Below are 63,720 nucleotides of genomic sequence, written 5' to 3'. Positions count from 1 at the left end.
TCAACAGCACTCTTCCGAGTGGACTGTTCGTCCGGACAATGATGGTGTGAGCCAAGAAATACGGTCGAAGGCGCCGAGCGGCTAAAACCAAAGCTAAAGCCAACTTCTCGAGCCCAGTGTAACGAAATTCAGCATCTTTTAAAATGTGGCTTAGAAAATACACCGGCTGCTCTTCGCCGCTCGCCCTCACAAGTGCTGAGCCTACAGCATGCTCAGTTGACGACAGATACATATACAGTGACTCACCCCCGATCGGCTTGGCCAGCACAGGCAGAGAATTTAGATATGTCTTCAATTCTTCAAATGCTCGGTCACACTCTTCATCCCACTGGAACTTAGTAGCCTTGCGCAGGATTTTGAAGAATGGCAGGCTCCGATCGGCGGTTCTGGAGATGAATCTGGATAAAGCAATTATCCGACCGGTCAACCTTTGCACTTCTCTTGTATTTCTTGGGGGCGGCATGTCTTGCAGTGCTTTTACCTTGCTGGGATTTGCTTCGATTCCCCGCTCGGTCACTATGTACCCCAAGAAACGCCCTCCTTTAGCTCCGAACAAGCACTTCTGGGGATTTAGCTTGACTCCATATTTGCGTAGTGTGCGGAAGGTCTCTTCCATATCCTTGAAAAGATCGGCCGCTCGGATGGATTTGATAAGAATGTCGTCCACATAAACTTCCAGATTCCGCCCGATCTGCTCCTTGAACACTTTGTTCATCAAGCGTTGATAGGTGGCCCCGGCATTCTTCAATCCAATATAGCAATATGTGCCGTCGGCCGTTACGGCTTACTTTTTCTTGATCTTCCCGTGAGCGGGACTTGATGATATCCTTGGTAGGCGTCAAGCATGCAATTAATCCCGGCCGTAGAGTCCACCACTGATCTATCCGGGGCAGAGTAAAAATCCTTGGGGCATGCTTTGTTTAAGTCTCAAAGTCGATGCAGACCTCCACTTGCCGCCCCTTGAGACCAAGACTACGCTGGCCACCACTTGGGAACAGACTCACAGATGTGCGGCCTTCAAGTTTTTCATCACCTTGATAATAGTATTCGCCGTACAACAAACCTTTTTCTCCGCTTCACCTACCGAGGTCCGGCCGGACATGCACCATGTCACGCCAGGCGAAATTCCTGTAACTCATGTGTCGACTGCACGAAGACATCATAATTTCGCTGGAGGCACCGGATCGCCTTCTCCTTCTTCCCGCATCGAGGCGATAAAAGTCGTGGCCTCCGATCGGGTTGGATGGATCTGGACTTCCTCCTTTCATCATAAATTAAAGCAGAGGTTTCTGCTATGGCGTACCGATTCGGTGCCTTCCGGCGAACAGCCCCGCCGATCATCTCTATATAGCAGTCGAGTCGCTAGCTGATCTCCCGCACTTCTCCTACTTTGTCTTCCACCGAACTTTATCTTTTGGTGGAAGGTTGAGACAACCGCCGGAATTCGCCGAGCGCCGTCCCAAAATGACGTTGTAGGATGATGGAGAGTCGACCACCACGGTTGATTGTCGGGTCCTCTCCCAGCGCTTTTTGTCAGGCAATTCTGGCCGATCGGTAATACTTCCTTGCCTGTGAATCTATACAGCAGAGTTGTCATGGACTCCAATTTGCTCCAATCGATTTACAGCCGGTCGAACGCCTTCTTGAAGTTGATATTTACTGAGTTGCCTGTATCCATAAAAGTTTGATAAATAGTGTAATAAGCTATTACCACTCGGATGATCAAGGCATCATCGTAAGGGATCTTCACTCCCTCCAGGTCACGAGAAAGCTGATCTCCGGTCCCTCGGCCTTCTCCTTGCTGCATCCCACAACATGCATCTTCAGCCGCCGAGCGTGCTACTTCCTAGCTCTATTGGAATAACCATCGGTCGACCCTCTGGCGGTCATTCCGATTTTGTCCTGAGCTGCATTACTTCAGTTTTCCTCCTCCCGAGCCGAAGGTTGATTTCCTCCTCCCGAGCCGAAGGTTGAGCTCGCTCAGCCGAAGCTCGGACGAGACTTGCATTTCCTCTTTAGGAGGGTTGACGTGGCTCGGTCGCCAGTCTCTCTTCTTCCCTTCGCCCAGCGGATTGGCATCGATGATGCTTATCGGTTGAGTGTGAATGGCTGCGAAATCCTGGAGGGACCGGTCGACTTAACACGGGCCTTAAGTCGTAGCAGTCCAGGGTATTGTGCGTCGTCGAGTGCTGGTAGGAGTAGAACAATGGTGTCCACAGTCTGCCTTTCGCAGCCTTCAGCCATTTTGCCTCCACATGCTGCACTGCATGGGCTCGGGGATCCTGGTGCGGCTGTGTTGCTCCGCTGGGATCGATGTAGCATGTGATCATAATCTCGGGCGGCTTTCGGATGGCGACGGAAGAAGTCTCCATCCGCTAGGCCTTGCGTGAAGGCGTTCATCATCGTCTCCGAGGTGGCCGTTGGGATGTCCATCGCCACTTGGTTGAACCCGAATGTAAGCTCAAGCGATTCTCTCGGCTCTTGCTTGATGGCGAACAATGCGACACTTGTCTTTGATAACGCCGACCATCCGCGGCGGGTGGAGGAAGGCCGGAATTCCTTGAAGCTCGTGATGGATCCGTCGCAACCTCCGAACCACCGTTGAGCGGATCCCGAGAGAGTGGTAAGAAAGACTCGGCACTTCACTCCATCGGTGTATTGATGGAGCGTGGTGTGTTATCAAACTTATCCGGATGATCATCCGGTCCGTTGTTCCATTGTACTCGCTGATTGCCGAGGGCACGTAGTGCTTGGGCAGAGGGTCGTAGTATAGCCTCAGAGAATTGGCGATTGATGCGCTCGGGGGAGGACTCGGGAGCTTTCCCTTCTCATCCCGCCTTGGCATTTCATCCGAGGAAGATCCTATATCTCTTCGGCGTGGCTCCGTGGGTGCGAAATAAGGCCGATGGAATGCGACGGTCGGAGGTGCTTCCGCCGCCACACGCCGATGTTGCTTCGCTCCGCCGACGGATGCTTTTGTTTTGCTCCACGAGTTTGGCCCTTATCTCGACCGAGCCGAGTTCCTCCTTGAAAGCGTCACGCAGGCCGTCCGCCTCGTCCATTGTCTCTGCCGGATGCGGGAGCGTTCCCACGACGGCGCCAATTGATCTGTCGCAACCAAGAGTCGCCGGGCACGTGGCGCTCTCTGCGATCTTGAGTGCTCCGGTGAACCTGCAACAAACCGGGCCGGGAGGGTTCCGGCGACGGTCCTCCGACCTTCAAGTCAGGTAGGCTATGTATCATGCGTACCTTTGGCGAAGTAATAGCCTCTTTATATAGGACGGAGAAAGAATTGATGCACGCCCATCGAGATGCGTACGTGTCAGCAACCCATACCACGGTATGCACTTGTCAGAGAGCTTACCTGATCCCATACTGCTACAGTGAGAGAATGTTCTTTGATGGGACGGCAGGACCCCCGTTGTCAGGCTAGTCGTATGGCATAGCCATATGACTTGACGGCTGTCAGAAAATGTTCCCATCTTTTACCCACCACCTGTCTGGGGAGCCCGGCCCACCGGGCGGGCGGTGAAAGTCCGGACGCGGTGAAAGTCGTCCGGACGGCCCTGATTCTTTGCGCCGTCCGGGGGGTGCTTCCTTCCGCTCGGTCATTGTGCACTGCTTCATTTGAGCGTCGGAACCCTGGTCTCTACCAGGGTGTCTTTTTACTATCAGATTTCCCTTTTTTCCGAGTCCGGTCGGCTCGCCCCTTTCGGGTGAGCCACTGGACCCTTTGACCTCCCCTCAGCGTTGACTCCTTGTGGGGTTCCGGCTTTTTACCGCCGGATCAATAATAATAATAATAGGAATAAAATATAACTAAATTTTGTTTGGTTCAACCTAGGTAATGCAACAAAAGCTTATTTGTATAAAGGTTTTAATAAATAATCTAGTTTAATATTTTACTGTATTACCCTCAGTTACAAAACTAATCATTAGTAATAATAATAATAATAATAATAATAATAATAATATTATTATTATTATTTAAAATCTATGTTTTTTACTTTTCTTTTTCATGTTTTTCCTTATTTTTCTTTATTTTTATTTTTTTAATTTTTTTTAATTTTTACATTTTTTTATTTTTAAAGTTTTTTTTGTTTTTTTTAAATTTTTTAAAATTTTTTCTATTTTTATGTTTTTTTAATTTATTTAGGTTTTAAAATTATTTTTTATGTTCTTAATTTTTTTTACATTTTTTCTATTTTTATTTTTACATTTAAAATAATTTTTTTATTTTTTTACGTTTTTTTATTTTTTACATTTTAAATTATTTTTTTTATTTTTTTCATTCATTTTTTCTTTACATTTTTCTTTTTTATCACATTTTTCTCTTATTCGAAAATATTTTGAATAAAGAAGATTTTCGTTGATAATCTTGGATGGATAACTAAAATTATCAGGATAACTCCTAACTAAACGCACTCCTAAAGTAAAGTATGACTCTTATCAACAAGGCATGACCTATGAAGATTAACTATCGGTTGTCCGATAATCATACAGTACTTCTGAATATCTTAGAAATTAAAACAAAATGATTAATCGGGTTGGGTAATGTCGAGTTTGGGATGATTGGTTAGATCCACGGAAATTTTCCAGATCATCGGGATAAATCAGTACTCATGTTAGAATGATTCAGCGTCTAGCATCTGTTAATTGCATACCCCATTTAAAGGAAAATGAAACAAGGGGTAAAACATCCATAGAGTGGCGGTTACTTAGGATTAATGAGTTCAAACAACTAGATTGAAGAATACTAATCTAGGCAAAGAAAAACATTTATAAAAAAAAGCTTTTGAAAATTCTAGTACTCTTTAATAAGATAGGAAATTATTTTGAAAATGGAGTATGCCATTTAGTAAATTTCAACTTAGGAGTTTATTTTCTAATAAAATAGGAAAGTTTGTTGTGCTCATTTATAAAATTGTCATGACACATCTAGGGAGATAAATAAGGTGAGTCGAGCTGAGTCGAGTTGAGTTATAGGGTGTTTAAACTTGTTTGATAAGGTAACTGAGTCAAGCCAAGTCGATCTTAAAATGAACTAAGCTTTTGAAATGATTGTTAAAACTTGACTTGATTTATTTTTTAATGAGATTGAGCTTAGTTTATTTAGATATTATCGAGTTCTTAATTTAAGCTTATCTTAAGATTGATCCGAGCTTGATTCGTTTAGATGTTATCAAACTCTAAATTTAAGATTATTTGATTAGTTATTAAACTTGATAACTCAAACTTATTTATTATTTTATTTTTATTATTTATTTAACATATTGATCAGTATTTTTTAATTAATAAATATAATTTATAAATATTATTCATAAATATTATTTATGAATATTATTCCTAAATAATTGAATATTATTCATAAATATTATTTATAAACGTTAACAAATTTTATATATATATATATATATATATATTCAAATTTAACAAATTTTTAAAATTTATTTATTTAATTAATTATATATATATATATATTAAATAAATATAAACAAATTTTGAGCATGTTAAACATCAAACTTATACGCGAATACTCTATAACTTAGACACATCTCTCTTCTAACTTTCCGATCACAGCCCCTAAATATCGACACATCTCTCTTCTAACTTTCCGATAACAGCCTCCAAATATCCACAAGGACCACAGCAGTAAACGAATTAAAAAGGCACGACGCGATCAATGAATCCAGAATCTTCACCTTATGCGTCTCCTTCAAGCCACGGTTCAGGATTTCCATGATGCACTAGTGGACATGGTCGACCAGGTTATACTTTTTACTTTGTTGGGTGGATATGGATGGATGCTCAGTAGACTTATCCGTTACTTGGCCAAAACAGCCCATCACAAGCTTCCTATCCACCGGCTTTGCTTTCGGTTACTTCACCACCAACTGCACGTCGAAAAAAGAACCCCATGAATTGACCTCTCTCCTCACTGCTCTCCCCACTCATCGAAAGCGACCTCTCATCTGTTATTGCTTACCTTCTACTTCTCGCTTCGCATCCATTCCCCGATCTCATTCCCTTAGCTTCCTTCTCCGGTTGCAGTCGGGAGCCATGGACGCGTCTGGATCGAGCTCGGAAGCTCCTCTGGGGAGGCTGCAGAAGCCCGGCCCTTGGCCGCACAGGATCGAGCCTTTCGTCCCCAGGACGGACCACAACCCCCGGGAGCTCAAGTCCTGGGCCAGGCGCACCGGCTTCGATCCAAATCTTTCTGGGGAGACCTCCAGCGTCATCAGCGACCGGGACACCGCCGACGAGCCGCAGGTTCCCGCGAGGTTGGATTTGGAGAATGGCATTCGACGACGCGGGGATGCGTTTCCCAGAAAGGCCGAGATCGAACCAGCGATGGGCCGGGGGAGGATCGGAGCGGAGGACAGGGGGGTCGAGATCGGCCCCGCGCCGGCGAAGGTTGAGAAGGAAAAGAGGAAAGTTACGGTCGAGCCGTTGGGAGTCGGGATTAAGAATGAGAGAAGGGAGGTTGGGAATGAGCTTCTTTTGAGAGTTAAGAGTGATGAGCCGGTGCGTAATGGACACGATAACGGCGCTGCGCCAGTGTTTTCTGTAAAAGCCGACGAAGATCCAAAGGCGGAAGCACGAAAAGATGAAAGGGGAGTAGAGATCGACTTTTCTTCGGACGATCAGGAGCCTGAGGATCCATCAGGATACAAGCAGCCGTCAGATTTTCGATCTACTGTTACCGACAACCCTGGCATTAGTAAGTCAATTTTCTCAACTGACACTACAATAGCTCTAGTCTTAGTTGAATTCCCAGAAATCTGAAGATACAGAACTGGGAACTTCCTATTTTCCATATTGCAACTAGGGAAAACAATCATAATTTAGTTACCTGCCTGGATGATCTCAATTACATAGGTGCCATATGCAAAATCAAAGAATTACACACCAATGGTCTACAAGATCGTCATGTTGATCTAATTACCATATCAAGAATTAATAATCCTGAATTTGACTTCGTGCATTGTGCCTATTTAAGTTAGTGCTAACATGGTATCCAGGCACATTTGACTGCCCTGAGTGTTAACAGTGTGTGTGGTTGTCTTCGCCTTTATAAGATTGCTATGATTGGAAGAGTGGTGGATGTTGAGATTACTTAGTCCCACATTGTCAGTTTCTGTGTGTATGTTTACAAGGGGAAATTGAGTTACTAAAACTGACGAGATGATTTACATTGGAAACCCACTTGGTAATGCAAAAAAAAAAACAAAAGAAAATGATGTGCAATCAAAAGACAGGGTAGATCTTCGGGTCGTATTAGTCTTAATATGATTAACTGCATAAAAAATAATGGATGCGTATAAATTTTCCGGTAATTTGTTGCTCTCGATGCTTAGAAAAGAACTTGGGTTATTGGGAACTCAAAAGTCGACAGAACACTTCACCTTTTTTGCTGAAAAAACCTCAGCCAAACCCCCCCTCCCAATATGAGGCCTATCATAGTCCAAAATGAAATCCCTTCAAAAACTTATATTCATTAGATTCTGGGTTTGCCTCTTGAACGGCATGATTATATTCCCCAGTGGAAGCCCCTTGTTACTTCCACCTAATTCTTGTAAATGAGAACTCCACCAAAGAAGTTGCTTTTCTTGACCTCTTCATGGAACTTCAGATGGTTATCAATATCTCAGCAGCTACTGTAAAGAAATCTAGATGCATAGCATTTGAGTTTTTGACATGTCAAACATGAAATAATTGCATTCATATATGAGGAATGAATAAATTGTTTTTTTAGAATTTGCTTGAATCACATGTATAAAGATGATTGCTAGAGCAAAGAAACCTGTTTCTACTTAGCTAACCAGATGTTTTTCTCGTGAACATTTCTCATTTACTAGTGATGAAGATCCTATATCTTTAGTTTCTATGTTTTGTTTTGTAAAGAATAGATGGAATGCACAAACTCTTCTTAAAATTTACAAGCTGTTGAACTTACCATTTGATTGCTGATTGTCTGGGTTAGTCAAGAATGACTTATTATCTTGTTTGTCATTTTCTTGGTAACATTTATTGGGCATGTGACTGGATCCTCTGTTGTAATATACATATTTCAGCTTGCGCACAACTAACCATTATATGGATCTGTTTACAGCGCTCCTGATGCTTTATGGAATACAACATTACTTATCCTTGGCTGGTTCTCTTGTATTCACCCCTTTGATCATGGTACCAGCCATGGGCGGTACTGATGTAAGACAATTTTTTCAGTGTTTTCCACATTTTACAACAAACCTAACAGATGTAATGTTAGAATTGATAATTTACACTGGCAGGAGGAGACAGCTGCTGTCATTTCTACAATGCTATTAGTTTCTGGCGTTACAACAATAATGCATTCTTATTTTGGTAGTAGGCTTCCACTTGTCCAGGGCAGCTCCTTTGTGTATCTGGCTCCTGCTTTAGTAATCATTAATTCAGAGGAGTACAGAAATCTTAATGAAAATGTGAGTTCCTGCTTCCTTACATCTTCCACTGTTCTAGTTAGATTTCCTATCTAGATTAGCACTATGAATCCTGAATTTTATCATACAAATGTTAGTGTGTGCACTTATGTGCCAAGACACTCCTTATGTATTTTGTGGATAATTATTTAATAAAGGTAAGAATTTATCATTAATTATTTATTTTTCTGTACGTATATGATTAATGATAAAGTCCCACAGATTAATCTGAAAACAATCCTTGATCGGATAGATATCTAGAGGGACATGGATATCTAGATCAACGGAGTATGACTAATATAGATCGAAGGATAGATATCCAAGTTGTACTTGGGGTGCCTTGACCGCTCAAGAGGAGATCACATATTAAGCATCATTGGTTATTCCTCTTATGAGCGAGTGTAACTAATCTTTTGACTTGAGACCTTCATTTATTCTATGCGTGGAGTTATGTTTAATCGAATTGTGATTAATACGGTAGTTGGGTGTATGACAAATAGTGTTGAGTCAATAGAGGATTCATCGCTTTAGGAGTTAACATCTGGATAGAGATATTAGTGACTCAAAATCCATGGTCATGGGAGGAATGATTTATCATTCAAGAGGAGTCTATTATATCTTGGAAATCAAGTAAAACAATTAATTTGGTAATGATGCATAATGTATCGAATTAATTGGGATGTAAGCTTAGATGAAGAGATTGAATTACACAATAATCGGTTCATAGTAAAGAAGAGAGAATTCGAATAGCTATAATCATGATGATTAATGGAGAATTCGAAGAGTCATCATAATGATAATTAATGAAGAATTTGAAGAGTTATCATAATGAAGGTCATAAATGAAGAATTTATAGAGCCTATAACTCTTCATCTTCCTTATTAATGAAGATCATAAATGATGAATTAATTGAAGGCTTAACTCTTCGTATTCCTTGGAAGCTATAAATAGCGGAAAGATTCAACATTTCTCCTTCGTCAACTTCGTCTTCCACCGGAAGAGATCGGTAGTGCTTCCAAGACTTTGTCGATCCAAGTGGCTAGCACCTAACGGATCGTATCAAGTTCGTGATCTAGTGCGCGTGGATACCGCTAGAGGAGTCACACGTGGGGCTCTTATTTGTCTATCTGTCTGTGATATCATTCACACTTATCGAGGACTCGAGGTATGCTTTATATTATTTTTGTGTAAAACTATATGTACCACGAAAGATCCATGTTCAATATATGTCTTCCGCTGCGCTCCGAACCCAACAACAAATAGATTGTGGTCTTGATTTAATTGGTTTTCATTTAATCTGATTCAAATCACGTTGTTTAATTTGGTATTTGGCTGATTACTTGGTTCAATCAATGCAGAAGTTAAATGTTGCCCTCAATAAGAAAAAGTATGTCAAATTTTTGGCTGAATGCTGGAAGTTAGTTTACATGTCTAATATTGCATTTTCTCTGTTCTATCGTTTGATTATCATTGAAATCTCTTTGATTAAATGCAGAAGTTTAAGCATATAATGAGAGAATTGCAAGGGGCTGTAGTTGTTGGTTCAGTTTTCCAAGCTGTTTTGGGATATAGTGGCCTCATGTCACTTCTTCTAAGGTATTTTAAAGACTGCTCCACTGCTAAATTTCTATTTCGTGTGTTTCTTTTAGTATTAGGGTTGTGTCGCCCATTACTGGTTGATCTGGTAAATACTTTTAAATCAGAATTACATTTAATTTATTAATTTAAAATCTAAATTTAATTTTATTAATTAATAGAAGGAGTTAACCAATTAAATCAAATTCTTAATTTCAATTTATTAACTATAAATCTACATTTTAATTTAATTTTAGTATAATTAATTAAAATCAATTTAATTTTAGTAAAATTAATTAAAATCAATTTAAAAAATTAATAAAATTATTTAATTTAGTTTAACTACATTAGTTAAATTTAAACTAGCTTTAGTTATTCAAATTAATTAATTAATGTTAATTATTTAAATTTAATATTATTTTAAGTATTAATTAATTAATAATCAAGTATTAATAATCAAATTTAAATCTTTGAATCATTAGTAATAATTAAATTTATGTATTAAATTAATCATTGGTGCAATGGTACAGCTGCCCCATTATTAATGTGTAATGTTGTTGTCGTGTGATCTAGATGCAGGGTTTTCAATAGCGACGAATAGTGCGCTATCGTGCGCTATGATCAGCGAACGCTGCAGAGCGTTCACTGATTAGCGATTGCCCCGAATAACCGACGCTATTCGGGACAAAAGCGTCGATAGCACACATAGCGTGCGCTATCGTGACTTAGTGACCCATAGCGGATGCTATAATTGCTTACAAAATAGCTAGGGCAAAGGCGAGGAGGCAAAGACGAGTGGAATCGTGACCGTCGAGAAGATAGGGCAGAGGCGATAGGTGACTAACGACGGGCGATTGGCGAGCGGCGAGTGGCGAGCGGTAAACTGTGAGCGGCAGCGAGGGACAGCGATTGGAGATTTGGAGGTCAACTTTCTCCTTCCTTTCGTTTTCTTTGTTTAGTTTTTTCTTTTCGTTTTTTATTTCTCGAAGTAGCAAAAGCGATTTCGCGATTTCCAGAAGTCGAGCATCTGGATCGATCGAGTGATCGATTGAGATTCTTCCTGTTCGAACAAAAAGGATCTAGATCGATCATTCGATCGATCCAGGGCATCTGGATCGATCACTGGATCGATCCAGATCTTGGATCGATCACTGGATCGAATCGATCGATCCAGATCCTTTCTGTTCGAACAAAAAGGATTTGGATCGATCACTGGATCGATTCAGACCCTGGATCGATCACTAGATCGTTCTAGATCCTTTCTGTTCGAACAGAAAGGATCTCGATTGATCACAGGATCAATCAAGATTCCTTAGATCGATCCAATGATCAATCCAGATGCCCTGGATTGATTCTCATTTTTTTGCTGATTTGTTTCTAATTAATTAATTATTTGTTCTGATTTTTTTTCTTTTGTTTTTTTAGGATTTTGATTATCTAGTTAGAATTTGCAATGTCTATAAATTTGTCAAAAAAAGATAAAAAAGATATTGATTAGAAGTATTGTTATCAAGATGAGGGGGAAAAATCTATTCGGTGCAAATTTTGTCATCATATATCGAATGGAGGGATTACTCACTTGAAGGAACATTTAGCTCAAACTCTTAAAGGGGTTTCACCTTATGTTAGTGTTCCGGATGATATTAAGAAAGAAATTAGAGAATCACTTGACAAAATTAGAGCATCTAAAAGCAAACAAACCGAATTGTTACGAGAGATTGGTGAGGGTCCCTAGAGTATGAGTATGCAATCATCAAAAGTTGGAAGTGTAGGGAGAAATTCAATCGGATGTTCTGGTAGTGGTGAATCAAAAGGTAAAGGTACTCTTCATGGGTTTGTTAGTTCCGAACCTAGACAAACAATCCTAAATTCGGCATACAAAAAAGATTTGCTTGTTGATATGAAGCTAGAGTTGGTCTTTTTATTTACTCTGTTGCACTTCCGTTTAATGTTGTGAATGATCCTTATTGGTTGCCTATGGTTGAGGGTATTGCGGAATATGGAAGAGGGTTCAAGCCTCCTTTAATGCATGAGTTAAGAACTTGGATACTTAAAGATGAGGTTGATGGCATCAACCTAATATATGAGGAGCATAAAAAGGCATGGAAAAAATATGGTTGCATTATTATATCCGATGGTTGGACGGATGGAAAGAATAGAAGTTTGATCAATTTTTTGGTAAACAGTCTCGCCGACACTTTCTTTTTGAAATCTATTGATACATCAACTTCTATTAAAAATGGGGAATTGATCTTTAAATATCTTGATGATGTTGTTTATGAGGTGGGAGAGGAAAATGTGATTCAAATTGTCACGGATAATGCTTCGAATTGCATTAAGGCGGGGGAAAAAATTGAGACTAGACACAAAATTTGGTGGACACCTTGTGCGGCACATTGCATTGATCTAATGTTGGAGGATATTATAAAGTTGAAGATTTTTTCTGACACAATTGAGCATGCTAAAATGGTTGTGAAGTTCCTTTATGGTCATGGGACTATACTTTCTTTGATGAGAAAGTATACAAACAGTAAAGAAATTCTCCGTCCCGCTGTTACTCGTTTTGCTACTTCATTTCTCACTCTTCAGAGTATGTATAAGGTTAAAAGGTCACTTGAACAAATGTTTGCTTCCGAAGATTGGGTTAGTTCACCACTATCTCAAATAACTCAGGGGAAGGTCGTGAAGAGAATTGTTGTTAATGATCCCAACTTTTGGCCACATGTTGCATTTTGTGTTAAGAGTGTTGTTCCTCTTGTAAGTGTGTTAAGGGAAGTTGATTCGAAGGAGAGATCGGCTATATTTATGAACTTATGGATAAGGCAAAAGAGACAATAAAATTTAATTGTGGGGGAGTTAACAGAAAATACAGGTCCATTTGGAAAAAAATTGATTCACGATGGACTCCACAACTTCATCATCCTCTACACGCGACCGGGTATTATTTGAACCCGCAATTGCGTTATAAAGAAAGATTTTCTGATTGCGATGAAGTTAGAGATGGATTGTATACTTACATGGATAGGATGTTGTCTTCTGATGATCGTCTTAAAGCGGACATCCAATTGGACTTGTATAACAAAGCTGAAGGAGAATTTGAAACTCCAATAGCAAAACGAACAAGAATGTTGCGAACTTCAGGTAAAATTTTCTTCTTGTAACTGTTCTTGTAAAATTATACTAGCATTCGTATTTTAAAATTATATACATTCTTGTAATCTTTTTTATGTTATTACTTATTAGTCTCGTGGTGGAAACGTTTTGGAAGTAAGACACCTGAGCTTACTACATTTGCAATTCGAGTGCTTGGTCTCACTTGTAGTGCTTCGGGATGTGAAAGAAATTGGAGCACTTTTGAATCGGTGAGTATTCTAAGTTTCTAACTCTACTTAAATTTTAATTGTTTTATAATTTTCATGTCATTGTTTAATTTTTTATATATGTTTTCTTCTTTGTAATATTAGATTCATACAAATAAGAGAAATAGGCTTGAACATGCAAAGTTGAATACGTTGGTGTTTGTGAAATATAACTTTAAGCTTAGGGAGAGAAGCATTAGGAGGAGAGACAAGATTGATCCCATTGTAGTTGATGAAATTAATTCGGATGATGAATAGATAATTGAGAAAGAAGGTCCAGTCCTCCTCGTAACTACTAAATAGTTTGAAGATGATGAATTATTTGAAAGTGATCCTATTGTGAGTGTGTCGTCGACTACCTTTGAAAGTCTTTTCGACTCAGATAAGCGAGTCGAAGATGTTGAGGATATAGTTGAAGTTCCTCCTATGAATTCAAAAAAAAGAGTTGTTGAAAATTCAAGTAAGCACTAAGCATATGCAAATTATTTACTTATATCTACTTCACCTATGATTGATTTTTAAATGTCGTATCTCTTATATAATAGGTGGAAGCAAAGACAAACAAGCAAGGTTGAGTCTTGTTGATGTGGAAGATAATCATCTTGATGCTGAAAATTATGGTGGAGTAATTCCAACAACTTTTGATAGTGGAAATTTTCCAACAATATACACTACTGATGATGATAGTGATATCGAGTTGGATGATACTGATTATTTTTAGGTTATGTTCATTTTAATTATAAGACTTTTTAAATTGTTGTTATGTGATATTTTGACATATAATGAATTATTATGATTAATTTTAGGTTATGTTATTTTTATTTTACTTATATAAGTATATATTTTTTTTAAATTTAAACATTGACGTGCACGAAAAGCTTGTGCTATGCGCTTCGCTATTTACACTACACGATGACAAGACAAAAACGTTATGAATCAACGCTACACGATTTAAAACACTGTCTAGAGGTCATGAGTTTGAGTCTCAGAAACAACCTCTTGCAAAGTAAAGTAAGGTTGTGTACAATAGACCTTTCCTCGACACCCTGTATTGGCGGGGACTTCATACTAGGTTGCCCTTTAGTAAATTAATCATTGGTTAATTATATATTACTTTCATGAATCTAATTAACTACTAAATAAATAAATACATGATTATTTTTCTCCAAATGAGACACGCAACCAAAAGATGCTCGGCTTCTAGGTTGGCCATCGCACGCGCTTCCTGATTTACCCTGTGGCTGGTGAAAAATTTCCGTGGGGCCGAACCAATCACCCAGAGATGGTCAATGAGACTGATTGGGTTTATCAATATCATGAGTTTTCTCTAGAATCAGAATTAGTTCTTCCTCCACATTTACCAACTTCACCTTCTCCACTTTCTTCTAATATTTTATCTAGCCAAGGATTGTCTTGATTATCTAATAGTCCATCTTTTATTTCTCTAATCCAAGGCACTTGAGGATCTTTATGATGAAAATTGCATCTTAATCAATTAGTTGATCTTCTTTGGCTCCTTTTCTTCTAGTATATCTCTCTTCTTTTAGCATGCCTCCCTCTTAGCCTTGTTGTAATACTGGAATACCAACTTCTCTAATTTTTCAAATGTCAATTTGTTTCTTGTATGAATGCGATCAAATGTCCTCCAATTTCTTTCACACTGAGAGACTGAGACATATTCTGCTCTTCTCCTTAGTGAATATTGACAATGTCTTGTATAATTCCTTGTCAAGCATCCTCTCCTGCTTGACTTATCTGAGCTGCTGTTTCCCTATCATTCTGCAGGTTAATAAATCCAGTAGTAGTTGCTCCAACAGTGGCTGCAGTAGGATTGGCATATTTCAGCTATGCATTTCCTCAAGCTGGAAATTGTGTGGAGATTAGCATTCCTTTGATTTTATTGATTCTTATTTTTACACTGGTAAGAATTATGAAGCACTTTTTGGTAATTGGATCATTAGCTTGCCCCTTGTAAGGATTAAGCATCCTTTTGACATTCTTTTATGATTCTAATAGATATTTATGTAGAACGATCATGAATTGTTGTCTTCCTCATGTATGCAGTACCTCAGACGATTATCTTTATTTGGGAACCATTTATTCTTAATTTATGCGGTATCACCTTTTTTGCTACTCTTTTATTTTCATTTCCTTGAATACGCCTTGACACCACCTGATACAAAAGCTTGGATTCTTTGTCTAGGTTCCATTTTGTGTTGCCATTGTATGGGCATATGCATTCTTTCTGACAGCAGGAGGAGTTTACAACTACAAGGGTTGCAATTCAAATGTGCCAAGTTCTAACATTTTAACAGATGGATGTAGAAAACATGTGACTATAATGAAGCATTGTCGAACTGATGTTTCTAATGCCTGGAAAACAGCTGCTTGGGTCAGGGTTCCTTATCCATTCCAGTGGGGCTCTCCCACCTTTCATTTCAAGACATCATTTATCATGGTCATTATATCACTTGTTGCATCAGTTGACTCGGTAAGTGGTTTTCCTATTAATTACGTTAGAAAAACTTGTCTAGAAGGTTCAAATTTGTTGACTATCCAAACATGAACAATTTGTTCTTTACAAAAGGGTGTATGCAAGAGAGACTGAAGCTGCAAAGATTTCCTGTTGCTTTCTGACAGATTCCTATAACCAATGTGCTACTTAAATTTTTGATTATTCTATATTTCATCCAGATTGGCTCATACCATGCCACATCATTATTAGTGAACTTAAAGCCTCCAACTCCTGGAATTGTCAGCAGGGGAATAGGCATGGAAGGGTTGGCAAGTATACTAGCCGGACTATGGGGAACTGGAACTGGATCAGTGACACTGACTGAGAATATACACACTCTTGATGCAACTAAAATGGCTTCCCAAAAGGCACTGGAACTTGGAGCAGTACCATTAATTCTGTTCTCATTTGTAGGTAAGGAAGCTTTCTGTTGAAAAAAAAAATAAATCAAACGATGGTCAAATGCAAGTATTTTAGTTTCCGTTCCATGCTAATAACTAAAAGTTTAATAAGTGTATTTGTCCTAATCATTTGTTGTGGCTATATGATTCTTGTCCCTTCAATAAACTCTATGTAAGGCTATATCACTGATAATTATTCCTGGACATTGACATTAAATGGACAAGCGGACTAGAATCATGCTTGTATTTCTTGCCAATATTCTGATTTTATTTCTCCCTCTCTTTGACAGGAAAAGTTGGTGCTCTCCTAGCTTCTATTCCGCTTGCTTTGGTTGCTTCTGTTCTATGCTTTACATGGGCTTTAATAGTTGCACTTGGCCTTTCTACTTTGCAATATACTCAAACAAGAAGTTCAAGGAATATAATCATTGTTGGATTCACCTTATTTATCTCTCTATCAGTCCCTGCATATTTTCAACACTATGAACCAAATTCAATTCTCATTTTGCCAAGCTATCTTTTGCCTTACGGAGCAGCATCAAGTGGACCAGTCCATACAAGCAGCGAGGGGGTAAGTTTGCAATCCCTTTGATTGTCTATACACAGAGCACTATTATTGAACTAGTGGTTCTGAGCACCATTTCACACCTCATTGTGATACAAGTTGTTTCAATTTGTTAGATTACTTGATCTGAACGGAGAAATTTTAGTGACAACAGTTAGTTTAAAATACAGAAAAGTTATTGAATTTGGATAAGGATTCAATGGTCTTAACCAATTTTTTGTTTTGAATCATATCAATCTTAATAACTATGTTGCTTTTTTCCAAAAGACGCCATTTTTTTTCCCAAATTCTATCAGAAGTGATTGGATTTTTAAATCCTACCCATTTCCTTTGCTACATACCTGTGTACCTATATTTAATTGACTAAAATGTATGGCATTTGATAACATTCTACGTAGAAATGTAAGTATATTTCCTCTTCCTTCAAGCACAAAACTTGGGTATCTAATTCTTCAATATCTTTCTAATTACCTTATAGTTGCCATTATTTTCTTTTCAGAGTTGGTATCAAACAAGCTTCCAGTTCATCCATTTACTTGTATTCAAGTAGATTGGTTGGCATGGGATCGTCATTTTCTTAAACTGCTTGAGTGGGAGTTTTCCAAGTGGCAATTAGATAAAATTGGAGCATGGGAAATTCCATTTTATGCTTCAGTTTCATCTCTAACTTGGTTCATAATTTTTGCAGTTCAATTTTGCTCTGAATGCTCTTTTATCTCTTAACATGGTGGTCGCACTCATCGTGGCATTCATACTCGACAACACAGTTCCTGGTAGCAAGCAGGAAAGAGGGGTATACATATGGTCAGACAGAGGTACACTAGACTTCGATTCGGCTTCTCTTGAACCATATGCTTTGCCAGCAAATGTTAGACCCTTGTTCAGATGGGCTAAATGGGTTGGTTAATGACTTGATATCTGAGAAGTTTTATCAGCCTTTCTCCGGGTATCTCATTACTCCAGATTCTTACAACATGAGCATATTTATGCCGTTCTTCCAGACAAGCTGGGAATGGATATGGATTCTTGTTTCCTAATACAAGACTAGCTGTTTGAACAACAAGTTTCACATGACAGTTGTAAATGAAAAAGGTTAAGACAAAAGAGAGATTGAAAGCACGATTGTATTGATTTTTATCTATGGTTTATTTTTCAAATTTTCTTTTTGTTCAAAGAAATTATTAATCGGTCTTTGATAGTAATGTTGTAATAGAGTGGATAATTAGAGTAATAAATGATATCGTTCATCCCAAGCTGTTTAGTATCATTGATCCTATAACAAGATATAGACAGATAAATTATAAAGGTATTTTATTCTAACACAGCGGTCCTTCACATAAAAAAAATTAGACATCTAACTAAATATGTTATATCCGTTGAAAATGGATCCTCAAATCTATTGGAGTAATAGATGGAGTGGATAATGATGTTTGTTATGCATAATGATCTTTATTATTTAGGCGATATTAAACAACTCAGGAATACACTCTCCCAATTATAAATCAACTCCTCCCAATTTAAATCAAAATCTACGGTACAAACTGTAGGCAAGTAAGCACTACACTCTCTTGTTCCTCTATGGATGGACTTGAACATTTTTACGGAAGGAATGTAAAACTGGATCTCCTTCCTCCAAAATAAGCACGAGACATCTAAGACGTTTTTTAATGATAAAAAAAAAAATCGACGAGTTACCGAACCACATACCTGATTTTACATATTACTCAAAAAAACTGTATCCATTTTAGAATGGATCAAGTCACACATCCTTTCTCATTTTTTTTTTCTCATACTATCCATCTTCTTTTTTAAAACTTAATCTCCTAGCTCTTCTCTTTCATCTCTACTTCCTCCCTTGTCAGAGCACCATCTATGGTTCTTCGTCATCGTTCCTTCACCTCACCCAACAACACAAAAAGACACCGTAAATTTGCGACGGTTTGAGATTAAGATCGAGCTTTGAACCGATTCATGGTGACCAACTCCGTTGATTTTAAAAGGGGCACCGGCGTGATCTTTCCTCACCATTTCATATCAACTCCATTCACTCTCTTTTCATGATCCCATGTTGTTGCGTTGTGTTGTGTTGCATTTATTTATTTATTTATTTATTTTTCAACATTTGGCCTCTTTAAGTTAGCAATAGGAGCGGAGCTAGAATATTGATTCAGTGTAGATAACAATATAATATAATTAATATAATAAAAAATAAAATATTATAATTATAAAATACCATAAAATAATTATCTTACAATTTCTTTTTGAATATTAATATTTTGAAACTTTTGTATGATAACTTCATTATTAACGGATATAAATATATTTTTCTTTTTATATACAAAAAATTATAATTCATCTTAGTACTCAACGTGTGAAGATATCATCCATTTTGAGAACAAATGAATCCCAACCATTAACTCTCATACTTTGGAGTTGGTATTTGCATATTTATACCAATCTATTGTATTCACAATATCCTGATCTTTCTTTTCTAATGTCAATTCATTTGAAATCCTCAAGATATGTTACATCAAGTGTAGATTAAATATAAAATTAAATAAAAATATTGACTCTAATAAATTAAATATTTCAGTTTTTAATCAAGAGAACTATGAATATCATTTGTGAAGCATGTTTGGAGCTTGTGTCATTTGTTTGTCCTTGCATTGCATGTAGAAGATTACAGCATCGTTGATCCCTACCAAGAATAGTACAATCAAAACCAAGAGCTTCAAAATAATAGTAGGAATAAGAATATATAGAATTGGTCTTTTGAGCTGATAATTAGGATGAAATATATGTATGAGATCTTTCCGTACTATTTCACGACCACCCCTAACTTTTGAATACAAAATTAATTTTTTTAATATGGGCCCACCTGATCATGTGGGTAAAGAGTTACTTACAAACTAGTTAATATATATATATATATATATTTTTATCTGAATCCCAGTATGGGCAGCTACTCGCACTGGGTGTAAATTAGCTTTGCCCCAAGTTCAACACGTTGTTACTGATTTCTTAATATCAGCAATAGATTATTGCAGCAACATAAAGAGTTATTAGTCTTCTGAATATCGACACTTAAATTTTGAAAAATCATAATTTTTGACTGAGATTGAATTACGAGATGTAAAATATATCAAATCAAAGCTTGTCCAGAGATTTTCGATTTGATATATCATGTGTCTTCTGATTCAATTCAAGTCAAAAGTTATGATCTCTCAAAGTTTAAATCAGTAATACGTTATTGCTAGTTTCTTATAATCAACAATATGTTGTTTTGGTTTCTTAATATTAGCAACATGAAGACCAACAATAATGTTGTTGTTGACTTAAATTTGAGAGATTATAACTTTTAACTGAGATTGAATCACAGGATACATAATATATTAAATCAAAACTTATTTAGATATCTTTGATTTCATATATTGTGTATTCCATAGTTCAATCTAAGCTAAAAGTTATGATTTTTCAAAATTTAAGTCAACAACACATTATTGCTGTATAGAAATGAAGTTGGAAGCTCACTATAAATGGTACAATGATGATACTCACTATCTGACATCATAAATAAATATGATTCCCCTATGTAAGACAAAATTATTATTATTTTTTAGAATGTCTTAAGTTCATTAGTCACTTTTTGGACAAAAATAGAGATTGACCTATAGATGTCTAAATGACTCAAAATAAACTCAATAAAAAATAATTGTATTACTATAAAAAAACATCAATTTACAATTGTCATATAATAACATTACAACAATAATAATAACAACAGTTCTATTAAGTTTTATAACAACAACACACATTATAACAACACACAAAAAGAACACAATAATTTATATAAAACAACAATTAATAATATACATCAATAATAATTATGTAGACAACAACAATAAAATATTATGAATATTCCTCTTTTTAAAAATTCATAGTAAATCAACATGCTTGCAATTATACTGGTTAGGAAGAATAAAGTTCTCCGTATCATCCAATGAAAAATTAAGTTCTCTAATTTTTTTTCAAATATTCTAGATGATATTATAAGATATTTTAAGTGATTCTCCTTGGTATGTCTTTGTAGATTCAGTAGCCAAAGATTAGACTTAGAAATATAAAAAGACAATGAAAGTATAAGGGTGTATTTGTTTTGTGCATTTTCCATTTTCATTTTTTGAAAATGCGCATTTTCTAGAAAAAAGAAAATGACTTTTAGACATTCTCTATTTTTTCATAAAATTTTATCTATTTTTTAGAAAATAGACATGGCAAATATAAATCAAATATCATTTTTCAGAAATGCACATTTTCCAAAAAATAAAAATAGAAAATGTATAAATCAAACTCACCCTAAGGAATTTAGAAATAGCATACTAGAAAAATTTAGAGTCAATATAAGGAAAACTCAAATGGAAAATAGAATGTTAATTTGCATATAGAAAATTAATTATTTTCGTTGAATATCATAATAGATAAATTTTTTAAAATTTTTATAAATTATAAGTAAGACAAGTAGAATTTATCACTTTACATGTTAAATGATTGATATTCATTACTTATAAATAACTAATGATATAGACTTATAGTGTAAATTTAATAGGCATACTATTGAGTAAGATTGATAAAATGTATACATAGTTTTATTTTTTTTCTTAAAAAAAAATATAATCTCACATTCATTCTCCTTCATCTCTATCTCGGTGAATTTCCTCCATGGTGTCTTGATATTTTATCAAATAGCTACTCGTTAGAAAAATAGAATCATCCTAAAACACATAAAATTTTAATTTTTAATCCGAAATCAAAAATTTACTTTGCCACTAAGGATGCTCCGATACTCCTATGACCAGAGTCACACTTTGGTGAAAAATCGATGAAGTTAATCTCATCCTCTAGAAGTGCTCATTTTCCTCCTCGCATGATCGACTTTTCTGACTTGTTGGGTTTGACCTCTGACAATAACAAAAAAATTAAAAAAAAGAGATTAAATGTTGAAAAATAATATATATATAACCTCCAATGTTCGTTTTAAAATTGACGGAGTTGATCACTATGAATCGGTCTAAAGTTCAACCTTGATTTAAAATTATCGTCAACTTATCGTGTATCTTTGTACAGTTGGATAAAGGTGAAGAGATGATGATGGTCAGCCATCAATGATTTGACAATAGAGGAAATAAATATCAAAGAGAAGTAGTGAGAGATTAAGTTTTTTTTAATAAAATAAAATAAACTAAAATAGAAGAGAGGTATTATGGAAAAGAAAATTAGAAGGGATAGGTATAATTTGATCCGTTTCAAAATGGGTATATATATATATATATTTTTGAGTAGTATGTAAAATCAGATATGTTGTTTGATAAATTATTCGTAAAAAATTTGACCCAACCTTAAAAAGGAACACCTTTTAGTTTTTTTTTTTAAGGAAAAGGATGTATTTTTATAGTAAAAATATAATGTAAGAAAATTCTTAAAAATCGTTAAATTTAAAGACGTTAAAAAAATCGTTAAATCTGAAGCATTTTGAAACCCTTAACAAGTTTAATTTATGTGAGAAAGTCCCAAGTCCGAACTCCTTCATTCCCCATCCTTTACGCCTCTCTCGGCCGCCTAGGAGGAATCATGGAGAAAGAAGCGACAAAGCTTTCCTTCTCCTTCTCCTCTTCCAAGCCCTCATCTCGCCCCCCAGCCTCCAAGCTCACCCGGCCGCCTACCAATGATTTCGGCTCGAAACCCCAATTCGTCACCATCTTCGATCCCTCCGCAGTCCCTAATCCCGACGACTCCAAGCTCGTCATCGCCCCGATTCCCAACGCCTACAGCAGCCCTGCCTTGAAGCGGATGAAGAACCTCCTCCCCCTTCCCACCGCCGATGACGACCCCTCCGCTGACACAACCACCCGCTTTGTCCTAGACACCTCTACCGGCGACGCCCCTGCTGGGAGCATCCCGTATGGGCTCACCCTTCGTTCGACCGATGAATCCAGATCCCACCGAGAGGAAGGGGGCGGGTCTGGCCGTGGACGCAGCCGTGCCCAGGACGAAGATTTTCGGAGATATAGGGAAGATGTGAAGGATCGGCCGGAAGAACAAAGCATGGAGGCTTTCGAACAAGTCAAGGTGGAGGACTTTGCTGCCGCTGTCCTTGCTGGGTATGGGTGGAACCAAGGCCAGGTGATTGGACGGAACAAGAATCTAGCTGACACCAATGTCTTTGAATACAAGAGAAAGGGTGGATCTGAAGGTCTCGGATACAACCCATCTACGGGTGATCCCAAGAAGAGAAGAGGCTCTTGGGTTGTGGAAGGCTCAAAAGAGAAAGCAAGAGAGAAGGAGAAGGTACTCAGGGTTATATCAGGCAGATATATGGGTTCCAAAGGAATAGTCTTGAAGAGTTTTGAAAATTTTGAGCTTGTCTTGAAGCTGCAGAGGAGTGGAGAGGAGGTGAAGCTAAGTCATGATATGGTGGCTGAGTTGGGATCAGCGGAGGAAGAGAAGTTCCTGAAGAAGCTTAAGAAATCAGAAGATGAGTACAAGAGTGGGAAGAAGGATAACAGGAAGAGAGAGGAGAGGAGGAGCATGGAAACAAGAAGAGAGGACAAGAGTAACATCGTGCAGCAAAGCACCATGAGCACTGATCGTAATGGGGTACCCAAGGTCCGATGGCTTACAAGTTATATTCGAGTCAGAATAATCAGCAAGGATTTCATGGGTGGAAAGTTGTACCTGCAGAAGGGTAAGGTGATTGATGTGGTTGGACCAACAACCTGCGACATTTCTATGGATGGAAGCCAAGAATTGGTACAATGTGTTGGTCAGGACATCTTGGAGACAGCTCTGCCTAAGCTAGGAGGATCAGTGCTTGTGTTGTATGGGAAGCACAAGGGAATTTTTGGAAATCTAGTAGAGAGAAATGCTGAGAAAGAAACTGGAGTGATAAGGGAGGCTGGTAGTCATGAGTTTATCAAGGTTAAGCTGGATGAGATTGCAGAATATCTTGGGGATCCAAGCTACCTTGGATATTGATTGTTGATTTCATGACAACATGGAGATGGGCATAGCTTCTTTCTTGACATTGGTAAGACGAGGCATTTCAAATCATTAAACTTATGCTTTGCTCGCTAGTACCTAAAATAAATGTTTGGTAAGCATCTTATATTTGACCATGGACTCAAAAAGGATATCAAGTGGAGAAAATATTGCTAAAATATGCTTATTCCATTTTATTTATTTTGATGTGTGTATATACTTAGCGCAACTATAAAGTTGTTGCCATGTGACTTTGAAGTCACAAGTTTGAGTTGCAAAAACAACCTCTTGCAAAATGCAAGGTAAAGTTGTGTACAATAGATCCAATGTGATCCGACCCTTTCACGGGACCCCGCATTGGGAAAGCTTCGTGTACCGGGCTGCCCTTTATATATTGAAGCATTTGAAGATGGATCACCTCATGAATCAACTTAGCATCTAGTATTTTTGCATCACCTCCGTAACATCTACATTCTTTTTGTCAATAAGTCTCTTCTCTTAATTATTTTTCCTATTATAAATTATAAATTATTATTTTTTTGATTAAACTTAATTATACTATAATGATTGACTCATTGTCTAGTGCATCCTTAAAGATATTAAGTTGCATAAAACTACTGAACTAGCGAGCTGAATCTACGCAAGTTAATGAAGGTGAATGCTTTCTACATTCATATCTGGGTTTATGTGCTGCATGGAAGTACTTCATATGCAGATGCATGTGCTATTGGATCGATGGTGAGGTTAAGGGTGGGTAAATAGCTGATTGCTCAAGTACTTTTCTCATGCCTACAATTAAGTTAGTACGTAACAAAATATAAAACATTTAATGTAAGACATAAGTAATCCTAACACTTAGTTGTTATGTGGTTCAGAGCCCTTGGTTCCTACTTCACAGCTTATGTTTCATCAGTGAAACACTCACAAAAATTGTCTATACTTTCTCCTTTTTGGATGCCTTTTGAAGGTGGAGAAACCCTTACAACCTCTCTTTATAATGAATAAGAAGATAAACAAATAAGTAATACAGTGATTACAACAATAAGAAACAATACAAGATTAAAGATCTCTTTGGTTTTGCTTTCACTTGCTTTTGATTTCTTTTAGTTGTGTAAGATTACTTAAGATTGTTGCCAAAAACTCCTATTGTTTTCTTTCTTATACCCTACTATTTGATTTCCTCCCTTCAATTGATTACTAACATACTCCAGTCGATTGTGCTCATGACTGCTTTAGCCTTTTGTCTGCCAATGGATAGATAGTTGAGTCATCTATGTCTAATCGTGTGCTTGGCTCCTCAATGGATACTTGAATTGATTGATCTTCTATCAACCAATCAATTGATTTTGTCCTAGTTGATAGACCCACAAACATAAATGTTTTGTTCATTGGTAAATCAGCCTGAGTTGATTGCCTAATTCACAATCATTAATTAAGTGAATTAATTTTTTAGTCAGCTGGATCATCGACTCCAACCAATTCTAAGGTCAAGTTTTCGCTTAAGTCAAGTCTTCCTAAAACCTAAAGTATCAGTCACTCATAGACACTCGTTTCACTTAGACTTCCCTACCCGGAGGTCATACCTCTAGGACTTCCTTGTTTTGCCAAGAGACTTACTTTTGAGGGACTTCCTGTGCCAAGTGACTCTGTCTATGGGACTTTCTTGTATGTGTAGTATTGGCCAACCTTGACCTAGAAAGACTTTCACTTGCCAAGAGACGTTGCATTTGCGACTTTCTCTGTCAAGAGGCTTGCCTTTGGGACTTCATCAACCTTCATTTACTAAGGCTTTAACATGTCAATAGGCCTCTCTTTTGGAACTTCCTTTGCTAAGAGACCTTGCTTTGACACTTCATGATTTGTCTAGTATCAATCAACTTGACTTACTTGAACTTTCACTTGCATACCAAGACTTCTAGTTGCAACCCATGTTTGATCTTTTCTTCTGCAAATACTTTTACTTTGCCAATGCCTATTGGACTTTTCCTTTACCAACACATGTGGGACTTTTCACTCCACAAACACTGAACTTTTTTTTTTGCCAACACCTATTCTACTTTTTCTCTATCAACACCTATTGGTTTTTCCCTATTATCAAGTGTCTAGTTAACCTTGACCCATCCAGTTGGACTTTATCCATGGTCAAATATCCAATTTATCTTTACCCACTTCATACACCATGTACACTTAACACATTATCCTAACTTAAACACTTGAATCAAATAAATACCTTTGACAAAAGATTTACCAAACAAACCAAACAAGTCTAATACCACCAAGTTGGACCATAATTGTACTAACATGTGTAGCTATGCCAAATACCTTTTTTTAAAACAATACTTTGTAGAGCAAGATTATTCTAGTTTCTGGTTCATGTGGACATGTTAATTGGTAGTTTTTTTTTTTTTGAAAAAAAAGTAATTTAAGCTGATTTCCAAAATGCGAAGTGAAAACTAATTTAGTTTGAAAATTTCAAGTGGCTGAATCAATTTGAAAATTTATTATATAAAAAAGGTAGATCCGCTACCTTAGTGGCCCCCCTAGTGCCGGCCCCACGGATATGGAGGGAGGTTCATGCAGGTACACAGGCCATAGGCATGAAAATTTATTATATAAAGACTTTACATTGTGTTGAATACATACTAGCAATGGCTAATAAAGCATTAAACTTTCTCTTTGATCTATTTCCTTTTCTTTCTCAATTGAGGTGATTCAAAAATTAGTTGTGTAGCATCACTTGTGCATGAATCAAGATAAGTAATGTTACATACTTGTGAAATTTGTATAGATGCATGAGAGGCAAATTGAAGTTCAGGGATGAAGTTTGGCAAAGTTTAGGGCATCAATAGTTGTACTCTTAGGCATTAGAGGTGGATGCAGCTCACGTGACATTTGATGATTTAGTTTTTCGTTAATGAATGCCATGAATGGAGAACTAAATCTGAAATCCTTAAGTAATCAATTTTCAAATCTGAGTTTTTTCCCTGTCCTAATTTATATTTATCAATTTAGAAGTTACTTGGAAAACCTATGTTAATTCCTTTGGTTTGATGTCTGGTTCTTGATGAGACAATAATGAAGTTAGAAGAGCAAAACTTTGTGTTTTTTCATTCAGTTTGGTATAAACCTACGGATGTTGGAAAACATGCACCTATTCTGTATCTCTTTCCTATATGGTTGTTTCTTCGGTCTAAACAATATTTCTCGTGCTGGTATAACAGCTCAGTTCACAATTAGTAGCTATATTATTTTCATTTCCACGTTGCCAACTACTTGTACCATTATGCAGGTTCAAACTTGGAGGAAGTAAATTGAATTTCAGCTGCAATTGTGTGTTTCTTTGACAGTTTTTCGGAAACACTGCGAATTTGTTTCACCAGCATTCTATTTTTAAGGCTTGTTGATGTTTCCATGAACACTATATGCAAAATCTCGTATGGATAACATTAAGAAGTTGAAAGAGAAGACATTGTTCAGTATTTATTGTTGCTTGCTCAAGAGCACACATGATAAGGAAAGATGTCTTGTGATTCTTTGGGTGGGAGAAAATTGCATAACATGTTATGGCTATTACGTACCTTAATGCAACAAGCTCTACCTTCAAAAACCTATATTCATTAGCTTCTTCTGGGTTTGCCTCTTGGACGGCATGATTATATGCCCCAGTGGAAGCCACTAGTTACTCCCACCTAAGTCTTGTAGCTGAGAAGTTTTCTCTGCACACTTGTTTCTGTGTGCAAAAGTTGTATAACTCTACCAACAGTTGCTTTTCTTGACCTCTTCATGGAACTTCAAATGGTTATCAATATCTCAGCAGCCACCGTAAAGAAATCTGGATTCATAGCATTTGTGTTTTTGATATGTCAAACATGAAATAATTGCATTCATGTATGAGGAATGAATAAATTGTTTTTTTAGAATTTGCATGAATTACATGTATAAAGATGATTGTGAGAGCCAAGAAACTTGTTTCCATTTAATTAACCAGATGTTTTTCTTGTGAAACATTTCTCATTTACTAGTGATGAAGATCCCACATCTTTAGTTTCTTTGTTTTGTTTTGTAAAGATTAGATGGAATGCACAAACTTTTCTTAAAATTTACAAACTTTGAACTTGCCATTTGATTGTCTTAAATTGATTGTTGATTGTCTGGGTTAATCAAGTATTGAGTTATTATCTTGTTTGACATTTTTTTTGTTAACATTTATAGGATATGTGACTGGATCCTCTGTTGTAATATACATATTTCAGCCTGTGCACTACTAACCATTATATAGATATGTTTACAGCGCTCCTGATGTTTTATGGAATACAACATTACTTATCCTTGGCTGGTTCTCTTATTTTCACCCCTTTGATCATGGTACCGGCCATGGGCGGTACTGATGTAAGACAATTTTTTCAGTGTATTAACATTTTACCACAAACCTAACAGATGTAGTGTTAGAATTGATAATTTACACTGGAAGGAGGAGACAACTGCTGTCATTTCTACAATGCTACTAGTTTCTGGCGTTACAACAATAATGCATTCTTATTTTGGTAGTAGGCTTCCACTTGTCCAGGGAAGCTCCTTTGTATATCTGGCTCCTGCCTTAATTATTAATTCAGAGGAGTATAGAAATCTTAATGAAAAGTGAATTTCTGCCTCCTTATAGATAGACAATACTGATAGACATTTTTTTTTTTTCCAATTACGTCTTCCACTCTTCTAGTTAGACTTCCTCTCTAGATTGGCATTTTGAATCCTGAATTTTATCATACAAATAGATTGTGGTCTTGATTTAATTGGTTTTCATTTAATCTGACTCAAATCATGTAGTTTAATTTGATATTTGGTTGATTACTTGGTTCAATCAATGCAGGAGTTAAATGTTGGCCCTCAATAAGAAAAAGTATGCCCAATTTGTTGTTAAATGCTGGAAGTTAGTTTACTTGTCGAACACTGCATTTTCTCTGTTCTATTGTTTGATTATCATCCAAATCTCTTTTGATTAAATGCAGAAGTTTAAACATATAATAAGGGAATTGCAAGTGGCTGTTGTTGTTGGTTCGGTTTTCCAAGCTGTTTTGGGCTATAGCGGCCTCATGTCACTTCTTCTAAGGTATTTTATAAGACTGCTCCACTGCTAATTTTCTATTACGTGTATAGTCTTTCTTTTTGTATTAGGTTGGGTCTCCCATTATTGGTTGATCTGATAAATACTTTAAAATCAGAATTACATTTAATTTATTAATTTAAAATCAAATTTTAATTTTATTAATTAATAGAACGAGTTAACCAATTAAATCAAATTCTTTATTTCAATTTATTAACTAAAAATGTACAGTTCAATTTAAATTTAGTAAAATTAGTTAAAATTGATTAATAAATTATTTAAATTAGTCTAACTAGATTAGTTAAATTTAAACTAAGTTAAGTTAGTCCAATTAATCAATTGGTGTTAATTAAATTTAATATTAATTAAAAGTATTAATTAAATAATTCAATTAATTAATTATTAATCAAGTATCAATAATCAATTAAAATTTTGAATCATTAACAATAATTAAAGTTATGTATTAAATTAATCATTGTTTAATTATATATTAATTGCATTAACCTAATTAACTACGAACTAAATAAATACATAATTATTTTGTTAAATAATAATTTAAATTTACTTAGTAATATCTTCCTTTATCAATAGTTTAACTAACACTTGAGAAGTGGGGAGCCAGGAGTCTCCTATTTACACTTGTGTACCATTTTCTATATATAATTGGTATTTGTCCTAACTATTTGGTGTGGCTATATGATTCCTATCCCTTCATTAAACTTTATGCAAGCTATATCACTGATAATTATTCCTGGACACTGACATTAAATCGTCAAGCGGACTAGAACCATGCTTGTAGTTCTTGCCAATATTCTGATTTTATTTCTCCCTCTCTTTGACAGGAAAAGTTGGTGCTCTCCTAGCTTCTATTCCGGTTGCATTGGTTGCTTCTGTTCTATGCTTTACATGGGCTTTGATAGTTGCACTTGACCTTTCTACTTTCTAATATACTCAAACAAGAAGTTCAAGGAATATGATCATTGTCGGATTCACCTTATTTATTTCTCTATCCGTCCCTGCATATTTTCAACAGCATGAACCAAATTCAATTCTCATTTTGCCAAGCTATCTTTTGCCTTACGGAGCAGCATCAAGTGAACCAGTCCATACAAGCAATGAGGGGGTAAGTTTGACATCCCTTTTGTTGGCTATACACTACTAAGCCTTTCTTATGACAGCACTATTATTGAACTAGTGGTTCTGAGCACCATTTCACACCTCATTGTGATACAAGCTGTTTCAATTTGTTAGATTACTTAATTTGAAGGGAGACATTTTAGTGACAACAGTTAGTTTAAAATACAGAAAAGTTATTGAATTTGGATAACGATTCAATGGTCTTAGCCAATTGTTTGTTTGGAATCATATCAATCTTAATAACTATGCTGCTTTTTCCCAAAATATGCCATTTTTTTTTCCAAATTCTATCAGAAGTGATCGTATTTTTAAATCCCACCCACTTCCTTTACTACATTACTTGTATGGCTACATTTAATTGACTTAAAATGTATGGTATTTAATAACATTATGAGAAATGCAAGTATATTTCCTCTTCCTTCAAGCACAAAACTTGGGTCTCTAATTCTTGAAAATTCTTTCTAATTACACTATAGGTGCCATTATTTTCTTTTCAGAGTTGGTATCAAACAAGTTTTCAGTTCGCACATTTACTTGTATTCAAGTAGCTTGGTTGGCATGGGATCATATCATTATTTCTCTTAGACTGTTTGAATGGGAATTTTCCAAGCAGCAATCAGATAAAATAGGATCACGAGAAATTCCATTTTATGCTTCAGTTTCATCTTTAACTTGGTTTCTAATTTTTGCAGTTCAATTTTGCTCTGAATGCTCTTTTATCTCTTAACATGGTGGTTGCACTCATCATGGTATTCATACTCGACAACACAGCGGCTGGTAGCAAGCAGATACATATGGTCAGACAGAGGTACACTAGACTTCGATTCGGCTTCTCTTGAACCATATGCTTTGCCAACAAATGTTAGACCCTTGTTCAGGTGGGCTAAATGGGTTGGTTAGTGACCTGATCGATATATGAAAAGTTTTATCAGCCTTTCTCCGGGTATTACATTACTCGAGATTCTTACAACATGAGCATATTTATGTCGTTCTTCCAGACAAGCTGAGAGTGGATATGGGTTTCTTGTTTCCTAATACAAGACTAGCTGTTTGAAGAACAAGTTTCACATGACAGTTGTAAATGAGAAAGGTAAAGACAAAAGAGAGAGATTGATATTGATTTTTATCTATGGTTTCTTTTTCAATTTTTCTTTTCTTTAAAAGAAATTACTTATTGTTCTTTGATACTAATGTTGTAGATGGAGTGGATAATGATCTTTAGAATGCACAATGATCTTTATTATTTTAGACGATATAAAACAACCCATGAATACACTCTCCTAAAGATAAATCAACTCCTCCCAAATCAAATTAAAATATATGGTAGAAATTGTAGGCAAATAAGCAATACACTCTCCCGTTCCTCTACGGATGGACTTCAACATTTTTACGGTCCCAAGGAGTGTAAAATTGGATCTCCCGACCATTAATCGGCTGAACTGGCCTTGCGTTTTCCTCTGCTTCCTGCAAAACAGAGGAAAGAAGACTGATGTAAACGAATGCTCTGTTAAAAACATTCTCATGGTAATTGAAGCTTCTTACATCATGCACGGCCTGTCTCAGCAAAGCCGTTTGCTCCTTCGATACAGTTCTTATCTGACAGTCATCAAAATACACGATCAGCAACCAGAAACATGAAATATTTTTATTCATGGCGAGTGAATACCTTCCCACTGATGGTCCAAACAACACCTTGATCACAAGGTGGGGTGGTCAGAGAGCCCATGTATCTGTAATACTTCCTACTTCCTAATTCGATGTGCCTTGGATCCATAAGACCCACTGCTCTCTCCCCTTCTCTTATATCTGCTATTTCTTCTATATCTTCCATTAGCTGTAAGAAAAAAGAAAAAATGGGTGAGGAGTCTGTTTATAAATATGTTCCTGATATTTGAGAAGCTCCAAAGCCCAAACCTCCGAGAGGAAAGTGTCTGGTCGTCCAATTGTGTACATGATGCCAACTACAGCTACACGTTGGTCTGCTGATACATGCACCATATGCAGTTCCATTGCAAATCTGCATGAAGTTGAATAGACTCGAGCTCAAACATCAGAAAAGCAATGACATGTTCCCATGAAGAAAAGGTACAGTTAGAGTGAAAGGAGGACCTCTTCCCGTTAATACTATGCTCGGATGGTGAGTGCCAATGGCACTGTCGAAGCTCATAATCGGTGCCGTTGATGTGAATCGTTCCTGCTCCTTCCTCCCATTCCAACTGCATGCATCGATCGAGCATAATAGATGCTCCTGCTTTGTTTACAAAATAAACGAGAAAGAAAACGATTTGAGAGATGCATACCATGATGTCATGGCCGCGATTCCTCAGCGTTGCATTGGACGCCCTATAACTCCTCTGGATTCTGCCTAGTCCAGGGACGACATGGACCCTCTCGTGTAAGAGGTCGATGGGGGACTGCATGTCTCCGTTGTTGCACAGAGCCCATTCCTGGTGTATCTCTCCCCAGTGGTCAGGACCATTTGGGCTCCCTACCACGTAGCTGAACTCTCTCTCATCCTCTACACCCAAAAAAAAAAAAAAAATTATATCCCAAAGCTTAGAACGGAGACTTTAATAGTAGATGAAAACATGACATACCAACTTCTTGAGCAGTAGCGAAATGGCTCCAAGGGACGAGGAGGACAAGAAAGAGGGCAGAGAACAAGAATCCTTCAACTTGTCTCATCTCTAGCATGGCATTGATCGTGTTTGCAAGAGTAGATTGTGGAGGTTTTAAAGCGACGAGCTTGGGACATACAAGTCAACAACGATGTCGTCGAAAGGAAGATGCAGAAGAATGGAATGGGGGATGCGTTTCAAAATGAATTTAGAAAGGTGGCCTTCATGTTGAAGACACATGTATCTTTCTATCAAACAAAAAAATTGATTTGGGTTCTCAGATTTTTCAAACAACGGTCTATGCCGGCAGAGATCATTTTTCAACGGAAGCTATCAAATCGAACTATTACAAGTTTTATCATTATTTTTTCCATTAGAATAGTGTATTCCATTACGTGTAAGAGAAGAATTGATTGTGTTACCCCATAGAAAGTATTGTAGATTCATCCTTCACATAATTTTGGTGTAAATGAGACTGCATTTTTAGTTTTTTTTTCCCCTTTACAAGGTAGGTGAGTGTAAACAGAGGAACAATATAAAGACTCAAGTTGTTTTCCTCATGTTTCTTCTAGCTGACGATGTGAACATGCCAATCTTTGTCTTTGGCTTACAAGACAGCATTGATATTTTATGAAGAAACATATTAATCTTTTTTACTAAACATGTGCATTCAGCTCTGGCTGCTAGGCCAATAATTTCCTTGAAAATTTCGTCATGACGCTTAATCAATTCACCCCCACCAAATCTACTCTCTCTTTTCTCCATTTCAGCTTAGAAAAGAAAATATAGTTGACTGTTCTTGGTTGCTTGAGAAGGCAGTCTTTATTTCGAATTCGTTCTATTTAGAACAAGTCGATGCGATTTAGTTTGAGTTTCCTCAGCCTTTTGGGGTCAAAGAGTCTCTTGCAAAAGTCAATTATGCTTTCTTTTCTCCTAAATTCAAACACCGACGAATGAAATTAGAATGAACAGCTGATTTGTACTGGAGTATCGTTCAAACTGCTGCTGTATAATATCAGATCGATGAAATGATAGTTAGGCATTGAAAACCATGTTTTCCAATACGATCACTGAGATATAATCAAAAATATATAGGAAGGAATCCTCACTGATATATGATAGAACACAACAGAAATGACGAGGCATATTTTGTAGGTGGAGAAGTAAAAAGAAATACGATCGTTCTTCTGAAACTTGTGTGATCCTAAATCCAAGCCATGGCGACTGTCGAATCAGTTCACTGCAACCGTTTAAGACCATTTGAGAAGTGAGCCTCAAACACATCCATCTCAGTCTTGGGCATCACCAGACCGATCTCCACTCCGCCGCTCTCATCTCTGCTCTCCGACACCGAAATGACTCCTGCCTTCGATATCGACGGCACGTCCACCTTCACCGGCCTTCCCCACCCGAAATCCACGTCGTAAACCTTGAACACCGGAGACCCCGCAACTCTCAGCGGCTTCCCCGGGATCGCCTGGTACTTCTCCGGGAACTTGTCTGCGTCCTTCAGTGGGTCTTCCTTAAACTGTTCGATGGCTTCCCTGATGATTCGAGCCGCCGTCACCACCCCATCTTCTCCCGCGAGGTCGATGGCCTTCGCATGGGCGAAGTTACCAGTCGTGCAGTTGCCGAAGTACTCCGCTGGTAGCGGGGGCTTAATCCGCTCCCTGCAGTTTCCGGGGAACACCATGTGCGCAGTGCTGTCCGCGTTGTGCCCTTTCGCTTTGACGAGGGAAACCCACGCGTAAGCGTAGGTCGCCACGATGTTGGAGCAGCGGAAAGCGGAGTCGTTCACTTTGGAGGAAACCATCTCCTTTAGCTTCCGGAGGTAGTCGGCGGTGAGCGTCACCGTGCCGATGACCAGGTCCGGCGGCGTTAATTGGACCCTCGTAGGCTTGATCTTCTGCGCGGCGGCGGTAAGGGTGCTGAAAAATTTGGAGTACGCATCATTAGGGTTCGGAACTGAGCTCCGGTCGAAGGAGGGCGGCGCCGGCGCGGCCTTCTCGCGTCCGGAAGCTGTACAAGCCCACGACGACACGAACCGAGTGGAGCTTGAGCCGTCGCAGGCCGAGTGGTCGACGGTGACGGCCAAAGCCAAGCCTCTGTTTGGGAACAGAGTCACCTGCACGGCCATCACCGGCCGCTGGCCATCGTCTGTGGTCTTCGGCAGCTGCGGACTTAATGGTTTTATCCTGGTGTATTCGCGTGGGTCGTTTCTCGAGAGGTTGTCGAAGTCTCCGTCGTGCTCGGCGATTGCGATCGGAACAGAGTCGCCCTCGGCGTAGTGGAGCTCGAACTGGCTGTGGCTGCCAGGAGTAGGGCGGATCTTTCCGGCAAGGGGGTAGAAGTCTTGGAGGGTGAGGGAGAGGGCGGACTTAAGGGTGGGGAGGTGGGAATCGATGAAGTGAGAGGTTGAGTGGGGGAAAGAGTAGAAGAAAACACGTTGCACGGGCCCGGCGTAGAGCCAGCTTATGTCGAAGAAGGTGAGGGCGAGGGAGGATTCTGGCACCGATCCCGGCGGAGGAGCGACGCGAGAGGTCTCGAGGACTCGGAATTCCATTGGCGGTGATGGCAATTTAGAGATTGAATCGGAGATGAAGCTTGACTGGTGAGCTGATGGCCACTTTTCCATGGCCGACGACATTATAACTACTGCGAATGAATGACAGACGGCGGCAGACTTGCAATGGGAAGGAGGTCAATTTGTAAGAAAAAAATAGAACGGGAGCCAGAAATAAATAATACGAGAATAATAAAATTTATTATTCATTAATATTTATCTTTAATATAATATATAACGTTCAAAAATACTTGATTAGTTAGCTAATTATTAAATAATAGAATTATTCTAAAAATATTTCTGAGAATAATTATAACTGTTAGAATAATCTAAATACTAATATGATTTGATTTGATAATTTGATCCGGTCAATTTTAATAATTTTATTTTATCTCTTTTACCCTTCGACAAACTCAACGGGAGATCTCTGACATTGAGTTTGCTTGCTAACTTGTTGAAATGTTGTCTGGATAGTGGCTTAGTAAAGATGTCAGTGATTTGATCTTCAGCAGAAATATAAGAGACAGATAATCATTGAGTTGTCACACGTTCATGAACAAAATAAAAATCAACTTCCACATGTTTTGTACGAGCATGAAAGATTAGATTTGCTGTAAGATATGTTATTCTAATATTGTCGCACCAAATTTTTGGTACAATATTTGATGCAAGATGAAGTTCAGAGAGAAGTGATTGAAGCCAAATAATTTCTGACGTTGTATTTACTATAGCTTTATATTCTGCCTCAGTGCCTGAACAAGATACCGTAAGTTGCTTTTTCGAATTCCATGAGATAAGATTTCGTCCAAGAAATATTGCATATCCACTAGTAGAGCGTCTATCTTCAGGAGAACTTGTCCAATCCGCATCACTATATGCATATAAATCTCGAGACGATTGGCGATATAAAAGAAGACCATGTATAATAGTACCTTTGAAATAGTGAAGTATTCTTTTTACATTATCTCAATTTTATTCGATTAGAGCATACATGAATTGACAAGCATGACTTACCACAAAAATAATATCAAGGCGTCTGATAGTGACATATTGTAAGACCCCAACAATACTTCGATAAATCTGTGGATCAAATAGAGCAAGAGAGGATGAAGTTGGAGAGTTATTTATAGCAATTGGTGTAGAGATCGGACGTGCTCCATCCATTTTGGCTCTTTGAAGAAGTCCAGTAATGTATTTGCTCTAAGAGAGAAGATAGACATCCTCATGTGGAATAAACTCAATACCAAGAAAAAAATGAGCAATACCCAAATCTCGAGTAGGAAATTCTTGATTGAGAAGGCTTAATAAAGTTGTGATACCCTTGTGATCATTTCCGGTTATTAGACCGTCGTTCACATAAATAAGAAAAAATATCATATATCCATCATTATATTTGTGAAATAGAGACGAATCAGTCTTTGATCCAGAAAATCCTTGAGCTTGTAACCAATTAGATAGTCGATGAAACCATGCACGAGGAGCTTGTCAAAGACCATATAAGGATTTCTTGAGTTGGCAAACATGAGATGGAAATTGTGGATGAATGAACCCAAATGGTTGCTCCATAAATACAATTTCCTCAAGATGACCATGGAGAAATGCATTTGAAATGTCCAATTATCGTACAAGCCAATTAGAACTAACAGCTATTGATAATAATAGTCTGACAGATGTAATTTTGATGACTAGGCTAAAAGTGTCATTAAAGTCAATACTTGGTTGTTGACTAAATCCTTTAGCTACAAGTTGAGCTTTGTATCTTTCAAGAAAACCATCAGCTTGATGCTTAAGATGGAATACCCATTTAGAGCTCACAACATTCATTGAGGGAGTGCGCGGAACTAGAGTCCATGTTCCATTGCGAAGAAGTGCATCAAATTCTGTGCCCATTGCACTACGCCAGTTTGGATCCTTGTTTGCTTGTATAAAATAGGTTGGTTCAATAGATTTTGAAGAGACCATTATGATAGATCGTTTGAAGCGATAGAGGGGGGAGGTGAATATCGCGCTTTTTAAAACTAATCTTTTCTTTTATATCAAAGTCGTGCACATCGGAAAGTAAAAAGAGACAGATTGTTTATTTCGTTCGGAGCCTAGCTCGACTCCTACTCGAAGGCTCGCGGTCCTTGACCGCACCGGTGAGCAAATCACTATAACTCTTCTTTCCGAAATTCTTCGGAAAGAAGCAGATCGTACAATAGAGCAAGATAGTAACACCCTACTATCTTGCCTAAATGAATTACAAATGCAAGCTTAAAATAAAATTTTACCGACTAATAAAATGGAGATGTAGCTTAGGTCGGCACTTCCGGATGACGTAGCTTGCTGCATAGATGAAGACGAGACGATTGTAGAGCAGAAATTTTTATCAGAAAAATTGTTGTACTGACCTCTGTCTTCGAGTCTGAATTTATAGGTGTACTAGAGGTTCGGTCGACCGATCCCTCTGTTCGGTCGACTGAACCCGCTCCCTTCCTTCCTGATTGAAGTTCGAAGCTGGCTCAATCTTTTGCATTTACTAGTCTTTAATGGTTCGGTCGACCGAACCCCTTTTTCGGTCGACCGAACAAGCCTTTTCCTTGTTCGTCAGAATCTGTCGTGATCTTGATTTAATGCAGCTTTAATGTTGATTTGATCGGTCGACCGATCTCTGGGTTCGGTCGACCGATCAGCCCATCTTTCCTTTCCTGCTGATCGGTGATGATAAGCTGGCTTTGTTGAGTCACTAGGTTCGGTCGACCGATCTTACTGTCCGGTTGACCGATCCGGCTTTGATCTGATTCTGGCTCAGTTCTGATCTAAACTTTTCACTCAGCCTTGATCGGCTCCCCAGGACTTTTCCTTCGATCTTCGGTCCTCCAGACCTCTCGATCACTCTGCCAAGCCTCGACCCACTTGGACTTGCACCTCGGTTCCACGACCTGCTAAGATTTCTTCGCCTAGCCTCCAACTAGGACTTTCCCGGTTGAGAAAACATCCTGCACACTCAGTCAACTTGTTAGATCATAACAAGACTTAACTTGAACCTTTGACAACATCAAAACTCAAGTTTGATTCTGGTGCAGCTTGCACCAACAATCTCTCCCTTTTTGATGTTTGGCAACCAAGGTTCAAAGTTAAGTTAAAAATAAACAACAAGTAAATAAACAAACAGTTTAACTTTTAAGTTTTCCCTTTGAGTTAACTAACTCCCCCTGAATTCACTATCTCTCCCCCTTTGACACACATCAAAAATAGGGGCAGAACCAAAAATCAAGCAAATCTAGAATAGACTTATCAAAGAATATACTAATATTTTGAAAAACATTACTAAAAATATACTAAGTCAAGAAATATTTTGAAAAATTCTAAAATTATATGTTGAAAAGAATAAAATTTTAAGTAAATTAAAACATTTGAAATTTTATATTTTGAAAAGAATAAAATTTTAACAACATTATAAAAGGTTATATTTTGAATTTTGAAATATATACTAAGGCAAGAAATATTTTGAAAAATTTTAAAATTATTTGTTGAAAAGAATAAAATTTTAAGTAAATTAAAACGTTTGAAATTTTATATTTTGAAAAGAATAAAATTTTAACAACATTTTAAAAAGTTATATTTTGAAATTTGAAAAACATTAAAAATATTTTGAAAAAAACTTTTGAATATTGAAAATATTTTAAAAAGAATATTTAGAAAAAATAAATATCCGAAAAATACTATTTTTAAAATAAAAAAATTTTTGAAAAGAATGAATGTTAAAAAAAAATAAAAAACTCTTGAATTTTGAAAAACATTTTGAAAAAAAACTTTTGAAGAATGAATATCTGAAAAAAATACTATTTTTTTTAAAAATGAATATTAAAAACTTGAAAAGAAAGAGAAAAAAAAAATCTTGAAAAGAGTCATTTCTAAAATATTTTGAAAAGAATGAATTCTAAAATATTTTTGAAAATAATTTGATCACTAAGTAAAAATAATATAAGCTTAGAAAATCTTGTTTTAAAACTCCCCCTAAAATTGATAAATTCCTAAAGTCCAATCATGGATATGGAAAAACTAAGGAAAATTTGTCCTTATGATGAAATGTCCAACCCTTGTCCAAGGATAGCTATCACAAGATAGTAGTAATTTGACTCAGGTTGGTCAATTTGAGTATTTAGTACTAACCAGGTTTTTACCAGCTAGTTAACTCAAATTGATTAATATATGTTTTTAAAGCCCAGATTTATAGCGATGCACTGACATAAGCATCTGAAATCTAGGGCTAGGTCCTAAGCATTTCACTCATTCTAAGTTTACAAACAAGGGATCCTACTGTGCTTGTGAGATGCTGACTCCTAGAACTATAGGATCATGCAATTCTACGGTAAGACCTAGGCTATTCCATAAAATGAAAAATAGTTTCAAAGAATTTTGAAAAAAAAAATTAAATGGGAATTTTTACAAAAATAAATTTGAAAAATAAACTAGGTAGTAATTTTCAAAATCAAAGAACCTATTCTACAAAACATAATCCTAATTGCCTTCTTAGATTACTAAATTCTGTTTCTGGTAAAGGTTTAGTAAAAATGTCTGCCAAGTTAGATTTGGATTCAATATAATTAAGTTCGATATTCCCTTTAGACACATGATCTCTAATGAAGTGATGCTTAACCTCTATATGTTTAGTTCGAGAGTGATGTACTGGATTTTTAGTAAGATTTATAGAACTTATATTATCAATGTAGGTTTTTACATTTTTATAATCTAGATTAAAATCTTTTAAAGTATGAGACATCCATAATAATTGGGCTACACATTCACCCATTGCTATGTATTCGGCTTCAGTGGTAGATAAGACAACACATTGTCGTTTACGACTAAACCAACTAACTAAAGATGAACCTAATAGTTGACAACCTCCACTTGTACTCTTTCTATCTAACTTACACCCAGCATAATTCGAATCCGAGTATCCGACTAAGTCAAAATGTGAGGTTCTTGGGTACCAAATTCCTACATTAATAGTGTCTTTTAAATATTTAATAATTCTTTTAACCAGTGAAAGATGAGTTTCTTTTGCACAAGTTTGATATCGGGCACACATACTAACTGCAAATAAAATGTCAGGTCGGCTTGCAGTTAGATAAAATAAACTCCCTATCATGCTTCTGTAATACTTTAAGTCAACAGGTATACCATTTTCATCATTATCAAGGGTTAGGTTACTTGCCATTGGTGTTTTAAGCCCTTTACAGTTTTCCATACCAAATTTTTTAAGAAGTTCTTTTGTATACTTAGTTTGATGTACATAATTACCATCCTTAGTTTATTTAATTTGGAGACCTAAAAAATAATTTAATTCACCAACTAAACTCATTTCAAATTCATTTTCCATTAAGGTTACAAATTCTTTTAAAAATTTTGAATTGGTTGAACCAAATACAATATCGTCTACATAAACCTGAGCTATAAAAATGTCTGAATTAAAGGTTTTAATAAAAAGTGTAGGATCAATTTAGCCTTCTTTAAAACCCTTGGATTTTAGAAAACTAGACAGACGTTCATACCAAGCCCTAGGTGCTTGTTTTAATCCATATAAAGCTTTTTTAAGTTTAAAGACATAGGTTGGATTTTCTAGATCTTCAAAACCGGGTGGTTGACTAACGTAGACTTCCTCCTTAATAAAGTCATTTAGAAAAGAGGATTTAACATCCATTTGGTACAACTTGAACCCTTTAAATGCAGCATAGGCTAGCAACATTCTAATTGATTCAAGTCTAGCTACCGGAGCATAAGTCTCGTCGTAATCTAGTCCTTCGACTTGACTAAACCCTTTCGCTACTAAACGAGCTTTATTTCTTAAAATATTACCTTGATAATCTAATTTGTTTCTAAACACCCATTTAGTATCAATAACCGTTTTATTTATTGGTGGAGGTACTAAGTCCCAAACCTGATTTTGTTCAAATTGGTTTAACTCTTCTTGCATTGCAATTACCCAGTCAGGTTCTATTAATGCATCATTTATATTCTTAGGTTCAATTTTAGATATTAATGCTATTTGACTTAAATTTCTAAAAGCAGATCTTGTTTGAACCCTTAATTCAGGATTTTCTATGATTTGATTGACTGGATGATGAGGGTTATATTTTAATAATTTTGAATTTTCAGATTCTTTAAGGTTGGGTAATTCTTCATCGTCTTCTTGATTACCATTTGAATGAGGTTGAGTAGTAGAAACATTATCAATTTCATTAAATGTTACATTTGTCGTTTCCTCAATTTTCAAAGTAGATTTATTATAAACTCTATATGCCCTACTTGTAGATGAATACCCTAGAAAAATTCCTAGGTTAGTTTTTGAAGTGAATTTGCCTAAGTGATCTTTAAGATTTAAAATATGTACATTACAATCAAAAACTTTAAAATATTTTATATTAGGAATTTTGTTGAAATAAATTTCATAAGATGTTTTATTTTGATCTTTATTAATTAAGATTCGATTTTGAACGTAACAAGTTGTGTTAACAGTTTCAGCCCAAAAGTATTTTGGTGTATTGTATTCATTTAACATGGTTCGGGCAGCTTATTACAAGGTTCTATTCTTACGTTCTACTAAGCCATTTTGTTGTGATGTTTTAGGGTATGAAAACTTATGGTGATAACCATTTTCTAAACAAAAATTATTAAAATTATGATTTCTGAATTCTCCTCCATTATCACTTCTTATTTTTTTTATTTTAATATCTCTATCATTTTCTACTTGTTTACAAAAATGCTTAAATATTTCAAAGGTTTCATTTTTATTAGATAAAAATTTTACCCAAGTATATCTAGAGTAGTCATCAATGACTACTAAGCAATATAGATTTCCATTAAAAGATTTTATTCCATGAGAATCAAAAAAATCCAAATGTATTAGTTCAAGTATTTTATTCGTTCTATTTTGATTTGTAAGTTTATGAGTTGATTTAATTTGTTTACCTTATTGACAGGAATTATAAAATTTATTTAAAGGATTTCCTAATTTTGGCAAACCTTTAACTAAACCATTTTTACTTAATTTTAATAAATTTCTAAGGTGAGTATGAGCTAATCTCCTATGCCATAACCAAGTTTCATCATTATTTGCTAGAAGACATTTAGATATTGTTTTAGGTAGATGAATGGAGTATATATTTTTGTCTCTAAAATCTTTCAGTAAAATATTAGTTGAGTCATTGTAACTTATTAAGCATTCAGAAGACAAAAATTGAACCTTAAAACCTGAATCACAAAGTTTACTTATACTAAGTAAATTAAAATGTTCAACAAGTAAAACCTTTTTAATTGAAATTTTTGACTGTAATTGAATTTCACCTGTACCGATTACCTTTAACTTGCCATTGTTTCCAAAGGCAACAGACTCTAAATTTTTGAATTCAATGTTGGTAAATTTGTGCTAAATTTTTGAATTCAATGTTGGTAAATTTGTGCTGATCCCCAGTCATGTGTCTGGAGCAGCCGCTGTCCAAGATCCATTTATCCCGAGCTTTAGATTCCTATACAATGTAGGATTAAACCAAAGTTTGGTTAAAAAAATAGATCAAGTTGTAGAGTTATAATTTTAATAAGTTTTAATTTAGGTTTTCCTTTAAGTTTATAATTTTAAATTTTTGATTAATTCATTAAGTTTAAATTAATTTTAAAAAAGTTTAAAATAATTTTTAATTAAGTTTAAGTTAATTTTTTAAAATAAGTTTAAATTAATTTTTAAAATAAGTTTACAATAATTTTTAATTAAGTGTAAAATAATTTTTAATAAGTTAAAAATAATTTTTAATAAGTTAAAATAATTTTTAATAAGTTAAAATAATTTTTAATAAAATAATTTTTAATAAGTTAAAATAAGTTTTAATAAGTTTAAAATAATTTTTAATAAGTTTAAAATAATTTTTAATAAGTTAAAATAATTTTTAATAAGTTAAAAATAATTTTTAAAATAAGTTTAAATTAATTTCTAATAAGTTAAAATTAAGTTTTAATAAGTTTAAAATAATTTTTAATAAGTTTAAAATAATTTTTAATAAGTTAAAAATAATTTTTAAAATAAGTTTAAATTAATTTTTAATAAGTTAAAATTAAGTTTTAATAAGTTTAAAATAATTTTTAATAAGTTAAAAATAATTTTTAAAATAAGTTTAAATTAATTTTTAATAAGTTAAAATTAAGTTTTAATAAGTTTAAAATAATTTTTAATAAGTTAAAATAATTTTTAATAGGTTAAAAATAATTTTTAAAATAAGTTTAAATTAATTTTTAAAATAAGTTTGAATTATTTTTTTTTAAAATAAGTTTTAATAAGTTTAAATAAATCTAAAGTAATTTTTAATAATTACAATAATTTTTAATAAGTTAAAAATAAATTTTAAAATAAGTTTAAATTAATTTTTAAAATAAGTTTGAATTAATTTTTTTTTAAAATAAGTTTAAAATAATTTTTAATTAGGTTTAAATTAATTTTTTAAAATAAGTTTAAATTAATTTTTAAAATAAGTTTGAATTAATTTTTTTTAAAATAAGTTTTAATAAGTTTAAAATAATTTTTAATAAGTTTAAAAAAGTTTTTTTAAAAAATAATTTAGTTTGAATTAGATTTGAATTAGGTTAGAAATTGAATTAATTTGAATTAGAATTAATTTAGTTTGAATTAGAATTAATTTAGTTTAAATTAGATTTAATTTTATTGAAAGAGGTTATTGAACCCATGTTAGATTCAAACTCAGCTTTGGATTAATCAGGCAGGCGTCCTAAGGATAAGTTTCAATTCAGTGGCGAGGCATATGACCTACTTGAATATCATTATACCACTTGCTGAAGACTTTCCAAACTGTTCCTGCCCAAAAAAACTTAATACTAAATTTTGGTCTAACTAGCCCATGTTTGACTGGGGTAGTTTCGGTCAGATCTACTAAGTCTAGTGCATCAGGTAGAATTCCATATTCAACCTAGACATGCCTTCGACAGAGTTTCCTTGACGTACTATCATCCCAATCCATTCCGGTGCTATGTTATAGGGTTTGGTAAACCTTTTTCATCTAACCGTTCTAATAATCCTAATCCTAAGTATTGAGTTTGGATTAATTAAGTTGGTTGGATTGTTTTTCTAGTTGTTCCCCCTGAGTCATATCTTAGATAAGGTCTATCTAAGTAATGGACTTGACTCTTGGGGACTAAGTAGAAATTTGGTTTAATTGGTTTGATTAACTGTTTTGTTTGAACCCATGCTTGGACTTGACTTCTAACATTTTGACTAATTAGAGACATGTATGGTTTGTTTGTTTTGTTTGGTTTATAACCAAGCCCCGATTTGTTGTACACAGCTCGTTGCGACCCAAGTACCATATTTAGACACTTGGATCCCATTTCGAACTTTTCCAACGTTTTTTTGAGTCGCTCGACTTGACCTTTCAAATCGAAATTTTCTTCCTCAAGTTTTTCAACTTGAGTCGAAGTTCCGACTTGAACTTGGTTGGTCGAGTCACTCAAGTTAACTTGTTGCTTAAGGTGGTCTATTTCCTTAAGTAACAAGTTATTTTATTTTTCCGATTTTGCTAATTTTTTAAACAAACATTTAACTACTTTAAGCAAATTTGACTTTGAATAAATCGTTACCATATTCAGATCTTCCGATCCGGTGCTTCTCTCGGAATCGAGGTCAATCTTGGACTCGTATTCTTCATCGGACTCGGACTCGGAATCTTCGTTTCTTTCCATAAATGCAAGGTGACTCGAGTGCTTCGTTTGTTCCGTGTCGAATTCATCGGAAGAAGTTTCGTCCCATTGTTGCTTGAAGAGCCTTCTTCCGTCTTGTCGATTTGGGTCTTTCTTCTTTCTGATTTGGGCATTCATTTTTGAAATGTCCCTTCTTGTTGCATCCATAACAAGTCATTTCTGATTTGTTTTGGATCTGGTTTGGTGGAGTCTTTTTGGAGCTTCTTCTAAACTTCTTCTTAGTCAACAGTCTTCGGACCATGTTGACTAATTTTTCTTCATTGGTTGAGTCAGGATCTGATTCGCTTTCTAACTCGATCTTCATTTTTGATTTTGTCTCCTTGCTCGGCCCTGCATACAAAGCAACACCTTTCTCGCCATGGCTCATGTTAGATTGCTCATGTAGTTCTAATTCACAGAATAACTCATCTAACTTAAGAATTGAAAGATCCTTAGAAACTTTGTAAGTATCTACAATTGATGCCCACAAAGCATTCCTTGGAAAGGCGTTCAAAGCGTACCTTATTGTGTCATGATTTTCGAGATTATGTCCGATCAGGTCAAGACCATTGAGGATGTCCTTCAGTTGGGCGTGTAGTTGCGAGGCCGTCTCTCCAGGAAACATTTTTATATTTAGCAAATTGTTTAAAAGTAGATCTCGTTTGTTTACCTTCGAGTCGTCCGTTCCTTCGTGTAGTTTGACTATCGATTCCCACAAATCTTTGGCGTTGTCGTAGGGACCAACTCTATTCAATTCCTCCATCGTGAGTCCGCACTGAATGATATTGATTGCTTTGTAGTTCAGTTGTGCCTTCTTGACCATCTGAGGAGTCCATTCTTCTGGTTCTAGGGTTGTTTCGTCCTTCATTGGGGGAGTATAGCCTTTCAAAACTGTGAACCAGAGCTCAGTGTCGGACTTTAAGTAGCACTCCATCCTATTTTTCCAGTAGCTGAAATTCTCTCCTTTGAATAGTGGAGGTCGGACCGTACTATAGCCTTCTTGATATGAGTTCATCATCCTTGCAAGAAAAGATTAAGAAAAATATTTCCAAGACACTCGTCTTGGGATTAGTAGTGCTAAAAAAAATATATTTCTAACAGAAAAGAAAAGGTTTTAAAAATGCTTTGAAAATCGGTTAAGAAATTTCAGAGCTAACCGGCTCTGATACCAATTGATAGATCATTTAAAGCGATAGAGGGGGGTGGGTGGTGAATATCGCGCTTTTTAAAACTAATCTTTTCTTTTATATCAAAGTTGTGCACAACGGAAAGTAAAACGAGACAGATTGTTTACTTCGTTTGGAGCCTAGCTCGACTCCTACTCGAAGGCTCGCGGTCTTTTACCGCACCAGTGAGCAAATCACTATAACTCTTCTTTCCGAAATTCTTCGGAAAGAAGCAGATCGTACAATGGAGCAAGATAGTAACACCCTACTATCTTGCCTAAATGAATTACAAATGCAAGCTTAAAATAAAATTTTACTGACTAATAAAATGGAGATGTAGCTTAGGTCGGAACTTCCGGATGACGTAGCTTGCTGCACAGATGAAGACGAGACGATTGCAGAGCAGAAATTTTTATCAGAAAAATTGTTGTACTGGCCTCTGTCTTCGAGTCTGAATTTATAGGTGTACTGGAGGTTCCGTCGACCGATCCCTCTGTTCGGTCGACCGAACCCGCTCCCTTCCTTCCTGGTTGAAGTTTAAAGCTGGCCTAATCTTTTGCATTTACTGGTCTTTAATGGTTCGGTCGACCGAACCCCTTTTTCAGTCGACCGAACAAGCCTTTTCCTTGTTCGTCAGAATCTGCCATGATCTTGATTTAATGCAGCTTTAATGTTGATTTGATCAGTCGACCGATCTCTGGGTTCGGTCGACCGATCAGCCCATCTTTCCTTTGCTGCTGATCGGTGATGATAAGCTGGCTTTGCTGAGTCACTAGGTTTGGTCGACTGATCTTACTGTCCGGTCGACCGATCCAGCTTTGATCCGATTCTGGCTCAGTTCTGATCTGAACTGACTTATGTGCTGATCTTACTTGGTTCGGTCGACCAATCCTCTGGTTCGGTCGACCGATCCAACTTAATCCTGCAAGACAGTGTTAAAAATAACCTGCAACACAGATGTTAGACCAAAACAACCTGCAACACAGATATTAGCACAATAGTATAATAATGAGAAATAAAAGAACAGTAGAACTGTTCTTGATCTCAACTTGGAAACCTTCCCGGTTTCTTCAGTTGGATCAGCGACCTAAGGTTGTTCCCTTCGGGAACCCGACCTCACTGTCGTTCCTCCAGTTTGTTTACCTCAACCTACTTGCCAAACTTTGATCCTCCAGATCTAGTTTGGACTTTTCACTCAGCCTTGATCGGCTCCCCAGGACTTTTCCTTCGATCTTCGGTCCTCCAAACCTCTCGATCACTCTGCCAAGCCTCGACCGACTTGGACTTGCACCTGGGTTCCACGACCTGCTAAGATTTCTTCGCCTAGCCTCTAGCTAGGACTTTCCCGGTTGAGAAAACATCCTGCACACTCAGTCAACTTGTTAGATCATAACAAGACTTAACTTGAACCTTTGACAACATCAAAACTCAGGTTTGATTCTGGTGCAGCTTGCACCAACACATTAGAGCTCGTGTAAGGGGATATCGAGTTGCATTTGGTGGGCAACGCTCATAAATATCACTAATGGGAAGCATGCGACGAGGAGCATTATCATTTGAATCACTTGTTGATGACGATGAAAAATTAGGCTGACATGGTGATGTAGATGATGGACTTGCATTATCTGAGGATCCAGAACCAGAGAGCATATTATCTTCGATTGGCGAGGCTTCTAAGATTGGAGTAGCAACCTGAGGTGATTCTAATGATATAGGAGAGTTATTAGAGAGCTCCAGAGCAGGACCTAGGATGTCATCACTTCTGATAATATTAGGGGGCATTAAGAAGGTACCACTTGTATCTGAGGAGAGATTAAAGAAGCTACCAAAAAAGGGAATAGAGACTCATCATAAGTAACATGTCGTGAAATATAAATTCATCCTGTTGGTATATGCAAGCAATGATAACCATGGTGCAAATTGCTATAACTGAGAAAAATACATTGTAGTGAACGAGAGTCAAGTTTGTGTTTAGAAGGAGCGTAACCATGGATAACACGCGCAACCAAAAGTTTGAAGGAAAGTATAATTAGGGGTTTGATTATAAAGTTTTTCAAAAAGACATTTACGATTGAGCAATGGAGTAGGAAGTCAATTTATGAGATATACTGCAGTGCTAACAGCTTCATCCCAAAATTTGCGCAGAACCGATGCATGATGAAAAAGAACTAAGGCAGTTTCAACTATATGTCTATGTTTTATCTCAGCAGAGCCATTTGTTCTGGAGTGTGAGGACAAGAAACTCGATGAATAATTCTACAAGAGACAAGATGACGATGGAGAGCTTGATATTCGCCTCTCCAATCAGAATTAAAAGAGAGTATTTTACGATTAAAAGATCGTTCAACTTGAATTTGAAAATTACAGAATATATCAAATAAATCAGATTTCCTTCTCATAGGATAGAGCCAAGTATATTTACTAAAATGATCAATGAATGTAACATAATATTGGAAACATTGATTAAACAAAATAGGTGTAGGGCCCCAAACATTAGAATGGATTATTTCAAGTGGAAAATTAGAAACATAATCAGATGAAGAGAAAGATAACTTATGACTTTTAGATTCCATGCAGACTCTACATGAATGAGATGGAGAGGAGGTAATAGAAGTAGGTAAACCATACCTATTGATGATTGACTAAACAATACGAAGGGAAGGATGATCAAGTCGAGCATGTCAAGTTGGTTTATTTGTGCGTTCACTAACAAAAGCTTTGATTGAAGAACTCTGAAGACAATAGAGGTCATTTTTGATTCTCCCATAAAACACAATAGCATTTGTTCCTTTATCCTTTATAAGATAATGATTATGATGTAACTAAAAAATGACATTGTTATCAAGACAAAATTGACGTATAGAAAGTAAATTTTTAGTGATAGATGGAACATGAAAGACATTGCGCATGTGAAAAGTTCGATTAGATAAATGAACATATGTGTTTCCAAGATTATCAATTTGCAAACCTGAACCATCGCCTACTTGCACTGTATCTGAGCCATAATATGGTATTACATCTGTAAGGATATTATAATCTGATGTGATAGGAAGAGTTGCTCTAGTGCCAATATACCAATCAGTAGATGAAAACTTTGACGTTTTACCACAAGTAGGCACAGACGAAAGGACTTTAGGATATACTTATGAAATAAATGGTTGTTTTGAGGTTGTAGGACCACCAATGAATTTTGAATAAAACGGACTAGGACATTGAATACCAAAATGTCCAATTCCAAGATAAATTTGACATTTTATCTGAGACCAATCAAGTCTTTTAGGGCATATATTTCCAGTATAACCAACGATGTGACAAATCTGACATCGGTCTGAATTTTGCTTTTGACCGTCGAGTATTTGACATCTAAAGTAAAAAATAACTTGTCCGGTGGCAGTGGAGAAAAACCATGGAGATGGAAAAAAACAAAGATTAAGGAAGAGGAAAGAGAAGCAAAGGGGTTGGCAGTGGAAGAAAATAAGTATTTTTTTTTGTTCTGAAAAATAAAGAAGAATAAGAAAATTAAAACACGTAGGAGAAAAGAAGAGACCTGAGGGAAAAATTTAAAATTCATCATTTATAGGATGTCCGCCTCAAGGAATTGAGGGAAGATAAAAAGGAGATGACTCTGAAACCATGTAAAAAGAAGAATAGGGAGAGAGCAAGAAATAATATGAGAGCAATAAAATCTATTGTTCATTAATATTTACCTTAAGGATAATACAATATATAATGTTCAAAAAGTACTTGGTCAATTAACTAATTAATAAATAATAGAATTATTCTAAGAATAATTCTGAGAATAATTATAACAGAATTATTAGAATAATCCAAATACTAATATGATTTGATTTGGTAATTTGATCTGGTCAATTTTGATAATTTTGTTTTATCTCTTTTACAATTCTCTCGAAGGGGGCATTCCCATTTGCTATGAGAGGCAGGGTGAGCGTAATTACGGATGTTGAAAATGAATTCACACTTTTATCCGAAATAGCGGTCACATTTTCTTATTTATATAAAAAATATATTTTAATTTTAAAATTATTAAAATTAAAAATAATATTATTCTCTTCCTATCCCTCATTCTAACCCTCTAAAGCCTCTCTCTAGACATCATTTTTTAATATATCTGAGCTACATTTGTTTTGTTTTAAATTTAAAATTAATAAAATGGTTCGGATGTATACTAGACTCATTCCCCTCTTTCTTATCTCATGGAAATCCATGGCCGTCATCTCCCACCGAAACTTAGGTTTCATGTGTCTTGGCGTCCAAACTTTCCTACGGAATCCATACAGTGTGTCCCTCTAAGGCAATATCAAGGCTTTCCGATGAAATCCACACATCTAAGGTAACAGACGTTAAGAGTCTCCGATGAAATCCATACAGAGATCTCTCTATTCAAGTGTTTAGAGATTTATTTGCTGTAAATACTCTTATTTCAGAATGAAGTAAGAAGCTGTAACAACAAAGGTAAGTATCATGAACTTATTCACCTTAGAAACCCATAGGATATATCTAGAAATCATATGATATGGGATCATCTATTGGATATGATATGGTAAAATATCAAGTCCAATGTGAACCTGATATAATCTCATATTAAGCCCAACGGATCATATCAAACTCACGTTAGGCCATACTTCCTGACATGATCATACCCATGCCCACAACGATTGACATGGCTCATGACATGGTCGTGCTCGTGCCTATAGTGGCTGACGTGGCTCGGTCATGTCCAGCGTCAGTCAAATACAAGTCCTCTCTAACCATATATATTATTGAATGTTGGTTTCTAAACATCATTATTGGTGTTGATTGTAATATTAACTCGTGTGAGAGAATTCTAAGTGTGGTTCTTCTTAACAGTTTTAAAACGATGAGACAATATTTGAAAAATGCTTGCTGAAAATTATTTACCAGGCCAAGAACTAGTTACACGTACGTAAGGCAGCCCGAATTTATATTCTGGATATATTATCAAGTACAAAGGTTGATACGAGTCATATGACAACTATAGTTTCGTCTGGTAGCAATCATTATTGATGCGAGCCATATGACATCTATAGTTTCATCTGGTAACAATCATTATTTAATATTATAATAGCTGAGGCAGCTAGCTCTCAACATGTAGAGGCAGCTCTCTCGTTGTTTATTCATGGCACTTGTTTAAATTGGATCACAAATTGGCGACTCTGAACATGTCGAGGCAGCTCTCTCGTTGTAAGCCTCTGTCCCAGAACTTGTCATAGTACTCTCCGTACGTGAACTCACGGTAGGCAGCCGGGTGCTCCTCGTCTACCAGCGCCGGCGCCGGCTTAATCACTGCCTCCGGGGACGGGCAATAGAACGTCGGCACCGAAATCCTTTCGGTGGAGTTATTCACGACCGCGCGGTGGAGCACGCTCTTGTATCGGTCATTACTGAGCACCTACGTATCACAAATAATACGACGATTCATTAATGATTAATTGAGATTATACATGAAGAAATGGATGTACGTGCCTGAATCTGGTCGCCGATGTTGATGACCAAGTTGCCAGGAACAGGATCCACGGCGATCCATCTGCCGTTCTGGCCGAGAACTTGCAAGCCGGAGACTCCGTCCTGGAGGAGTAGAGTGATGGCATTGGGGTCTTTGTGTCCGGGGAGCCCGTAGGTGAGCTCCGGCTCTGGGCACGGCGGGTAGTAGTTCACCGCCATGTGCTGTGCCTGCTTCCCCAGCGCCGCCGCCAACCAATCCGTCTCCAGACCCAAGCTCTCGGAGATGGCTCCCAACAAACTCAGAGCCAGTCGCCTCGCGTTCATCGCGTACTCCGCCACCGCCTCCCGGAAAGCAGGGGGATTGGCCGGCCACTCGTGGACGTAGTCCTCGAGAGGGAAGCAGTGGAGGCGGAGGAAGTCGCGCCAGCTGGCGACCTCCTCTGTTCTCGTGTTGAAGCTCGTCGACAGCCTCGTCGTCCGCGATGGATCGTCGGAGTACATCTTCAGCCGCTCCGACTCCGGCTGCCGGAAGAACTCCCTGGCGACGCGCAGCATGGAGGTGATCACGTCGTCGGGGATTCCGTGGTTGGCGACCTGAAAGAATCCATGGCCTCGACAAGCTGAACCGATGGCCTTGACCACGGCGGCGCGGCCGGGGCCGGAGAGATCACGCAGGTCGACCAGAGGGATGATGGCGGAGCCAGAGGCGTCGACGTCAGCGATATTTGGGCGAGAAGAAGGCGGACGGATGTACCGGGAAGGCACATGCTTAGCGTGACAGGCGACATCGGCGAGTAGGACTGCAGCGGTCTGTGTCATGTTTTGGAGAATATAATTAGCTATCTAGGAAGTGGAAACGCTTGAGGTGAAATAATAAATTTATTTACTATGCGATTATTATTCTATATTATATTTATGGTTTGTATTTATAGTAAATTTATTTTTTTAAATAATAATAATAATAATAATGAGAAAAGAGTAATTTATTATTTATCATGTCCTGCATTTAATTTTTTTAAATATCTTTCAAAACGTACATAACTTTTATGTCTTGTTACAGCAAATTTTCCTTATTTATTAAAACAAATATCCTAGTATTAAAAGTAACCAAAAAAAAAAACCTTTAAAAATAATATTATTTTAATAGTAGATGAAAACATGACATACCAACTTCTTGAGCAGTAGCGAAATGACTGCAAGGGACGAGGAGGACAAGGAAAGAGCAGAGAACAAGAATCCTTCAACTTGTCTCATCTCTAGCATGGCATTGATCGTGTTTGCAAGAATAGATTGTGGAGGTTTTAAAGCAACGAGGTGTTGGATTACAAATAATACGTTGTCGAACATTTTTAAAGGATTTAAGTTGAATTTAAAAATTATATAGAATTTAAATTTAATTTACAGTTGAGCTGACACAGGTCGGGCTGTTAGAGAGATCGGCCGGGTCGAGCAGACAGACCGGGCGGCAGACAGGTCGGGCTATCAGAGAGGTCAGCCGGGTCAAGCAGACAGACCGGTCGAGCTGTCAGAGAGGTCGGCCGAGTCGAGCAAACAGGTTGGGCTGTCAGAGAGGTCAGCCGGGTCGAGCAAACAAACTGGTCGAGCTGTCAGAGAGATCGGTCGGGTCGAGCAGACAGGTCAGGCTGTTAGAGAGGTCGGTCGGGTCGAGCAGACAGGCCGAGTGAAGTAGACAGGTCGGGCTGTCAAAGTGACTGGCTGACCGAGCGAGATGACAGGCCGGGCAAAGATCCCGAGCAGACAGAGAAGTTTGTCGGTCTGCCAAAGAGACCGATTGGGCGAGCTGACCGAGGCCTGCGAGTCGCAGTTTCCTTGAAACAGATTCGCTTAGCTCCGGCTGTGCTTCGAGGCTTACAAGGGTCGTCTGTTTCCCAAGATACAACGACAGACCGTGAATCCGACCAAGCACTGGTGGTCACGGTGAGCTGAGTGATACCTGAATGCTACCACGGGCACTCCGCCGAGCAGGAGATGCACGACAGAGGAGGAGGAAGGAAATTGGAGAGTCTTTGCTTTGCTTGCTATGCGTTTCTGCCTATGATCGGAGCCTCCTTATATAGGAGCTCGGATCAATAGCCAGAGTTAATGATCTTAATGGTCATTATTAGCCGAACAGTGAAACGACCACCGTTTCACTCATTATTACTCGACCGGTTTTATTCTACATTAATCTCGAATTTAATGCATCCGTTTCACAGCAACAAAAGATCTACATGGCAAAATGTTGGTTGTTCCACTTGAGTAAATTTTACTCTGATCGGTCCGGCATTCGTGTGCACAGGTCGCGCTTGCACACAAGTCAACTTGGTTCAGTGCAATCCAGACCCTAGATTTGCACCCCCCTGCGCACCCATGTGTGAGAGAGAGCCTCTCCCTATGCATTCGTTCACATCCTCAATGTATGTGAATCAATATAAACCAACAAAATATCTTGAAACTTCCAATGTGGGACTAAAGTCCCATTCACAATGGAGTTTCTTTCCTCTTCCATTTCTTCTCCATTCACTTATTCAACAATCCCCCACATGAATGGAGATAGGGTAAGTGATAGCATTCAGCAGTTGAGTCAAGTATAGGATAAATAGATTTTACCCTTTGAACCTTCCCTTGTGAAGGTTGCACCCACAATCCCCCAAGTTCCTATTCTTGTCAAACATCAAAATATAACTTCTCTATTCTTGTCAAACATCAAAATATACCTCGAGTCAGGTCAACTCGAGTCGGGTCACCCAGGTCAACCTTGACCTAAGGTTGCACCAACATTTTCGGCTTGAGTCTAATCTGCACCCGGCTTCCATCCAGCCTAGGTATGCAATTTCTTCACTCCTTTCTTTGATTCTAACTGATTTTTCTTTCTCTTTTGCAGCTGAAGTCATGCTACGCGCGTGTCTGACCGGAAAGGCTAAGCTTACGGATGTCGCAATCAATGCGACAGTTGTGGAGGAATTGGAGATCCACGATCTGCAGCCGGTCGACTCTCAAGAAGATCCACAAGACAAGAGCGAAGTAGCTCCAATCTTGGTAAGCGGAGGGGCAGCCAGCCGAACGCCTAGCGGTGGAGCGGCTGGTGGATCACAACCTCCCTCCGAACGGCTTCCGGTTGTTTAGGTTGAGGGGGCGTCAGGCTCGGCCTCCTCAAGGGAGCCACTGATCAGGCGCAAGAGGCACCGAGCGGAGCCTTCCTCACACTCCGCTTCTTCGGTGGTGCAGACCGCCGAGCGGGTCGAAACTTTGACCCTAATTCCAGTTCAAGAGACTGCGACCCCTACGTCATCTGATCGGGCGCCCTGGTTATCTGGTCTGCCGCAGGGAACTCTTTGCTCACTGCAGTGGCCTTCATGCCACCACCATCGAAGGTCAAAAAATCTGGCCTCTGTCTGACGTCCTCGTCTCGACCGTCCCGCCGAGCGACCTCTGCCCAATCATCCCCGAGCGACCAGTGCCATATAACGGTGGTTCTTCATATGCCAACTAAGGAATGGCATGAGTTGGCCAGCGCTAAATCCAGAGCCCCCGACACCAAATAATTATTCAGGGGTCGCTCACACAGATATGGGCTGACGCTCAAGCTCATGCAGTGATGATGCCTCCGGGGGCGCTTGTGAATAGCCACACTCAGATGTCCACTGGGGTAAGTGTTATGTTTTATTGTATTTTCTCAATTTATCCCCGCTCGACGCTTATACTTTCCTGGTTTTTCGCAGTATTGGATAGAGAGCCTAGCCATGTGCCAGAGGCTCGTCTTTCTAGAGGAGGAAGTTAAGACGCTTAAGGCATCAAGTGACCAATCATCCGTCTCTCAGGAGCAGACGAATGCTAAGATGGCTAAGTTGAGGGTTGATCTGGCGAAGAGCACCGAGCTGCTAGATGACGAACGGGGAAAGAGCGCAAAGCAGGCCTCTCTGCTGGCTCGGCTTAATAAGTAAATCATCACTTTTGACACCAAGATCGAATCGGCTAATGTGAGGAAACTCCGAGCCATCGAAGACCTAGATCTGAAGAATAAAGAGGTTCAAGCCCTCGCTAAGAAACTCAAAGAAGCTGAAGATTTTTTGGTCGCCGAACGGAAAAGCTGGTCGGCTGAAGAAGTTGCCCTTCGAGGCCAACTCTCCGCAAAAGATGATGAGCTGGCCACCGTGAAGGATGAGCTAGGGGCCTCCCGAGTGGCTTTGAAAACCTATCAAGATGTCGAGCTTAGCCGGTTTAAGGCTATGAAGAAAAAGTAGATCCGCTCGAACGCTTTCAATGACAAGGTCGCCAATCGAGCCCTTTGCATATTTGATCTTGCAATTGAAGGGACGTTCGACCAACTCTAGGCGAGCGACTACATCTCTGTTGCTTTATCGAGTAAGGTCATCAGTTGGGACAAGCTGACTGAATCGCTGCTCGATGATGCCTTAGATTATCTAGAGTGAGCTTTTCTTGAGTGATGTTGTATCACCCTTCTATTTGTAACCCTCCTACCAAATGTTTGTAACCTTCCAGCCAGATGTTTGTAACCTTTCTAAGTATTAACGAATGATCGCCAATTTGGCGAGCTTTTATTATGCGTTCATCCCCTTGCCGTCCTTTAACCTCTTTCGATTTAACTCATATTTTAGTTCATGTCGCCGCACAAACCCTCGAGCGAGATTGCGAGCTGCTTATCGCTACTTTGTGACCTTTCAAACGGTCACCGTATTCTGAAGACTTGGAGCTTTCGAGTAGCTCGTATTCATGGTCAGCCGCTCACCGACGCTTGTCCGCTCACTGAGCCAATGGTTTAAGGTCGCCGCTCGACCGTTGAAGCAAACTGGGCGAAGACTAGGGTTTAAGGTCGCTGCTCGACCATTGATGAAGATTAGGATTTAAGGTTGTCACTCGACCGTTGGGGAAGATGAGGGTTTAAGGTTGCTGCTCGACTATCGATTTAGACCAAGGTTTAAGGTCGCCGCTCGAATGTTGATGAAGACCAGGGTTTAAGATCGTCGCTCGACCGTTGATGAAGACCAGGGTTTAAGGTTGCCACTCGACCGTTAGGGAAGATGAGGGTTTAAGATCACCGCTCGACCATTGATGTAGACCAGGGTTTAAGGTCGTCGCTCGACCATTGGGGAAGACGAGGGTTTAAGGTCGCCGCTCGACCGTTGGGGAAGACAAGGGTTTAAGGTCGTCGCTCGACCGTTGAGGAAGACGAGGGGTTTAAGGTCGCCGCTCGACCGTTGGTAGACCAGGGTATAAGGTCACCGCTCGACCGTCGATGTAGACCAAGGTTTAAGGTCGCTGCTCGACCGTTGGGGAAGACGCATCTAAAGAGTGTCATTCTTTGCTTTTATTGATATTTGCCCTGTGTTCATGAAACATACAAAAATACATATATTCACTCGCGCACCTCTCATCCGACCCTATAGGGTTGGAGATGATTTATGCTCCATGACCTCTCGAACTGCCTTCCCCCCTCATCCTCCAAGTAGTAGGCGCCTGAGCGGAGCTTTTGCACGACCTTGAAAGGTCCCGCCAATGGGGCTTTGAGCTTGGTGATGTCACCGACTGGATTCACATTCTTCCACATGAGATCGTCGATCTGGAAGGACCTCGAGATTACCCTCTGGTTGTAGTTCGGCTTCATCCATTGCCAGTACGCCGTTAGCCGAACTACTGCTCTAGCTCACGTTTCGTCCAACAAGTCAACCTCCATGAGCCTCGGTTCGGCGTTTCCTTCATCGTAGTACTGCACCCAATCGGATTCTACCCCGACCTCCACATTGACGGTTGCTTCGCCGCTGTATACCAAGTGGAAGGGGGTTAAACCGGTCCCTTCCTTCGGGATTGTACGGAGGGCCCACAACACAATGGAGAGTTCGTCGACCCAGCTGCCTCCAGCGTGGTCGAGTCGAGCACGTAGAACTCTAAGAATTTCTCAATTGGCGACCTCTGCTTGTTCGTTGCTCTGGGGTAGGCCACATAGGTGAAAGCTTGCTGGATGTCATAGCCCTCGCGCCACTCTCTGAGCTCCTGACTAGGGAATTGTCTCCCATTGTCTGATACGAGTTGGCATGGATGCCGAACCAGCATATGATGTTCCGCCAAACGAACTTAATGACCATATGCTCGGTTATTCTTGCAAGCGGCTCGGCTTCCATCCACTTCAAGAAGTAATCCACCGTGACGAGCAATTTTCGCTGACCTATCGCCATGGGGAATTACCCAACGATGTCCATGCCCCATTGGTCAAACGGGCAAGATCCTGTGGATACCTTCATTTTCTCGATCGGCCGGTGCAAAAGGTTGTGATACTTTTGGCAGGACAAGCAGGTGGCCACCGTCCGCGCAACATCTTCTTGGAGGGTCAACCAAAACTATCTGGCTAGGAGTATCTTTCGAGCTAACGCATGGTCCGCAGGAACCTAGGTGCACTTCCCGCAGAATGTATTTGACATCTTCCAATCCGACGCATTTGAGTAGGAGCCTGGAGAAGGCTCTCTTATAAAGCTGGTTCCTGACCAAAGTGAACCGTCCGACCCTTTTTTTCAGCAAGCGAGCTTCTTCCTGATCGGTAGGTGTAACTCCCGACTGTAAGAACTCTATCAGAGACGTCCTCTAGTCGTTCGGGAGGTTATTCCTTCCATTCGGTCAATATGTGCCACGAGCGAGACATGTTCGATCAACTGCCCTATGACGATCGGTGATAACGAACTGGCTAATTTTGCTAACTCATCTGCCACCTGGTTCTCCGATCGGGGGATCTTTTGTATAATGACCTCCTGAAAATTGGTCTTTAGCTTCTCGAAGGCTTCCACATAGAGCTTGAGTCGAGCATTGCTTATCTTGAATGTGCTGGATAGCTGTTGAGTGACCAACTAAGAGTTTGAGTGGATGAGGACTTTAACGACTCCCACATGTTGGGTTGCCTTTAAGCCGACCATCAATGCTTCATACTCAACTTCATTATTGGTGGCACGGTAGTCAAGCCGAACGGAAAGCTGCATCCGGTCTTCTCGTGGTGAGATGAGCAATATGCTGATTTCACTATCTTGCCGAGTGGACGAGCCATCAACATATATCTTCCACGTTGCCTCCGGCTTGACATTCTAGACCTCTCTGACGAAATCCGCCAAGGCCTAATCCTTGATTGTTGTTCGGGCTTGATATTGTATGTTGAATTTGCTTACCTCGGTCATCCATTTAATCAGTCTTCCTGATGCCTCGGGGTTAAGAAGAACTCATCCCAAGAAGTTGTTAGTCGGCACGATGATTGAATGTGCGAGAAAATATAGACGAAACCTCCGAGCGGCGAGAATTAAAGCATAAGCTAATTTTTCCAGACCGATGTAGCGAGACTCTGCATCCTTCAATACATGACTTAAAAAGTATACAAGTTGTTGCTCTTGGTCGTTCTGCCTAACTAAAGTCAATCCAACGACATGTTCATTGGATGATAGATAAATCTAGAGCGACTCACCAACAATCGGCTTGGCTAATACAGGCAAGGAGTTTAAATATTCCTTAAGCTCTTCCAATGCTCAATCACACTCAACGTCCCACTGGAACTTTGTAGCTCGGCGAAGCACTTTGAAGAATGGCAAGCTCCGGTTGGATGACTTGGATATGAATCTGGATAGTGTCATGATTCGACCGGTCAAACGTTGAGATTCCTTCAAGTTCCAAGGCGGCGGCATGTCTTGTAGCGCCTTAAACTTGCTCGGATTGGCTTTGATGCCCCGGTTGGTGATGATGTAACCTAGAAAGCGGCCACTCTTTGCGTCGAATAGAAATTTACTCAGGTTCAACTTTATGCCATAAGACCTCAGAGTTCAACAGGTCTCCTCGATATCTGCGCACAGGTCAACAACTCGGAGGGATTTTATTAATATGTCATCGACATATACATTCATGTTACGACTGATCTGCCATCGGAACACCTTGTTCATCAGCCTCTGGTAAGTGGCTCCGACATTCTTGAGTTTGAATGACATGACATTGTAGCAGTACGTTCTATCGACCGTAATGAAGCTGACATTCTCTTGATCTTCTCGGGCGAGCGGCACTTGGTGATACCCTTGGTATGCGTCGAGCATGCAGATCAACTCACAACCCACCATTGAGTCCATCATCTGGTCTATCCTGGGTACTGGATAGAAGTCTTTTGGGCACTCCTTGTTCAAGTCGCGGAAGTTGATGCAGACCCGTCATTTATTACCCGTCTTAGAGACTAGCACGACATTAGCGAGCCAGCTCGGGAATTGGACTTCCCTTATATGGCCAGCCTCCAACAACTTCTCTATCTCCGCCTGGATGATCAAATTTTATTCCGCGCTGAAGTCCCTCTTTCTTTGTTTCATCGGCCGAACGTCCGGTCAGACATGAAGCTTATTCTGAGCCACATTCGGGGAAATACCGAGAAGCTCGTGTATCGACCATGCGAACACATCATGATTTTGTCTAAGGCAGGCGACTAACTCTACCTTCTTCTCCACCTCCAGGTCGACGGCGATATAGGTGGTTGCTTCCGTTCGGCTGAGGTGGATCTGAACCTCCTCCTTTTCTTCGTACACCAATATAGAAAGTTTTTCAGTGATTGTGTTCGCCTCCAAGCGCGGATTCTTTCAAGCGCTTCTCACTTCGGACTTGACCATCTTGACGTAGTATCGCCGAGTAGCCAGTTGATCGCCTTTGACTTCGCCCACCCGGTCGTCTACCAGGAACTTAATCTTTTGGAAGCATGTAGACACCATCGCCTGAAATTCATTGAAGGTCGGTCGGCCCAAGATGATGTTATAGGCCGACGGTGTTGGTTGCTACTCGGAATACCGTCCTAGTTCCCCTGTACAAAAATTTGTACAAGCATAGAACTATCCTATCTACCCATGTGCTCTACTGAAGTTAAATTTGGATTATAAACGATGCTTAACATTATTAATCCAAATTATCCTTCAGAAGTTAAACTTGAATTGGGAACGAAACTTAACATTCTTACTTCAAGTTTAACCGATATGATCTTCCTAAGTTAAACCATATTACAGAAGTTGATCAAATATCTATTTCAAGGATCGGCTTCTAGGTCAAACGTGGCGAGGCACTAGGCTTTCTTGGGTATGAGATCATCCACCACTGCCTAGATAAAGCCTTTCAAAGAAATCAGATATTTAAACTTCTCACAGTAAATTAGGTTTAACTATAGAGACCTCAATAGAAGCACAATATCAAAACATGAAATTGAAATGAAAATCGATAACAAAAATGATAACTAAAATCGATAACCTCTTGTGTTTGGTTTTTCAAGATCTATACAAAGAACATGAACTAGTTATGATGCGGAAACAAATAACTAGTTATACCTTTCTTTGTAGCTAAAGACCTCTTGATCTTCTGTTGTATTTCTCTCCTCCTCTTGGACGTTGTGTGGACAACGATCTACCAAGATGGAATCCACTCGAACCACTTCTTCTCCTCCAAGACTCTCGAGCCACAAAGGGATGCCAAAATAAGAAAAACGCCTTCTCTTCTTCTTCCTCTCCAAGCAACCGGCCACCTCTATGCTCTTTCTTGTCTTCTTCTTCTTCTCCAACCTCTGGCCACAAAGATAATATGGAGTGTCGGCCCTAGAAGGAAGAAAGGGAAAGAGGAAGCAAGGTTGTGCCACCGACCTTAGGAAGAGAGAAGGGAGAGGAGAAGCCGGGCACACTAAAGAAAATAGAAGAGAGGAATAGAATTAGGGTTGTGTCACCTCATGAGGCACCCTCTCATTCTCTTTTATAATCCTTGGTCAAGGCAAAAAAGGAAAGTTTTATAACAAAAAAAAACTTCCTTTTCTATCAGTGTGACCGACCACAAGCTTGTGCTCCAAGCAAGGAAAGATTTTAAACAAAATTAAAATCTCTCTTTTAAAATTTCCTATTATACATGGCAATAAAGGAAAATTTTAAAATTAATCTCTCTCTTTTAAAACATGTAGACAACTAGAAAAAGGAAAGATTAATTAAAACTTCTCCATTTAAATCATGGTTACAAAAAAGGAAAGTTTTATCAAAAATTAAAATCTCTCTTTTAAACATTATAGATAACTATAAATAAGGAAAGATTTTAACAAAAATAAAATCTCTCTTTAATCTTTTGTAGATAGTTATAAAAGGAAAGATTTTAAAATTTTAAAACTCTCTTTTAAAACAATGAGGATAGCTATAAAAGGAAATTGAAATCTTTCTTTTATCCATTGTAGATAACTACAAATAAGGAAAGATTTTAACAAAATAAAATCTCTCTTTTAGCCATTGTAGATAACTACAAATAAGGAAAAATTTTAACAAAATTTTGTTTCAAAACAAAATTTCATTTTCCTTTTATTCTCCATGCGGTCGACCCTTAGCTTGGGCACCAAGCTATGACCGATCACCTCTTGGCTTCCAAGCTCATGCTTGGCCGGCCCCTTGCACCAAGCAAGGATGTGACCGACCCATTACTTGGGTAAGAAGTGGACTTTGTGGATACAAGATTTTATAGAGGCTACAACAGGGACCGAGAGGAGAAATTGATTTTGGTCTCCCGATGAGCTTGAGCATCCTGTGTTCGCCCCGAATACCCAACTCAAGTTCATCAATAATAACTCATACCACTAAAGAGTTATTATTGAACTACCGCACCAATCCCAAATTATATTATGGGCTCCTTCTTATTATGAGTGCATTAATCTCCCTGTGTTTAAGATATAGAATGTCCACTAATTAAATGAGTTACTGACAACTCACTTAATTAATATCTAGCTCCGAGAGTAGTACCACTCATCTTCATTGTCATGCCTGACTAGGTCCACCTGCAGGGTTTACATGACAATCCTTATGAGATCCTCAAGGGGACATCATCAACCTAAATTACTAGGACACAGTTTCATTCTATAATCAACAACACACCATATAAATAATATCATTTCCCAACTTATCGGGCCTATTGATTTAACGAGCTAAATCGCACCCTTTGATAAATTAAAGAAAATAAATATTAAATATACGTGTTTGTTATTATATCATGATTAAGAGCATGCACTTCCATAATAACAAAGATTTTGTTCTCTTATATAGTCAGTATAAAAGAAACTACCTCAAATGGTCTTGCTCAATACACTCATAGTGTACTAGTGTAATTTTATAGTCTAGATAAACTAATATCAAATTACACTACAACCCCTCCAATGGTTTGTCCATTCCATCCTGATTGTGAGCTACTATTTATAATTTATAAGGATCTAATAACATGATCTTCTGTGTGTCTCCTCACACCATGTCATCTACAATATAAATTAAATGGACAACTACACTTAGCATAAATGTAGACGTTTGACCAATGTGATTCTTATTTCTAAATAAATGTTTATACAAAAGCTAGGCTTTTAGTATACATTCCAACAGACAGTCCGTCCACCACGATAAAATTTGTGGTCCTGGTTCTCCTTAGTGGCTCTTCCTCGAGCGAGATGGCAGTTGGGCCTATCCGAGAGGCAGTACTTCATTGCTCATGAAACCGTAAAGAGGGGTCATCATGGGCAGCAACTCGTTTCGATCGATTTGTAATTGATTGAACGTCTTCTTGAAGATGATATTCATTGAACTCCCTGTTTCAACAAAAATTCGATGAATAGTATAATTAGCAATTACCGCCTGGATGATCAGCGCATCGTCGTGAGGGATCTCCACTCTCTCCAAATTGCCGGGGCTGAAGCTGATCTCGGGTCCTTCTGCCTTCTCCCTACTGCATCCCACGGCGTGGATCTCCAATCCCCGAGCGTACAACTTCTTGGCTCTGTTGGAGTCGCCGCCGGTCGGACCACCGATAATCATGCCTATTTCTCCTCGAGCGACATTGCTTCTATTTTTTTCCCGAGTGGAGGGTCTATTTCGCTCAGCCGGGACTCGGGAGGGATCAGCATTATCCCTCCTCTAGTGTTGATGGTGCCGCTCAGGCGCCCTTCTTTCACATGGTAGATCATTGTCTATGTCGCCGATCGGGAGTTGGAGATCGGCGGTAG

General features: G+C 38.1%; 5 protein-coding genes across 12 annotated transcripts; 2 read left to right on the top strand and 3 right to left on the bottom strand.

Moving 5' to 3' along the window:
* Window positions 1-5,934: 5,934 nt before the first annotated feature.
* Window positions 5,935-18,051, top strand: LOC121998056 (nucleobase-ascorbate transporter 11-like). Of its 3 annotated transcripts, none has more exons than XM_042552791.1 (10): window positions 5,935-6,721; window positions 8,114-8,211; window positions 8,295-8,465; window positions 9,958-10,058; window positions 15,182-15,317; window positions 15,461-15,511; window positions 15,600-15,887; window positions 16,091-16,325; window positions 16,603-16,883; window positions 17,377-17,588. In XM_042552791.1, the coding sequence occupies exons 1-10, from the start codon at window positions 6,061-6,063 to the stop codon at window positions 17,425-17,427; spliced, it is 2,073 nt and encodes a 690-aa protein (XP_042408725.1). In that variant the 5' UTR covers window positions 5,935-6,060; the 3' UTR covers window positions 17,428-17,588. The 3 variants fall into 3 exon arrangements, with proteins under 3 accessions (XP_042408725.1, XP_042408724.1, XP_042408726.1); XM_042552790.1 differs by having other exon boundaries at window positions 5,939-6,721; window positions 17,566-18,051; XM_042552792.1 differs by lacking the exons at window positions 9,958-10,058; window positions 15,182-15,317; window positions 15,461-15,511 and having other exon boundaries at window positions 5,941-6,721; window positions 17,566-18,051.
* Window positions 18,052-22,430: 4,379 nt separating this feature from the next.
* On the top strand, window positions 22,431-31,295 carry LOC121998054 (protein MOS2-like). Of its 6 annotated transcripts, none has more exons than XM_042552787.1 (5): window positions 22,431-23,961; window positions 28,204-28,301; window positions 28,919-29,019; window positions 29,856-30,136; window positions 30,843-31,295. In XM_042552787.1, exon 1 carries the CDS (start codon window positions 22,506-22,508, stop codon window positions 23,907-23,909), a length of 1,404 nt encoding a protein of 467 aa, XP_042408721.1. In that variant the 5' UTR covers window positions 22,431-22,505; the 3' UTR covers window positions 23,910-23,961; window positions 28,204-28,301; window positions 28,919-29,019; window positions 29,856-30,136; window positions 30,843-31,295. The 6 variants fall into 6 exon arrangements, with proteins under 6 accessions (XP_042408721.1, XP_042408722.1, XP_042408719.1 ...); XM_042552788.1 differs by having other exon boundaries at window positions 28,192-28,301; XM_042552785.1 differs by lacking the exon at window positions 28,204-28,301.
* A 67-nt stretch (window positions 31,296-31,362) lies between these two features.
* Window positions 31,363-32,877, bottom strand: LOC121998055 (alpha carbonic anhydrase 7-like). The gene is made up of 7 exons (XM_042552789.1): window positions 32,748-32,877; window positions 32,451-32,668; window positions 32,260-32,366; window positions 32,065-32,167; window positions 31,817-31,984; window positions 31,693-31,746; window positions 31,363-31,614 (listed from the first exon to the last, which is right to left on the bottom strand). Exons 1-7 carry the CDS (start codon window positions 32,842-32,844, stop codon window positions 31,516-31,518), a joined length of 846 nt encoding a protein of 281 aa, XP_042408723.1. The 5' UTR covers window positions 32,845-32,877; the 3' UTR covers window positions 31,363-31,515.
* Window positions 32,878-34,005: 1,128 nt separating this feature from the next.
* On the bottom strand, window positions 34,006-35,415 carry LOC121995321 (phenolic glucoside malonyltransferase 2-like). The gene has a single exon (XM_042549090.1). The coding sequence runs from the start codon at window positions 35,413-35,415 to the stop codon at window positions 34,006-34,008; it is 1,410 nt and encodes a 469-aa protein (XP_042405024.1).
* Window positions 35,416-51,399: 15,984 nt separating this feature from the next.
* Window positions 51,400-52,523, bottom strand: LOC121995320 (protein DMR6-LIKE OXYGENASE 2-like). Its single transcript, XM_042549089.1, has 2 exons — window positions 51,726-52,523; window positions 51,400-51,651 (listed from the first exon to the last, which is right to left on the bottom strand). The coding sequence occupies exons 1-2, from the start codon at window positions 52,521-52,523 to the stop codon at window positions 51,400-51,402; spliced, it is 1,050 nt and encodes a 349-aa protein (XP_042405023.1).
* Between the last annotated feature and the right edge of the window lie 11,197 nt (window positions 52,524-63,720).

This window comes from Zingiber officinale, chromosome 6A (assembly GCF_018446385.1).
Source record: "Zingiber officinale cultivar Zhangliang chromosome 6A, Zo_v1.1, whole genome shotgun sequence".
Classification (NCBI taxonomy): Eukaryota; Viridiplantae; Streptophyta; class Magnoliopsida; order Zingiberales; family Zingiberaceae; genus Zingiber; species Zingiber officinale.
Note: the sequence above shows the minus strand (reverse complement) of the source record. Positions and strands in the feature narration are given on the sequence as shown.

Bases quoted from the DNA above. Each gene is read 5' to 3' on its own strand.
- LOC121998056 (XM_042552790.1), top strand. From the start codon at position 6,061: ATGGACGCGTCTGGATCGAGCTCGGAAGCTCCTCTGGGGAGGCTGCAG. The intron at 15,318-15,460 runs GTAAGAATTATG...TCATGTATGCAG, and splicing joins TGATTCTTATTTTTACACTG to TACCTCAGACGATTATCTTT. The intron at 16,884-17,565 runs GTAAGTTTGCAA...TAATTTTTGCAG, and splicing joins TCCATACAAGCAGCGAGGGG to TTCAATTTTGCTCTGAATGC.
- LOC121998054 (XM_042552785.1), top strand. From the start codon at position 22,506: ATGGAGAAAGAAGCGACAAAGCTTTCCTTCTCCTTCTCCTCTTCCAAG.
- LOC121998055 (XM_042552789.1), bottom strand. From the start codon at position 32,844: ATGCTAGAGATGAGACAAGTTGAAGGATTCTTGTTCTCTGCCCTCTTT. The intron at 32,669-32,747 runs GTATGTCATGTT...TTTTGGGTGTAG, and splicing joins CGCTACTGCTCAAGAAGTTG to AGGATGAGAGAGAGTTCAGC. The intron at 31,615-31,692 runs GTAAGAAGCTTC...TCTGTTTTGCAG, and splicing joins TGAGACAGGCCGTGCATGAT to GAAGCAGAGGAAAACGCAAG.
- LOC121995321 (XM_042549090.1), bottom strand. From the start codon at position 35,415: ATGTCGTCGGCCATGGAAAAGTGGCCATCAGCTCACCAGTCAAGCTTC.
- LOC121995320 (XM_042549089.1), bottom strand. From the start codon at position 52,523: ATGACACAGACCGCTGCAGTCCTACTCGCCGATGTCGCCTGTCACGCT. The intron at 51,652-51,725 runs GCACGTACATCC...TGTGATACGTAG, and splicing joins ACATCGGCGACCAGATTCAG to GTGCTCAGTAATGACCGATA.